Source organism: Triticum urartu, chromosome 7A (assembly GCF_056163025.1).
Source record: "Triticum urartu cultivar PI428250 chromosome 7A, HENAU_Tu73, whole genome shotgun sequence".
In the NCBI taxonomy this organism is placed as follows: Eukaryota; Viridiplantae; Streptophyta; class Magnoliopsida; order Poales; family Poaceae; genus Triticum; species Triticum urartu.
In genome coordinates this window covers 249,560,252-249,632,340 of record NC_141879.1, presented here as the reverse complement: position 1 = coordinate 249,632,340, position 72,089 = coordinate 249,560,252, and the positions used below count along the sequence as shown (strand labels likewise).

The following is a 72,089-nucleotide window of genomic DNA, read 5'->3' as shown; positions in this document are numbered from 1 at the left end:
CTGAGACATTTTCCAATTACACCAAGATTGCAGAGTTGTTTCATGATGCTGAAACAAGAGAGGATGTACTGTGGCATCCTAGGAACCAGGAGTATAGAGATCAGAATGTAATGAGCCATCCATAACATGGTAGTGAGTGGAAAAGCTTCAATCAGAAATATCAAAAGTTTGCTACTGAGCCAAGAAACATTAGACTTGGCTTAGCTTCAGATGGATTTAACCCATTTGGCCACCAGAGCGCCACATATAGCATGTGGCCAGTGCTTGTTATCCCTTACAACATGCCTCCAAATGTCTGCACCAAAAAATCAAACTACATGATGGCCTTGCTCATCCCAGGTCCAAAAAGTCCTGCAAAGGATTTTTATTTGTTCATGGAGCCTCTTGTGGAGGAACTTCAATAGCTATGGAGGGGTGTTCTCACTCGAGAACTATATAGCAGCCCACCAGCTGATTTCTTTCTGCGTGCTATTATAATTTGGTGCATCCATGATTATCTGGCTTTGGGCACTATGTCAGGGCGAACGACACATGGTTACATTGCATGTGTTCGCTGTGACAGGAATCCGCTGTCATACGTAATACTTAGCCAGATCTGTTACATTGGACACCGCCGTTTCCTTGCCAAGGACAAGCTGCATCCTAGAAAATACCGAAGACATGTGTTCAATGCAAAGCATGAAAACTGTGATGCGCCAAAGAGGCTCACCGCCGATGAGTTGCAAGTGGAATTAGAGAAGGTCATGCATATTACACCAGGAAACCATCCTGGTAATGGTAGCGGGAAAAGGAAGCGTGGGAGGGCAGAAGAGAGATTATTGTTTACCCGCAGGTCCATTTTGTGGGACTTGGAGTATTGGAAAGATTCGGATCTGCGACATAATCTTGATGTGATGCACATCGAGAAAAATATATGTGACAGCATTATCGGCACACTTCTTAATATTGAAGGCAAGACGAAAGATACCTTAAAATCTATGATTGATTTGACACATCTGGGTATCAGACAGGATTTGTAGGTGCAAGATGAAGGTAAACCATGGGATATGGCACCAGCTGTGTACGTCTTGGACAAGGTAAAAAGAAAAGAATTCTGCAAGGTCCCACCGCGTGTGAGATTCCCACATGGATTTGCTTCCAACCCTGAAAGGAGAGTCAGTGTAGATGGAAACAAGGTAGAAGGGTTGAAAACTCATGACTGTCACGTCCTACTTCAAAGGGTTTTACCTGTTATCCTTAGAGGATTGGGCCGCCCTGACTTATACAGAGCAGTTGAAGAGTTGGGACAATTCTTCAGGGAACTATTCAGTAGAAATATCAGGATAGATGCTTTGGAGCGTCTTAGAGACAAGATACCAACTATCCTATGCGACCTTGAGAAGATATATCCTCCAGCCTTCTTTGATGTGATGGTGCATTTGGCTGTTCATCTACCTGATGAGGCACTACTTAGAGGTCTAGTACAGTATGGCTGGATGTACCCTATTGAAAGGCAGTCATGCACTTTCAAGGGCTATGTTAAGAACAGAGCTAGACCCGAGGGTTCCATTGCAGAGGCCTACATTGCTACAGAAGCATTGACATTCTGCTCAAAATACATTGAAACAGCTAATCAGCTTAGCAAAGAGGTGGGTGAAGACAATCCCGGGCTCAATGTTTTCGATTATTCTGTTTGAGTTACAGGGAAGAGTCGACAGGAGGACAAACCTAAAGATTTAGACAAAATGGTTTGGTATGTGTTGAATAACTGTCCTGAGATACTACCTTATATCAAGTAAGTGCTAAGTACTGCAGCTTATACATCATAATCTACTAAACTTGCAGCACATTCTTATATATTTAGATGTTTGACACGATCACTATGTTGGGCAGCATCTACAAAAAGGAGTTACTGCTGCAAAATCCAAGAAACATTGACAAACTGGTTATGGCAGGATTTGCGAAATGGTTCAAGAGCCATGTAAGCTTTTGAATTGCACTGTCAGTTTTTTAATATATTGAGTACATAAGATGATCAACTTGTCTATCTTCTAACCATAGGTTAAGAAGATGTGGGAGGATGGGCAGGCAGTTGATGATGCCCTTTACTCACTAGCAATGGGTCCTGATACTCGGGTAAGACATTTTGAATCTTGCGTTGTTGGAGATGTGCGCTACAACACCCTTGCACGAGAATAAGGCAGGAAGACACAAAACAGTGCCATCATGAGCATGGATACGTATGACAAAGAGACAACTGAAATGTATGCTAACATAACAGACATTGTTCAGTTGCAGTATATCTCCAGTTTCGAGGATCATCCGTGTGTGGTTCTATTGTGCTGTCGTTGGTATAACCCGTTTTCCAGGATCGCAAAACCCAGAGCTGATGATTATTTCAAATCCATCAATGTCAAGGCGGCGTACCATACCAACGTGCCTTTTATTTTGGCAAATCAAGCAACACAGATATTTTTCTTGGAAGACACATTTGCATGTAGCGATGACTGTGGAGTATTGCAAAGGTTTGAGCAGAGGAATTCGTTTAATGAAGTTGCACAACAAGATGATGGTTACACTGCTCCTGATGTACAAGATAACACAGATGTTCCTAATACCTTTGAGAACCATCATGTCAATGACGCCGGCGAAAAGATTGCCTGTCGTGCTGTGGACATACAAGAGTTGATCAAGAAGAAGCCAACGTTCAAGGACGTTGAGACCAAAGAAGAAGATGACATCGTGGGGAATTACGATTTAGACTAATACACATGGCGAAGATGTTGACGCTGCTGCTGCGGATGATGATTACATTGCTTTTGTTGTATTTTCCTGTCAGAAGACGTTTTTTATCTACTATGTGAAATTGTGTTTGCTATGGCAACTGAAACCTGATGAACATGTTGTTTAGTATTTTCATGTGATAACATCACTTGTTATGTATGCTGATTTGTGTTTGGTGGTTGTATGATGACTAAAACATGATGACATTGTTGTTCAGTTGTGCTCATATTTGGCTGTGAAACTTGAATTTGATGACATAGTTTGCTGTTGGACTACAATTTGCTCGACGTCTTCGAATGAGAACAAAGCTGACCCGACAGGGCCTCTGCTAATTTATTTATTTATTACCAAAAGGGCCTCTGGTATTTATTTATTTATGAGCAAAAGGGGATACCCCCTGATTTCCGTTAATAGAAATCATTAGATGTTCACAACACTACACCCAGCCTGCTACACAGGTTTCATTCATTACTAGTTTCAGCAAAGTGCTCATGTCATAGCCACTGAATACATCACGAGTGCTACATACACTTCAAATAAAGAGACAATCATCCTACAGAGCACATTGATTTTGCCCATTATCTTTACAAGCTCTTTCATCTCATTGCTATCAAGGCCGTTCAGTAGCTGTTTCTTGGCCATGATCAGGGGAACTGCATCTTTAACCTTCTGCTCTGCATCTTCCTTTTCTGCCGTTCCTTCAGTTACTTGTCCAACACCCCAACTTGCTGGTATTGGGATTCCTCGGCTAACCAAAAAATCAGCGTAGTTGCACTCCCCCATGTCAGCAACTTCCCAGAAATACAAATCACACGAATCTTCCCTTTTCTGCACGAATCAAATTGGAAGATCATCAACCAAACTATTAAAAAATCAGCAACTGAAAGCAGCATAACAACACTTAAACATATTATTACCCCATGATTCGGGCGTTTGTAGAAGACTCGGCCGGGGTTGAAGGTTGTGGTTGAGACGCGATGGATGACTCTGCGTGATTTGCAGTAGTGGCACCACACCAACGGCAGCGGGTTGCGATGAGCAACCGGCTGCGGTGCGCGTGCCGGCGGGGGTGAGATGAGACCCACGGGCGATGGTACGGGTGGCGACTTGGCGCATATCTGGTTGTTGCCTGCTGAAGATTAGGTGCACGAGCAGCCAGAGGACATGGTTGCTGCGGCCAGAACTTCTGGTGCTAGGCAGAGTAACTAGAAAAGAGGAGAAGCGAATGTTGGATATGTCAGTTTCATTACTTGCAGAGTAGCAAAGCACCATATATAGTCATAGTCTAGGTTTGGATTCGAACCAGCTACAGGAGCACGTCTCTTTTTTTTCTAAAACTCAGCAATGTCTCTTCACTGGTACAGTAGCTTGTTCCGTACGCCTTCTCCAATCTTTGATTCCTCCAGCTGACATCTGGGACCCACCGGAAGGGCCTCTGTATTTCGCGAAAAAAAACGTGCCCCCCGCTGACAGTCGGACCGACCAGCTATATTCGCACACAACGAAGTGCCTCCTTATTACACACAAAAAATGAATACTCCCCCTGCCAGCTGGAACCCAGCATAGTGGGAGGCTGACTTGTGGGCCTACCAAGTTGACGGGGACGGAGGGCTTTGTCAACTTAGTCAATATGAACGATTCTAGCTCCAGTTACCGCACGATGTTCATCCAACGGTCATAGTGCTTCTTCAACCTCTGGTCTTCTTGCTCCAGCCACCCAAACCAGCGCCGGTCGTGCCTCGTGCTCCTGCCTCCCGTGGCCAACTGCGATGCCGCGGAGGCCTCACCTCCCCCTATTACTCCCACTGCTGGCCAGGCCATCCCACTACTCACCCACAGCCCCTGTTATTTTGCGGCGACGGCAGCCTCACACCGCAGCCGAACTAGTGAACCCTTGTACTCCTCTCCGCGTGGGCATCCACTGCCGCATCTTCCCTAGCTCCGCGTCGTCCCCTTCCTAGGCCTTGCCATCGTCCACCGCCTTGCTTCTCTCGGCGCCGCGTGGTCAACATGGTCAATGACCGACTTCCATCGGAAGAGTACTGTACGTGGAGAGGCTGACAGCTGGGTCCACGACCGCAGCTGGGTCCACGACCACAACCCAGTTTTTTTGTGATTTGCCAAGTAAGTCGCTTTGTCAGGCCTGTTGGGCTGCAAATCTTTCAAGACGAGGAGAGCTTCATTCGGCTGGCCGAGAAAATGGCCTGTCAGTAATGAGAAATGGGATGTACATTTTTAAAACACATCAAACCGGCAATTAGTTTCAAATTTCTTTTTTTCATTTTTAGATTTTAAATTGCATTGATTTTTATGCATGGAAAATTTTTTGGATTTATATTGATATACATTTATTTTTAAAATCAATTTGAATGTGACTCGAAATTTCGGGATTAAAAACAGTTCGGACCGCACTGAAATATGCAAAATTTCGTATAATTTTTTAACCGTGGCCACAATATGGGTAGTAATGCTAACAAAAAGAATATGGGCTCCAAAAAAACCTTAAGAATTAGCAAATGGGTTGTAAATTATTAGAAATAATGGCAGATGGGTTGTATGCTATTTTCCACAGATTTGAGGCTTTCCAAAAAAAGGTTGACACACAAGCAGTGACTGTTGGATGTCCATCCAACGGCCGTTGTGCTTCTTCAATCTCTGCTCTTCCTGCTCTAGTTGAGGAAGTCCTGGACTAAGGGGTCCTCGGGCATCCGGCCTGTTATCTATGGGCCGGACTAATGGGTTGTGAAGATATGAAGACCGAAGACTGTAACCGTGTCCGGATGGGACTCTCCATGGCGTGGAAGGCAAGCTTGGAAAACAACTATGAAGATTCCATCTTATGTAGCCGACTCTATGTAACTCTAGATCCCCCCAGTGTTTATATAAACCGGAGGGGGTAGTCCGGAAAGGATATACTCAATACCGTAGTCATACAGGCTAGACTTTTACGGCTTAGCCATTATGATCTCGTGGTAGATCAACTCTTGTTATAATCATATTCATCAAGATCAATCAAGCAGGAAGTAGGGTATTACCTCCGTAGAGAGGGCCCGAACCTGGGTAAATATCGTGTCCCCTGTCTCCTGTTACCATCAACCTTAGACGCACAGTTCGGGACCCCCTACCCGAGATCCGCCAGTTTTGACACCGACATTGGTGCTTTCATTGAGAGTTCCTCTGTGTTGTCGCTGAAAGGTTTGATGGCCCCTTCAATCGTCAATAATGACGCTGTCTGCGGAGAAAATTTCCTCATGGACAGATCTTCGTGTTCGGCGGCTTCGCACTGCGGGCCAACTCGTTTGGCCATCTGGAGCAGATCGAAAGCTACGCCCCTGGCCATCAGGTCAGAATCGGTAGCTTGAACTACGTCGCGGACATCCGTGGAGACTTAATCTTCATCGGATTCGATACCGCGGTAGCCGCTCCCGGTCACCCCGATGATCGTGACCTAAATCTGTCATAGGGTCGCATCCAGGAAATAACTCCTATAACCGATGTGGCCCTAGAGCCGGAGCAGGCCACGCCATCCAAAGACGGGAGAATTAACCCCACCACGGAGGCCGCAGATTCCCTGGCGTTGGAGCTGCACATGGACCTGATCCCACACGATGCCTATGCCACCAGAACGCCGGACTCGTCTCCGGCCGTAGGTTCCGAACCACGTGAGCCAGCGGACGCCGAGCTTGATCGTTTATCGATCTTCGAATTCAGCGCCGCAGACATCTTCCAGCACTCGCCTTTGGGCGATGTGCTAAATTCCTTAAAAAAACATGTCCTCGGCGGAGGACTCACAGCCGAACTATATCTGGCTCGAACTAGGGGCTGACGGTGGAGAATTGTGCTTCCCACCCACCACCCACTTCATAGCCACAGTCGAGGATTCGACCGATACACTTGATTACGACTCCGAGAATATCAACGGCATGGACAATGATGCCAATGACAACGAAGACCCCATTGATACAACTAATGAACAAGATGAATGGGAAGATGGGCAGGTTAGCCCTGTTAAACAGGCCACACACGAAGATTCGGAGGACGACAATTACCTTCCGCTCTCTGAGGATGAGGTGGGCCTCGGCACTGAGGATTTCATCGTGCCCGAGGAACCTCGTGAGCAGGAGCGCTTTAAGAGCCAACTAATAGCCACCTCAAGGAGCCTAAAAAAGAAGCAGCAACAGCTTCAAGCTGACCAAGATCTGCTGAATGATAGATGGACCAAAGTCCTAGCCGCCGAAGAATACGACCTTAGTGGACCAGCCAAAAGCTACCCGAAGCATAGATTTCTACCCCACGGCAATGATAAGGCACTGGAGCCCGTACCATCATCGCACAATGCGGCAGGTTGACCACAACTGGGCCCAGGTAAAGCGGCAACTCAAGCCGAACACCAGACCGCCCCACCTCGCAGTAAAAGCAAGAACAAAACAACTCGGGGTTATACATACGACCGTTAACAAGACTTGGGTAGTAAAGCAGGACACTCAAGAGCGATCTACGGATCGCAAGGACATACCTCGACAAGTGACGACGGCCACCTATTCGGACGTAACAAACCTAGCTACGCCCAGGCTGAAAACCGCAAATGGACTCTATCAGAGATACGCCGATAGTGTGGCCCAACATAGAGGATCCGCACACCCTCTTTGCTTCACAAATGAAGTAATGGAGCATGAATTCCCAGACGGGTTCAAATCCATGAATATCGAATCATACGATGGAACAACGGATCCCGCGGTATGGATCGAGGACTTCCTCCTCCATATCCACATGGCCCGCGGAGACGACCTTCATGCCATCAAATACCTACCACTAAAACTCAAAGGACCAGCTCGGTACTAGTTAAACAGTCCGCCGGAAAATTCTATCAGCAGCTGGGAGGATTTGCAGGACGCCTTTCGCAACAAATTACAAGGAACATATGTCCGGCCACCAGACACCGATGACTTAAGTAACATTGTCCAGCAGGCCGGAGAGTCAGCCAGAAAGCTCTGGACCAGGTTCCTAGTTAAAAAGAACCAAATCATCGACTGTCCGGACGCGGAGGCCCTTGTGGCCTTTAAACACAGCGTCTGGGATGAATGGCTTGCACGCCACCTCGGTCAAGAAGGACCTAGATCCATGACAGCCCTTACCGCTCTAATGACCCGCTTTTGCGTGGGAGAAGACAACTGCCTCACTCGTAGAAGCAATAGCGCCAGCGACTCGGGCACTTCTGAAATCCGAGACGGCAATGGCAAGCCACGACGAAGCAAACACAACAGTCACAATGATAATGAAAGATCACGCGACACAGCGGTCAACGCCGGATTTAGCAATCCCAAGCCCGGTGAACGAAAAAAGGCATTCAAGGAAAACAGAGACAAGCCATCCAACCTAGACAGGATATTGGATCGGCCCTGCCAGATTCATGGCCACCCCAATAAACCAACTAATCACACCAACAGAAGCTGTTGGGTCCTCAAGCAGGCAGGCAGGCTCAACGTCGGACACAATGGAAATGGGCCAGCAGGCAATAGGGACAACGGAGCGGCTCACTAGCTAAATGTCGGAGGGTAGAAGCAATTCCCCCTGAAGATCGATCAAATCCAGAACAGAAATAGCAGTTCGGCTTCTGCTGCCCATCTCATATACCCGCTAAACTATACCGCGCATACATAATTACGCACTCAAGATACCATGGGCATTGACGGAAGCACAATACGGACAAGACTGCAGGCACTCCGGTAACATTCTTTAACTGCTTTCCTATTTTCTTTTGTTTCATTATCTCTTAAAAGCAGGTGGCGCAAAGGGGAAACACCTACGACCGACCCCATAGGAGTTCGGATCCGTACACTCACCTACGGGGCTACTTCCTTCAAGGATTCCCCTCGCTGAGGACAGGCGGTACAGACATGCGACAAGAGGTCCAAAATAACTTTTTGTAGACCACACTCTCTTTTCGAGCCTGTAACATGCCTTTTTCCTCTGCCTTCGACCTAGGGCATATCAAATTGTCGGGGTCATGGCCTTTATGTATATCAAGTAACCATTGGCATATCACTCAGGTCCCAGTTCAAATTATCTGAATTAATCACTCGCGTCTTTCCACAAAATGAATACACCTCCTATTGTTGTTTCATAGATATACCCCGGCTTAACTTGCCAGGGGCTCGGTACGGGAACAAATGAGTTGCCAGCAAAGTCCGAATAGCTTTTACATCATACTTCGGTGTCGCAAGTTTGGCCTTATATGCATCAGCTCCGAATCATGTCTTGGGTCAATAGTTGGGTTGCCCGGCTCCTGTGCTTGCTATCCTACATTCCTCTCTATCGGCTAGGGTAGTAAAGGGAGAACTACTGCGAATGTGCTTCCGGTTCACCCGATGACGCACCTTAGTAGAGAAAGCCAAAAACAGACTGTCATGATGCGGCGAGAGCTGGTCAACCACTCGATGACTTATCGGAATCTCTAGCGATTCCTCCGTGTCACACGAAGGACCTCATTTCCGGTCAATTATGTAAACGCATCATATGAGTAAGTCGCATACATACTAGGGGCTATGTCGTAGACCCACCGTAAAACTCCTATGGCTAAGTGAAAGTGTTAACGCCCTATAGTCTGGCTGCCTGGTTCGCCGCATTGACACCTCCTTCACGGACCAAGACGTTGGGTCAAGAGTGATCAGATGCTTTTTCGAACACCCCTGTACTTCCTTTAAGGGGGCTGAAGTTGACGACTGGAAAACTTTCAGATTGTATTAAAATGGCCGCACAGGAGGAACACCAGCTTTCGAGAAAAATATACAAATAGATTTACTATAAAATTGTCTCGTACAATTCTCATACACCTCACTCGAACATTATGTCTTTCGAGCTTTGACCCTCTATCAAGTCTGCGGCTACAAGGACGTCTTCAAAATAATGCTCCAGCTCGTGGCGGTCCTTGCCCTTGGGTGGACTCTTCCCCGCAACGTCGATGGCCTTCATATTCTCCCAGAACGTCTTGACTCGGGCAAAAGCCATCCGTGCACCCTCGATGCACACAGATCGCTTCACAGCATCGATACGCGACACTGCGTCAACAAGCCGATGCACCAAGCTGAAGTAACTGTTTGGAACAGGATCAGCTGGCCATAACCGGATTATGATGTTCTTCATGGCAGCACCGGATATCCTATGAAGCTCGGCCCACTGGGACATCTGCTCATTCAGCAACAGGGGGCGCTTCGAGGCGCCGAATTGTGACCAGAAAAGCTTCTCCGCTGTCTACCCATGTCGCGCCTGATAATACTGCGCCGCATCGGAAGAACTCTTCGGCAAGTCTAAAAACTCGTCCAGAGAACCCCACAATTGGTTAGGCTGAGCATAGTTCGGATCGCCGAACTTAGTTTGTAGCAAAAATGGCTTACCAGATGCAATCTCCCCAGCTTGTCGGATCTCCTCACGGGCTGCTCTGGATTCAGACCGCGCTTCTCTCGCCTCTCGTAGGGCCTTGTCAATTTCAGACGTTTTGGCTTCATTCTCCTTTTCAAGGAGTTCACACCGGCTAGCAGCACTTTTTAGCTCGAGCGCCATCGTGGATATCTTCTCCTTGTCTTGACGCCGAGCAACTCATTCGGCTTTTAACTCAGCCGATGCTTTCTCGGCAGTCGCATTACTACACCGGGCATGCTCCTTGGGCTGTGCTAGCTCCGCCCGAAGAATTTCAACGACGGCAGCACCATCTGTAGCCAGGCACAACTTTCAGCGTCATGCTTATATCACAAAAATGTATGTGCAGGGACTGCTCCGAATACATACCTTGCGAGTCATCAAGACGCATATTGATTAACGTAATGTCATCCCCGGCTACATCAAGCTTCCGTTACAGCTCGGCAATATCCGCAATCTAGGAAGTAGCCAGAGGGGAAGCAGCCTGTGTTCAAAGTTAATCAGATTAGTCCTTGAATATTTCTTTTGATCCTCCGTTCGCTTCCTATGGGAAGCCAAAATGAGTTTCAGGGGCTACTGTCTATACACAGGTGTATTTTCTGAATAAAACACAATTGCACATATTACAGTACAAACCTCGAAGCCTCTCAGCAGACTCACAAAGGCCTCATTCAATCCGCTCTTTGCGGATAGGACCTTTCTAACCACCGTACCCATCAAGGTACGACGTTCCTATAAAACGGACGCCTACCGCAGTATGTTCGTCAAGATATCTGGCCCCTCTGGGTCTCCGGAGGCAGCCGCAGGAGTACGGTCACCCTTTGAAGGGATCCGTTTATTTGTATCCGGCTGCATTCCGGATTGTTCGGGCTCTTCATTGTTGTTCCCCGGACCCTGGGCCGCCGAAGTATCACCTTCGTGTAGCGTCTTCGTCATGCCTTGCACCACTTGTTGGTCGGGGGAGTCCCTCCGTGACGACACCTCAAGGTCGTCTGCCCTATTGGACGGAGAGGCCGATGGGTGCGTCTCGCTTTCCATCATCTCCGGGAGAAGGTCCCCCGAGGAGGAGGATTGTTGAAGGGGACTGCACGCTGAGCTGCAAAAAATATATATTCCAGGCAAAATAAGAAAAGAACGGGATATGTTTAAAAACAACCTTGTTCACTTACGATTTGGCCAGAGGCTTGTCTTCGTCATGAGACTGCGCTTCGACGTTCTCTAGGCCTAGGCCGCCCCCCCAGAGGCATCTTGCCTCGCTTAGAAGCTTGCTTCTCCCAATCTTCGAAGGAGGCCCTCTTCTTCCTGGGAGGGAAAGAGATAGTGGCCCCCCATCACTTTTGTCTTCGGATGAGGTGATTTTTATTCCTTCAGGCACAAAGTCTGAGGTTCCCTGGGAATAGAGGCCATCCTTGGTCCTCTTGCCCTCCGCCTCATTCTCCTTCTCCGGCATCTGGTGTGGTGCTGCTGGGGCCAGCATCCTTGTTAGAACAGGATTCGCTGGACCCTCGGGTAGAGGGGCCGAACACATAATCAGTTCCGCCTTCTTTATCCAGCCCTGGAAAAAGATAGCTTTGCTCAGTACCATATTACTGCATGCATGACTACAAAGTATTCGAAAGACAAGTGTTTACGGGGGTACCCAGACGATTACAGTTAAGGCCAGCGTCCTTAGCACTATCCGGCCAATGTTTCCGCTTTCTGAAAAATAACTTCCACATCCCTTCGTGTGTGGCGCCGAAGAAGTGTTGGAGGGTTTGTGGTCCTTCTGGATTGAACTCCCACATGTGGCGAGGCCTGCGCTGGCAGGGCAGGATTCGGCGAACTAACATCACTTGGATAACACTGATGAGATCGATATCTCTCTCGAGGAGGGTTCGGATGCGGCTTTGTAAGGTCCGCACTTCATCCACTAATCCCCACTCTAGCCCCTTGTTGACCCATGACGCTAGCTGTAATTGTGGGTCGGGATGGAAGATAGGGGCAGCTACCCATTTAGCACTTTGGGGCTCTGTAATATAAAACCACTCCCACTGCAGTGATTGGAGGCCTCGGTAAAAGAACCTTTTGGCCAGGGAGTGTTGGCGAGTTGGCTGATTGTAGTACCGCCGCACTCCGCCTGTTCCCCGTCGACTACCGTCGGCTTCCCACTAAAGGTCTTGAGCTATAAGCCAAAGTGTGAGGGGATTCGAAGGAAGGCCTCGCATGTAATGATAAACGCTGAGACATGGAGGATAGAGTCCGGGGCAAGATCATGAAAATCTAGTCCATAATAAAACATTAGCCCATGGACAAAGGGGTGAAGAGCAAACCCTAACCCCTGGAGGAAGTGGAAGATGAATACCACCCTCTCGCCGGATCTGGGGTCAAAATAACTTGTCCTTGAGTAGGAAGCCAGTGGTGGATCTCTGCGGTCAGATATCTGGCCGCCCGAAGCTTTGCGATATCCTCCTCTGTGAGAGAGGAAGCCACCCATCGGCCTTGGGAGCTAGATCTAGACATGATGGGAAGGCTGAAAGCAATGGAGTCGAACCTTGGGTGCTGGAACTCGAGGTTGGGGAGGCTGAGGAGAGGTTTGGCATAAAAAGACGACCCTTGGTTCCTTTATAAACGCCTCCGGTATTGAACGCCTCCTCCTAAGCCTAAGAACCTGCCTATTCCTAAGGAATCTTTCTCGCAGGACGGTTGGGTTACCCACGCCCGTGTTAATGATAATCCCGTAATAAGGGGTCATGATATCTGCTTTGATAAGACGTGCCAATGACAAGTGCGTCTCGAAACATGGGGCAAAAACGGTTCGAAATTATGACCGGACAGGCATGACGTCACATTACTAAAGTTGTCGGCAGATTGGACTCATGTGTTATTATATTCTCTTTGTGGTTGTGTGCGGTGTGTGTTACAGGTCCGGACATGATCAATTCGTCTGGAGACTGTTCGGGAGTTCAGAAGGAGGAAACCCGCCTTGCAATGCCGAAGACAGCACTACACGTCGGATACCTTGTCATTGAAGCCAGGTTCAGGGGCTACTGCTATCTATGGACCGGACTGATGGGCTGTGAAGATATGAAGACCGAAGACTGTGCCCATGTCCGGATGGGACTCTCCATGGCCTGGAAGGCAAGCTTGGCAAACAACTATGGAGATTCCATCTTATGTAATTGACCGTATATAACCCTAGATCCCTCCGATGTTTATATAAACCGAAGGGGGTAGTCCGGAAAGGATATACTCAATATCGTAGTCATATAGGCTAGACTTCTAGGGTTTAGCCATTACGATCTTGTGGTAGATCAACTCTAGTAATACTCATATTCATCAAGATCAATCAAGTATTAGCTCCGTAGAGAGGGCCCGAACCTAGGTAAACATCGTGTCCCCTGTCTCATGTTACCATCAACCTTAGATGCACAGTTCGGGACCCCCTACCCGAGATCCGCCAGTTTTGACACCGGCACCAGGCGCTCAAACAAGTGCCAGCGGGAGTTCCTGGTCCCTCCTCCCAACGGCCGGCTGTGCTGCCGCGCAGGCCTCACCGCCCCACCGTACTCCCATCGCTGGCCTAGCCATTCCTCTACTCACCCACACCTGCTGTTATTCTCCGGCAACGGCAGATGAACCAGTAAACCCTCGTACAGTCATACTCCCCTCCACGTGGCAAACAACTGCCGAGTCTTCCCTGATTTCGTGTCGTTCCCTTCCTAGGCCTCGCCGTCGTCCACCACCCTAGAGCTCTCGGTGCGGCCTGGTCAATGTGGTCAATGACCGACATGCATCTGAAGTGGATTGTACATGGAGAGGCTGATAGCTGGGTCCACGGCCGCATGCAAGGAAATACCTCCTTATTACGCGCAAAATAATGATTCCTCCACCTGACATCTGGGACCCACCGAAAGGGCCTTTGTATTTCATGAAAAAATGTTACCGCCGCTGACAGCTCGGACCCACCAGCTATATCTTCGCACGCAAGGAAGTGCCTCCTTATTACGCACAAAAAAATGAACACTCCCCCTACTAGCTGGGACCTAGTATAGTGGGAGGCTGACTTCTGCGCCTACTAAGTTGACGGGGATGGAGGGCTTTGTCAACTTAGTCAATATGCACGATTCTAGCTCCAGTGACCGTACGATGTCCATCCAACGGCCGTAGTGCTTCTTCAACCTCTGGTCTTCTTGCTCCAGCCGCCCAAACCAGCGTCGGTCGTGCCTCGTGCTCCTGCCTCCCATGGCCGGCTGCGATGCCGCAGAGGCCTCACCGCCCCCTACTACTCCCACCACTAGCCAGGCTATCCCTCTACTCACCCACACCCCCTGTTATTCTGCGGCGACGGCAGCCTCACACCACAGCGAACCAGTGAACCCTCATACACCCCTACGCGTCGGCATCCACTACCGCGTTTTCCCCGGCTCCGCGTCGTCCGATCCCCTGCCTAGGCCTCGCCGTCGTCCACCGCCCTGGTGTTCTCGGCGGTGTGGTCAACGTGGTCAAGGAACGGCTTCCATCGGACGTGAACTGTACGTGGAGAGGTTGACAGCTGGGTCCACGGCCGCAGCAAGGAAGTGCCTCCTTATTACGTGGAAAATAATGATTCCTCCACCTGACAGCAGGGACCCACCGGACGGGCAACCGTATTTCACAAAAAAAATGTTTCCCCCTGACTGCTGGGACCTACCAGCTACATCTTCGCACGCAAGGAAGTGCGTCCAGGCAAAAAAAATGATTCGCCCCCCTGACTGCTCGGACCCACCAGCTACATCTTCGCACGCTAGGAAGTGCCTAACAGTCGGGACCCACCTGGTCGAAGCATACGTAGAGTTGTCATTTTGGTCGCGAACGTGTACGTACATACTGGTCAATGTAGAGGCGTGCACGTGTCGTAGTAGAGGCGCGCACGTAGCATGTACATGTACGTACAACGGCCAGTGTGCAAGGAAGAAAATACGGCCACATACGTACATATGGGCGGGTCTCAAACACCTACTCGCGCATACGTACGGCCAGGGCTCGTGTACATGGCTGGGTGGAACGGAGAAACTACGTCGTCGTCGTGTTCATGGGGAGCCAACCGGCTGGGTCAGAACGGAATGCGTCTTCGTGTTCATCGGGAGGGCTTGGACGGAACAGCCGATGGAAACGAGGCCTGGCGTACCGCACAACAGAGGAAACGACCTTGTGTTCGACCGGCCACGTTCGAAACGTGATCCTGTTCATAAGGAGGGGTCTGGCGTACCGCAAAATGGAGGAAACGGACTTGTGTTGGACTTCCTACGGTCGAAACGGGGTCCTGTTGATCGAGAGGGGTGTGGCGTACCGCAAAACGGAGGAAACAGACTTGAGTTGGAGCGCTACGGTCGAAACGGGGTGGGACTCCACGGGATACTGTTCATCTCTACCGTCGACCCCCTCCAACCTCCACGGGCTCCTGTTCATCCACCATCGACCTCCTCCAGCCTCCACCTACGACTGTTCATCCAGCCTCCACCGCGCCCTACTCCACCGGCTACTATTCAACCAGCCCTCTCCACGGGCTCCTGTTAAACCACCCCTCCATGGGCTACTGTTCATCCAGCCCTCCACCCTCTAATGTTCATCTAGCCCTCCACAGGGTGGTCCTGTTCATCTAGCCCTCCACAGGGTCTTGTTCATCCAGCCCCAACCGGCTCGATCGATCGGGGTCCTGTTCATCCAGAGGCAACACCACGGGGTCCTGTTCATCCACCCCCACCGGAACTGTTCATCCAAACCCCCCAAGCAACGCTCACTGTTCATCCAGAGGCAGTATCGATCGGCTTCAGTTAGCAGTAGTAGTGAAGGAATCACTCGGGTTCAGTAACGCGTAGCCGGCAGTGTAATCGCTCGGGTTCAGTTAGAGTCCAACGCCTCGCTTGGGTTCAGTTAGAGCCTAACGCCTCGCACACACGTGCATACGTGTACGAGAGAAACGCGCATCACTCGTCCCCCGACCACCCACCATAACCGAGAACTCCCCGAAATTTTCCTCGCCCTCGCTTCTACCATGGTTTTTTCCGTCATGGACGGCCCAAAGAATGTCATGCAGCTGCGTCTCCGGCCCGCCCAGGACGAAAAGCCCATTTTCTGTCATGATTTTTTGTCATAGAAGTAGGAGCCCACCACATCTATGATGATACCGGGTTTTATCACAATTATCATCATAGAAGTGTCATAAGTATGACATAATTTTTTTTTCGTTCGGCCCAAAATGTCACGGATGTGTCTTTTTTTGTAGTGATTTCTGATATTATATGTTGATGACATATTGTTGATCGGAAATTCTGAATAGCATAAAAGGATACTTGAATAAGAATTTTTCAATGAAAGACCTCGGTGAAGCTGCTTACATATTGGGCATCAAGATCTATAGAGATAGATCAAGACACTTAATTGGACTTTCACAAAGCACATACCTTGATAAAGTTTTGAAGAAGTTCAAAATGGATCTAGCAAAAAAGGGTTCTTGCCTGTGTTAGAAGGTGTGAAGTTGAGTCAGACTTAATGCCCGACCACTTCAGAAGATAGAGAGAAAATGAAAGTCATTCCCTATTCCTCAGCCATAGGTTCTATCATGTATGCAATGTTGTGTACCAGATCTGATGTGTGCCTTGCTATTAGTTTAGCAGGGAGGTACCAAAGTAATCCATGAGTGGATCACCGGACAACGGTCAAGAACATCCTGAAATACCTGAAAAGGACTAAGGATACATTTCTCGTTTATGGAGGTGACAAAGAGCTCATCATAAATGGTTACGTCGATCCAAGCTTTGACACTGATCTGGATGACTCTAAGTCACAATCTGAATACTTATTTTTATTGAATGGTGGAGTTGTCAGTTGGTGCACTTCTAAGCAGAGCGTCGTGGCGATATCTACGTGTGAAGCGGAATACATAGCTGCTTCAGAAGCAGCAAATGAAGGAGTTCATGTCCGATATAGGTGTAATACCTAGTGCATCGGGTCCAATGAAAATCTTTTGTGAAAATACTGGTGCAATTGCCTTGGCAAAGGAATCTAGATTTCACAAGAGAACCAAGCACATCAAAAGGCGCTTCAATTCCATCCGCGATCAAGTCAAGGAGGGAGACATAGAGATTTGCAAGATACATACGGATCTGAATGTTGCAGACCCGTCGACTAAGCCTCTCTCACGAGCAAAACATGATCAGCACCAAGACTCCATGGGTGTTAGAACCATTACTGTGTAATCTAGATTATTGACTCTACTGCAAGTGGGAGACTGAAGGAAATATGCCCCAAGGGCAATAATAAAGTTGTTATTTATATTTCCTTATATCATGATAAATGTTTATTATTCATGCTAGAATTGTATTAACCGAAAACTTAGTACATGTGTGAATACATAGACAAACAGAGTGTCCCTAGTATGCCTCTACTTTACTAGCTCGTTAATCAAAGATGGTTAAGTTTCCTAGCCATGGACATGTGTTGTCATTTGATGAACGAGATCACATCATTAGAGAATGATGTGATGGACTAGACCCATCCGTTAGCTTAGAACTATGATTGTTTAGTTTATTGTTGTTGCTTTCTTCATGACTATACATGTTCCTATGACTATGAGATTATGCAACTCCCGAATACCGGAGGAACACTTAGTGTGCTATCAAACGTCACAACGTAACTGGGTGATTATAAAGATGCTCTACAGGTGTCTCCGATGGTGTTTGTTGATTTGGTATTGATCGAGATTAGGATTTGTCACTCAGATTGCCAGAGAGGTATCTCTGGGCCCTCTCGGTAATGCACATCACTATAAGTTTCGCAAGCAATGTGACTAATGAGTTAGTTGCGGGATGATTCATTACGGAACGAGTAAAGAGACTTGCCGGTGGTGAGATTGAACTAGGTATGATGATACCGACGATCGAATCTCGGGCAAGTAACATACCGATGACAAAGGGAACAACGTATGTTGTTGTGCGGTTTGACTGATAAAGATCTTTGTAGAATATGTAGGAACCAATATGAGCATCCAGGTTCCGCTATTGGTTATTGACCAGAGATGTGTCTCGGTCATGTCTACATCTTTCTCAAACCCATAGGGTCCGCACACTTAACGTTCGATGATGATATGTATTATGAGTTATGTGATCTTATGTACCGAAGGTTGTTTGGAGTCCAGGATGAGATCACGGACATGACGAGGAGTCTCGAAATGGTTGAGACATAAAGATTCATATATTGTAAGGCTACATTCGGACACCAGAATGGTTTGGGTCGTTTCGGATAAGTTTCGGAGTACCGAGGGTTACCAGAACCCCCTACCCCCGGGAAGTTATTGGGCCTCATGTGCCTAATGGTGGAAGAGAGGAGGCAGGCCAAGGTGTGGAGCGCACCCCCCTAGCCCAAACTGAATTGGACTAGGTCTAGGGGGCGGCCCCCCTTTCCTTCTCTTCTTCCCCTCCTTCCTTCTTCTCCTACTAGGACTAGGAAAGGGGGAAACCTACTCCTACTAGGAGTAGGATTCCCCCCCCTTGGGCACGCCCCTTGTGGCCGACCCTCCTCCTGCCCCCCTCCTTTATATACGGGGGAGGGGGGAACCCCATAGACACACAAGTTGATCTTTAGCCGTGTGCGGTGCCCCCTCCACAGTTTTACACCTCGGTCATATTTTCATAGAGCTTAGGCGAAGCCCTGTGTCAGTAACTTCATCATCACTGTCGAGACGCCATCATGATGACGGAACTCTCCCTCGGCCTCAGCTAGATCAAGAGTACGAGGGACGTCACCGAGCTGAACGTGTGCAGATCGCGGAGGTGTCGTGTGTTCGGTACTTGATCGATTGGATCGCGAAGACATTCGACTACATCAACCGCGTTACAAGACGCTTCCGCTTTCGGTCTACAAGGGTACGTAGACACACTCTCCCCACTCGTTGCTATGCATCTCCTAGATTGATCTTGCGTGATCATAGGAATTTTTTTGAAATACTGCATTCCCCAACACAGTCCACTTCCGATGGATGTCGCTCGTTGACCACGTTGACCACGCTGCGCCGAGAGGACCAGGGCGGTGGACGACGGCAAGGCCTACGAAGGGAACGACATGGAGTCGGGGAAGAGATGGCAGTGGCTACCCATGCGGTGGGGAGTACGAGGGTTGACTGGTTCGGCTGTCGTCGCCGGAAAATAACTGTAGGTGTGGGTGAGTAGAGGGATAGACATGCCAGGGATGCGAGTATGGTGGGGCCGTGAGGCCTGCCTGGCAGCACAGCCAACCACGGGAGGCGGGAGAAGGCGGTTCCGCCGGCGCTGGTTTGGGCGGCTGGAGCAGGAAGATCCAAGACTGAAGAAGCATGATTATCGTTAGATTGACATCTAACGGTCTGACACTGGTAGAGCCGATTGTTGACTAAGTTTTTTTTGAGAAACCTTATGTACGCATGAACTTAGTAGGCCCACAAGTCAGCATTCAAATATGTGGCTGACAACATAGAGCCCATTTGCTATTTTTTTAATAATTTGCAGCCCATTTGCTAATTCTTAAGTAATTTATTACAACCCATTTTCTGCCCAGGACCATGGTCAAAAAGTTCAACCTTATTTTGCATATTTCGGTGGAGTCCAAACTGTTGTAATCCCGGAATGATAAACATTTTTTAAGAACTTATTGATTTGCCAAAAAAATCTTCTTGTTTTTGTAAGCAAATAAGACGTGGGACAATTAAGTTGGTTTAAGGGAAAACCAGTGGTAAAAATATTAGCGCTCGGAGGGAAAACGATAACAAAAATAAGATGTAAATATGAAAAGGGAACTTTATGTATTTTCAATATAATGATACATGTATATGAACTAGTAAAACTATATGTAGAGATTAGAAAACGGAAGTAGGACATGACGTTTCAATAGGAAAATAGAACTGGGCTGTGTGTTTGATTCATTAAAAAAACTGCCTGCGGATGTTGTAAGACAAAATATAACTAACGCTGGCAGACCAGAGGCCAGTAGATACCTGCTGGATCTTTGTGCCCCGTTGTCGTCATGGGCTGGGCCTGTTAAAAACAAGACCAAGCCTGGGCAGTCTACAACCCAGTTGAAACTTGCTCGACCTGAAAAAACAATATACCTGCTCAATAAACGAGAGAATTCTGCAAGTACAGACTGATAACTGGGATGCAGCAGGTATATTTTTTCATCATGATAATAAGTGCATACATTTGTTTCAGAAAAATTGGAGAATTGAGAATTCGAACGGCAGGTGCTTATGCTACCGATCAAATAAAAATCAAGGTGCCTGAAAAATTTGTTTCGAAACAAAAGATTCAGCTTTATATCCACGTCGACCCTCGGCATGATGGTTGGAAGCAAATGCCAAGTTCTTACCGAAAGATCGTTAACAACAATACCAACTTGCAGACGACAAGGTAGTACAAGTACCGAGGGAGTCCTGGATTAGGGGGTCTCCGGACAGCCGGACTATATCCTTTGGCCGGACTGTGGGACTATGAAGATACAATATTGAAGACTTCGTCTCGTGTTCGGATGGGACTCTACTTGGCGTGGAAGGCAAGCTAGGCAATACGGATATGTGTATCTCCTCCTTTGTAACCGACCTTGTGTAACCCTAGCACCCTCCGGTGTCTATATAAACCGGAGGGTTTTAGTCCGTAGGACAACATACAATCATACCATAGCCTAGCTTCTAGGCTTTAGCCTCTCCGATTTCGTGGTAGATCAACTCTTGTAATACTCATATCATCAAGAATAAATCAAGCAGGACGTAGGGTTTTACCTCCATCAAGACGGCCTGAACCTGGGTAAAACATCGTGTCCCCTGCCTCCTGTTACCATCCGCCTTAGACGCACAGTTCGGGACCCCCTACCCGAGATCCGCCGGTTTTGACACCGACATTGGTGCTTTCACTGAGAGTTCCTCTGTGACGTCACCGTAAGGAAGGATGCCTCATCTCGTTGTTAAAAACAACATTACCGCCGGGGGAGCTCTGGTTGTCGGCCAAACTCTCCGGCTAGGCAGTTTCGTCATGACTGCCTGTTCGGCCGCTGCACCGACGATGACTTCTCGGGTCATCAAAAACAGCCTCCATGTCGGCTCAGAATTCGCTGAGCAGATGGATCCAATGGAGCTCTCTTCCCTAATTGAACTCTTGGATCGCATCGCCGCCTTGGGAGTCGCTACGGACTATGATCGGATTGGGCTTAAACCCGATCAAAGGGAGATTAACTCTCCATCGGTCACTCATCATGTTGCGGTGGTAGAGGAACAATGCGGCAACTCTTCCTATATTTTGAGGGCTAACTATGTCCGCATTCCTGAGCTCTCCGAGCCAGATACCCGCTTACGGGAGGACATCACCCAAGCCCTGAACCTAGAATCAGGCAGCGGGTCAGACTTATCGGGTAACACTCCGGAACCCGAACTTCCAAGATTGGAAACTCCTTGGCCCCTGGGTCTCAGATCGGGTAGGGGTTCGGACTCAAATCCACCCACCCACCCAGACATAAACGATCTTTCCCACATCAGGCAAGAGCCCCATGAAACAGTACATCATTATTGGGCCAGATTCCTCCTTGTGATGAACAAGGTTAAGGACTGTCGCGAGGAAGATGCAGTCTCACTTTTCTGCAATAATTGCACGGACAAGGGAATCCTTAACGCCTTAAGTCGCCGTGACATATCACGCTTCGCTCACTTGGCGTCCATAGTACGAAAGTACTGTGCCATGGAAAGCGCCTAGAAAACTGAAACGAAATTTTGGGATAATCCGGCTCCGAATATACACCCCGTCCGAAGTAAAAGGGTGCACTATCATAAGACACCCAAGCTAGTTGCAAAGAAACAAAAACCCTCGACAGGGCATGGAACCGTACTGGAGGGATGGCTTAACGGACCCTGCAAAATTCATAGTACAACGGATACAATACCAACGCACAGCCTTATAGCATGTTGGATACTCCGACAGGTTTCCAAAAGTGGTGAGGATCTTCTTATCCCAAATGCCACAGAGCACCATCCAGTGGATAACAATACGGTGTTAAGAGTCTTTGAGACCTTTGCATCAAATAATAGGCGCAAGCGAACAGTCCGCAGCATGGCCGAAATCTGCCACGTAGCAGCAATAAATCCATGGAGTGACACGGCTATTACCTTCAATGCCAGTGACGAACCTAAATTCCGAACAGCCCGAGCACCAGCCGCACTGGTCCTCAGTCCAATTGTGGATGGGTTTCGACTCACCAAAGTACTCATGGACGGCGGCAGCGGATTAAACCTCATCTATGAGGAAACTCTTCATAAAATGGAAATCGACTGGAACCGCATTGAGCAAAGTAGCACAACCTTCAGGGGAATCATACCCAGTCGGGAGGCATGATGCGCTGGGAAAATCACACTAGATGTGGTATTCGGTACGCTAGAGAACTATAGGTCCGAAGAAATTACATTTCAAGTGGCCCCATTCAGCAGTGGATACCACACCCTTTTAGGACGTGAGGCGTTCACGATCTTCCAAGCCATACCCCATTATGGGTACATGAAGCTCAAAATGCCCAGGCCCAACGGAATCATCACCCTCGCCAGTGATCCAGACACAGCACTCCGCGCCGAAAACAAAACAGCCGCACTGGCCCTCGAGGCATTATCCGAAGCCCTCTCGGCCAAGGAATTAACCACGCTACGCTCGACAGTGGACAGGGGCGACGTGATACTCGATAAGAGATCCAAGTCCACCTCCTTTAAACCAACGGATGAAATAGTCAAATTCCATGTCCACCCAACGGACCCTACAAAAACAGCCTCCACCGGGGCACAGTTAAACCCCGCCGTGGACGCCGCACTACGAAAGTTCCTGCGCGAGAATTGGGACATATTCGCCTGGCATCCCTCAGACATGCCAGGAATCCCACGCAGGCTGGCCGAGCATAGGCTCAATATCCTAAAGGGATTCAAGCCGGTCAAGCAAGCTCTTCGGCGTTTCTCCAAACCTAAGAGACAGGCCATGGGAGAGGAACTAGCCAAGTTAGTGGAGGTCGGATTCATCAGAGAAATAAAACACTCGAACTGGCTAGCAAACCTGGTGATGGTACCAAAGAAGGATAAATCCTGGCGCCTTCGTGTCGATTTCAAGGACCTCAATAAAGCTTGCCCAAAGGATCCCTTCCCCCTCCCCGCATCGATCAAATTATCGATGCTACCGCAGGACACGAATCATTGTGTTTCCTCGACACATACTCCGGTTACCACCAAATCAAGATGACGGAGTCCAACCAAGCCGCAACGGCATTCATCACACCATACGGTCCCTTCTGTTTCAAGACAATGCCTTTTGGGCTCAAAAACGTTGGCGCAACATATCAGCGCATGATTCAGACATGTCTGGAGAAACAAATCGGCAAAACAGTAGAGGCATACGTAGACGATGTGGTCATCAAAACCAAACACGTCGACTCTTCGATAGACGACTTGAGGCTCACATTCGACAACCTCCGAACATACGACATCAAGCTCAATCCGGAAAAATGCGTTTTCGGCATACCAGCCGGAAAGCTCCTGGGTTTCATTGTCTCCAGTAGAGGTATTGAAGCTAATCCGGCCAAAATCCGAGCTGTCACAGTTGGCTACCCCAACAGACCTCAAACAAATCCAGAAATTAACTGGATGCGTGGCGGCTCTAAGCCGCTTTATCTCCCGCTTAGGAGAAAAGGCTTTACCCCTTTATCGCCTCCTTCGGCGCACCAAACACTTCGAGTGGACGGACGCTGCCACAGCCGGATTGGAAGAAATAAAGGCCATTTTGGCAACCAACCCAATCCTGCCCGCACCAAACATCGGCGAACCAATGTTGTTGTACATTGCGGCAACTCATCAAGTTGTAAGCGCAGTTCTCGTCGTCGAACGAGAAGCTGACGGACATAAATTCCCTCTTCAAAAGCCGGTATACTATGTATCCACTGTCCTCACTCCATGCAAATCACGGTACCCACATTATCAAAAGATAGCATATGCGGTATTCATGGCATCCCGGAAGCTGCGACACTACTTTCAAGAGTGTTCGATTACAGTAGCCTCGGAAGTGCCACTTAATGATATTATAAACAACCACGACGCTATGGGCCGGATTGCCAAATGGGCCATTGAGCTCCTCCCGTTCGACATTACATACAAACCTCGACGAGCCATTAAGTCGCAAGTATTGGCCGACTTCGTCGCCGAATGGACGGAGGCTGAACTCCCTAAAGAGTATGGCGCATACTCCAATTGGATCATGCACTTCGACGGTTCTAAAATGCTGGCGGGTCTAGGAGCTGGCGTCGTCCTGACGTCCCCAACCAGAGATACCGTTCAGTACATACTACAAATATTATATGCAGACTCCAACAACGCAGCCGAATACGAAGCTCTGTTGCATGGTCTTCGGATGGCAGTCTCCATGGGCATTCAACGCCTGGAGGTGCGTGGGGATTCAAACCTTGCAATATCCCAAATAAATAGGGACTTTTATGCCAAGGATCCGAAAATAGAGGCCCACCGAAACGCCGTCATAAAAATTTCAGCTCGGTTCGAGGGGCTCGAATTTCACCATGTGGCTCGGGAAAATAATCAGGCGGCGGATATCCTCACCCGCATTGGTGCAAAACACGATGCAGTCCCCCCCAACATATTTTTGGAGAGGCTGTTCAAGCCATCCGTAGTATGGGAAGGGGACACCGGTAACAATAGTCCCGACCCAGCCAAAATATCCGATACCGAACACTCTGACACAACCAGAGGCTCTGCCACCGAAATAACACCTTCAGCCCACGTAATGATGGCCATCATAGCCCCGTGGACAGAACCATTCCTGGCCTACCTAACTAGGCAGGAACTTCCGGAGGACCAAAATAAGGCACGCTGCATAGTGCAGCGATCTAAGGCCTACAGGGTCCATGAGGGAGAATTGTATAAAAAAGCACTACCGGAGTCCTTCAAAGGTGCATCTCTGAAGAGGAAGGGCGGAACCTTTTGGCAGAAATTCACGCCGGACTCGGCGGTCACCACGCCGCAGCCCGGGCTCTTGTAAGCAAGGCCTTCCGTATATGATTCTATTGGCCAATGACCCGGGCAGATGCACAGGACTTGGTCCAACGTTGCGCCGGTTGCCAGCTCTTTGCAAATCAAAACCACATGCCACCCACCGCCCTCCAAACAATCCCCATTACATGGCCCTTCGCGGTCTGGGGGCTTGACATGGTTGGACCCCTTAAAGGGGGAACCCAGAAGAAATAATACTTACTGGTCATGGTGGATAAATTCACCAAATGGATAGAGGCCAAACCTGTTAAAACACCAAAATCCGGACCGGTGATAGACTTCATATCCAGGGTTGTACACTGTTATGGAGTCCCCCACAGCATCATCACTGACAACGGCACGGACTTCACTGCCGATGAGGTAAAACTCTGGTGCAGCAAAATGGGCATCAAGCTCGATTATGCTTCAGTCTATCACCCACAAACCAATGGCCAAGTTGAGCGAGCAAACGGTCATATAATGAGCGGCATTAAACCCAGATTAGTGCGTTCCTTAACGGAGTCTAACACGCACTGGGTAGAGAAGCTCGAGTCCGTACTCTGGGGCTGTGGACCACGCCGAATCGTAGTACCGGATATACACCCTTTTTATGGTGTACGGCGCAGAGGCAGTCTTGCCCTGCGACATAATTCATGACTCACCTCGGGTGCGCATGTACGAAGAAAGAGAAGACGAGCTCGATCGGCAGGACAGTCTGGACACCCTGGAGGAGGAGCGCGATGTAGCAAAAGCCTGTTCCGCATTTTATCAGCAACAGGCTCGCAGGTACCAAAGCAGAAAAGTACGGGCCAAAACGTATAACGTTGGCGAACTAGTTCTACGCCTGCCAGATAAGAAAAAGAACAAGCTCGAGCCCAAATGGGAAGGTCCCTTCATTATTGACCAAGTTCTGACCGATGGAGCGTACCGACTGCGGGATGCATCGACTAATCGACTCAAGCCAAACCCATGGAACGCGGCCAGGCTCCGAAGATTCTACGCCTAGCGCCGGACTCTATGTTCGCCCACTTCCTCTGTCCACTTTTTGCATATACATTATCTGTCTTGTTTTTGTTTGTTTCTTTCTTTTATTCTTTTTCTAGGCCTTCAAGGGCCAACTTGTGCCTCGCTTGCACATTATAGATGCGCTAGCCGCGCTCATCATACTTGGGGGCTTCTTTCACACAATCTTAATTATTTATCTGGGCCTCATGCCCCGCACATGTGTCATACTTCCGCATGTACCCTTTTTTCGCCATTACATGCATCGATATGACTTAAGTTTTGGCCAAGCTGGGTTGCCTGGCTCTTGTATTTATGCCCTACGTTCCCGTTAATTCGGCTAGGGCATAAGGGGAGCACCTCTGCGATTGTTACTGCCGGGTCAGCCGGATGTGTACCTCAGACTGGGTGAAGCCGAAAGCTAGCGTTCTTAAGGGAATATTCGGTCGGTGAACAAAAGATGATTTTTTATTTTTCATATCTGCCCCCAGATGTTTTTTTCCTGCGTTTCTTATCGCAGTCCGGACTTGCACTTTAGAGCATGCATACCCAGCGAAAGGAACCCTTAACGAAACTATTCTCCCTGGAAGATGTTTCTTACTACCCATGTAATATAACATAACTAGTTGGGCACTTGTCCGTTCAAGCACTAATGACCCCTACGCCTGGTATCCACACATACCCCGATTCTTATATAACTGAGCGGGTATTCGGATACACTCCGGACTATCGGGTCCCGAGGTTGAAGCAAAAAGGTTCGCCAAGACAAATGATCTACAATCCAGCTAGAAGGCATTGTACATGTCACTTTAATTACATAGTCATGCAGACTAACTAAATTCTTCTTCTATACCATCCAACCGGCGGTCTAGCCTACAATCCTGTTGGGAATACTTTGCGGCCGAGCTATAATAGCGCAATTAACTATGTTATAATAATAAAGAGAAAGAGCCGGATGTGCGCATGAGAGAGCCGTGTCACTTGCGATGCGGCCGGGGGCTTAGCGTGGGGGCATCTCTCCGGACTGCTGTCAATGTCCCATGCGGTGTTGACCGCTGGGACGCTTTTCCCCTTCTTGGGTGTGTCCACCTCCGGATGCGCCGAAGCCGCCCTCTTCTTCTTCCTCTCCTCAGGGGGAGGGTTGTTTTCCTCCTCCTCCTCTTCCTCTCCGTTGTCCTCAGGGACAGAGGAATGGGCTTCGTCGTCTTCGTACTCCACGTCCGAAGTGCCCTTGCTAAAGGGGCCACCCTTGGCCCCCTTGGCCTTCTTCTCCGGCGCCTTATAAGGCACCGGCACCAGCATCTTCGCTAGACGCGGGATGACCGGTTCTTCAGGTAGCGGAGCCGGACACTGGATCCGCTTCGCCCTCTCCATCCAGTCTTCGAAATGTAATAATAAGCTCAGACATCATCCTCGAAATGATTAAAAATAGGGATGCATCGAAAAACGGCATACCTCACTGGCGAGGTGTCTACAATCATGACCATGGTCTGAATCCGTGGCTGGTGGCTTCTCGTTGCCCTTAAAGAGAAGCTTCCATGTGCCTTCGTGAGTAGTCTCGAAGAGCCTCACCAGAGTCTGATCCTTCTTTGGGTTGAACTCCCACAAAGGACGGCTTCGGCGTTGGCACGGAAGGATCCTGCGAACCAGCATCACCTGGATCACATCAACGAGCTTGACCTTCTTGGTCGACATGCTCTGGACGCGCATCTGCAGCGCTATCACCTCATCAGGGGAACCCCAGTCCGGACTCTTCTCAACCTAGGAGGTGAGTCGTGTGGGGGCGCCGGAGCGGAATTCGGCAGCTGCGGCCCAGGTGGTGCCGTGAGGTTCTGTGATGTACAACCACTGCTTCTGCCACTCCTTCACTGTGTCCACAAAAGTGCCTTTGGGCCAGGATATGTTGGATAGCCTGCTCACCATGGCTCCTCCGCACTACGCGTGTTGGCCGTCCACCACCTTCGGCTTCATGTTGAAGACTTTGAGCCACATCCCGAAATGGGGATGGATACGGAGGAAGGCCTCACACACGACGATGAACGCCGAGATGTTGAGAAAGGAATTCGGGGACAGATCATGAAAATCTATCCCGTAATAATACATCAGCCCGCGGACGAAAGGGTGGAGTGGAAACCCTAGCCCGCGGAAGAAATAGGGAAGGAACACCACCCTCTCTGTGGGCTCCGGCGTGGGGACAACTTGTCCCTCGGCCGGCAGGCGGTGAGCGATCTCCTTCGCCAAGTATTCGGCTGCCTGAACCTCCGTAATGTTCTCCTCCTTGACGGAGGAAACCATCCACTTGCCCTGACCTCCGGATCCGGACATGGTTGCTTGGGTGGGAAAGAGATGAGAACTTGGGCGCTGGAGCTCGAGATTGGAAGGACAGAGAGAGGGCGTGAGGGAGGAAGAGGAAATCATTATCCCCTTATAAAGGCAACGAATATTGAACGCCTCCTCACTCGCCTTAAGATTCGCCTATTCCCAAGTGCTGTGTAAACGGCACAGTTGGGTTACCCACGCCCGTATTGATGAGAATCCCGTAATAAGGGGACCGATCTCTGCTTTGACAAGACGTGTCAATGGCAACCGCGTCTCGAAACGTGGAGCGGCAGGCGAAAAACAGTCCAAAATTATGACTGGACAGGCGTGATGTCATATTGTAAAAGCTGTCAGGACTCGTGCAAATATATATATAGGAGAACACTATTCTAATCCCAGGATCAGAATAGCTATTTGGATCACGCGGCGCGCTATATAGGGCCCGACAGGGCCTCCCAAACTTCCGAACCCGGGCGGTGACAGCAAAAAATAAAAAAGCCCACCCCAGCCCCTGCTTACCTTCCCGATCCACCACCGACCCCCACCTCCCCCACCACCCGCCCCCAACGGGGGATGCACCCGCCAACCTATCCCCAACCGGCGGCGCCGCCGCTACCCCGCCATGCCCAAACCGGAGACACCGTCCCCCCAAGATCCCATCGCCGCCGCCACATGTGCTCATCATCGGCGGTGTGGTCCCCCGCTTCCCCCGCCGCCGTGCCCAGCCTCCCACGCGCTCGCCTCCAACCTCTGCGCGCCATCGCCCTACCTCCCGCGCACCGCAGCCTGCCTCCGCGCACCACCGTCCCACATCCAGCCTTCCGACGCGCCGCTACTTCACCTCCATGCGTCGCAGCCTTCTTCCACCACGGGGATGCCCTCCCTCTCCCCGGAGCACCTCGGAGCGCCTGATCCGGTGAGGATTCTTCACTGCCCTCCACTCGCCGGCGACCACTAGCCCACATTCAGGTTGGGTGATGTCCTACAGCTAGTGAAGGCATCGACCTTCAGCTGCAGGAGGCCATGACCTGCAGCTGTCCGCGCGCCTTCCCTGGACTCCTCCTTCCTACCCACTGTTGTCGTTCTCCCACCCCGCCAGGGTGACAACCTCATGGATGGGCTCGCTCAGTTACCTTGCTGATCGTGTGCCTCGCATTCAATCCGCTCGACCATCACAAACACCTGCGACGTAATCGAGCCACTTAGATGCAGCCGAGGAGGAAAGGGAAGTGCAGCAGCAGGTGCGGCAGAGAAGCTATGTTCTGCTTTCAATTGCTAAACTGTTGTTTGCTGTTAATTATCCATCATTTTTTCTGAACCAAAGCTCTGAGTGCTTTAGGCATAGAGACATATTCATGACATGTTGTTAAAAAGAAACAATCTTGTCTCGCCAGAGAAGTTCATATATGCAATATTCAAAAGTTCAGATGCAACAAAAAGTTCATGCACGCCTCTCTCCTCCCCGCATAGCACCAAGTGCATCCGCTGCTCTATCGAGGCATTTTCCATGGCTACTTTTGTGTGTTTTTGTATTCATTGCCAGCTAGGTGCTTGTGTAAATGTCCAGGAAGGAGAAGCTATGGAATTCATCATTGGTAATTATATGTGAAGATGGAAAAGCACCATTTTCAAATTCCTTTTTTGTTGATGCCCCATGAAATATTTTTCTAAATTATTATGGTTTGTTGTAACCACTCCACTTGACACAGTGGCAGCAACATCCTAGGTTCCTACTGGTGGGTGATGTTGCGGGGAGGATAGTGGAGGCGTTATTTACAGTGCCATGCTATTTTTTCTATTGATAACAGGAGTCCAAAAAAAGAGTGTGTGCGTGAGTTGCTATTTGAGCAATAAAAATCTGACTTTGGGCAACCGTTGGGTATTATACAAACGTTGTGTGTAGCAATTCGTTCTGTTTATTAAAAAGATAGAAGTTCACCATGCGAAACTTGTGTAGTTCAATTTGCACTAAAAAGATAGAAAATAAAACAACAGTAAAGTTCCCTAAAAAGCGCAACTTTTCACAATGCATGAAAAATAAACTTCTCACTAAACCCTAAGAAGTTCAAATTAAAATAGATGAGCGGTTTGATGTTTATTACAAACCTAAATTTTTTTCCGTTAATAAAATAAATAAAACCAAGAAGTTTAAATTTTAAAAATGGAGTTGTTTGATATTATATTTGAAGACTCATATTTTTCGGTTACTAAAGAATAAACCCAATAAGTTCGATTCAAAATAACGAAGAAGTTCAATTGGAAAAGGCAGATAAGTTTAATATTTATTTAAAAACTTGGATTTTTCCGGTTACTAAAGAATAACCAATAATTTCAACTCAAAATAACGAAGAAGTTCGATGTTTCTACCAAAACTCCAATTTTCACATTTCAAAAAATACACAAAGAAGTTCAAATAAAAAAGTTAGAGTGGTTCGATGTCTATAAAAAACTTATATTTTTCCGTTACTATAGAGAAACAGAGAGAAGTTCAAAGTGATAACAGCTAGAAGTTCATGTACTTCATGGTGTGTGTTTTCATATGAGAAAAAAGAATTAAAAGTTAAAGTATAAAAAATTTGTTGCCAGAAGTTCAGGTGCTCGGCACAGGAAAGTTTCAGAACTTCTTGTGAGAGAGGTAATCGGCACGGTATATCGTTTGTGCAACTCCGATGAACGGGTGAGAAATTATGAACAAAAATACGTGGTAGAAGTTCAAAGTGAAAATAGCGGGAGGTTCAACTACTACACTGAATGCATTTCAGATGAGAATAAAACGAACAAAAAACTAAAAGCCTAAAAGGTTTGTTGCAAGAAGTTCTCGTGCTCCTCGCGGTGCAGTTCGAGATCTCTAGTGCGAGATATCCGACCTTCAATTACATGTTAAAAACAAAGCAAAAAACGATGTTGTTTTTGCCATTTTTAATACTTCTCAAAAGGCAATGAATTTCTAACAAATGTGTAGATGACAAAGTCGCTTCTATGCATAAGCTTTCCAATGGTATATTAGATGCTACATTCTGATAAATGGTTTAAAAGTTTTATGTATACCGTTAAAAACACACTTTTACGCATTCAAAAAAATATTTTGAACCGTCGCAAGTATGAAAAAATGATCAACATGAAAAAGTTATGTGTTTTCAACAGCTTTCCATCAGTATATCATTTGCACAATTCCGGTAAGTAGTTGGGGAGTTACGGGCAAAAAACAACACGTTAAAAACAGAGTGAAGTTCAAACAGACATGACCGAGAAGTTCAACTACTTCGAGCAGTGCATTTCCATTCGCGATGAAGGCAGAAATCATGATCTCGTCATTTTCTAATTTACTTTAAAACGAAACGAATATCACTTGTGTAAGTTCGAGTCCCGGTCAGAGAGAGTTAACAAATTATTGTGAGAGAGATTTGTACAAAAGGAATATTATTTGTGTAACACTGACGAATGGATGAGAAAATTGCAAACGACAATACGTCACAGAAGTTCAACGTGAAAACAACAGGAAGTTCAACTACTACACTGAACGAATTTCAGATGAAAAAGTTTTAAAATCGTCAATAAAATCTGAGTTTTAATTTCACTGGTGCAACACAACTGGCTCAATGCTTGTTACAAACCCAAAGAAGGTCATTAAAAAAGCATCTCAAACAATTTTATAACAAAGATTTTCTCTCTTAAAATAAACCTAGAAGTTAAAATTTAAAAAAGGAGCGGCTCGATGTCTATCAAAATATAAGATTTTTCCGTTACTAAAATAAATAAAACGAGGAAGTCCAATTTAAAAAGATGGAGAAGTTCGATGATTATAGAAAACTCAAATTTTCCTCGTTATTAAAGAATGGAAATAAGAAGTTCAAAAATTAAATAACAAGAAGTTCAACTTTTAATAATAGAGCGCTTCAAAATTTCATAAAAAAGATTAAGAAATAAAACTAGGAAGTCCATATTAAAAAGATGGAGAAGTTCGATGATTATAGAAAACTTAGATTTTCCTCATTATTAAAAGAATGGAAATAAGAAGTTCAAAAATTAAATAACAAGAAGTTCAACTATTAAAAATAGAGCGCTTCGAAATTCATAAAAAAAGAATTTAGAAAATCAGTTCAAAAATTCATAAAAACTCAAAAAAATTCACGTAACCGAGAGAAGTTCAGGTTGATAACTGCCAGAAGTTAATGTACTAGATGGTGTCCATTTTGTATTAAAAAGGAACAAAAAAGCAAAGGCTAAAAGTTTTGTTGTTATAAGTTCAAGTCCTTCGTCGGAGAAAGTTAAAAAGATTATTGTGAGAGAGATTTGTACAAAAGGAAATATTATTTGTGTAACACTCACGAATGGATGAGAAAATTAAAAAAAAAATACGTCACAGAAGTTCAACGTGAAAGCAACATGAAGTTCAACTACTACGCTGAATGAATTTTAGATGAAAAACTTTTAAAATCGTCGCGAGTATGAAAAAATGATCAACACGGGGAAGTTGCGTGTTTACAACAGCTTTCCATCGGTATATCACCTGCTCAATTCCGGTGAATGGATGGAGAGCTACTAGCAGTGGATGGAGATCTACGAGCAAAAAAAGCACGTGAAAAATAGAGTGAAGTTCAAGTAGACATGCCGAGAAGTTCAGGTTCTTCACGCGGTGCATTTTCGAATAATCTGTTTCGCGATAAAGGCAAAACGAATGATCTCGTCATTTTCGCAATTACTTGAAAATGGCTGGGAATCGGAGAAAACCATCAACATGAAAATGTTTCGCATTTTTTGTAGCTTTTCAATGATATATTATTTGCCCCATTCCGATACAGTTTGTAGAAAATACGGCGAAAATACGTTTTTAGCTATTTTCAAAACTGACTTAAAACCGTAAAGAATTGGGAGAAACAATATATACCAAAAAGTTTCGCATTTGTTCAAGCTTTCCAACGCCATATCATTTGCTGCATTCGGACGCACGGTTAAAAAAATAGCTCGAAAATACGAACTTGGTAGGACTTGGACCATTTTCTAAATTACTCTTTGACCATTCAAAATTAGAAAAAAAAAACTTTCAAGATGAAAAAGAAGCGCATTTTTATATGCTTTCCAACGCCATATCATATGCCTAAATTGGATTAGCCGTTTAGAAATAACATCGAAAATACGAACTCAACTATTCGGTTTACGAAATTTTATGTTTTTTCAAATTACTCTTTAACCATAAGGAATTAGAGAAAACTTTCAGCATGTGGAAGGAGAGGTTTTGCAGCAGTTTTCCAACGCCATATTATATGCCTCATTCCGATAAACGGTTTAGAAATGCGATCGGAAATACGATTCACGTTTTTTGTGCGAAGAAAAAACGGTTTTCAAAACTGCTCTTAAACCACTTATATTTTGCCAAAAATTTAAGTTGGATCATGATATTGCGGTCCATAGCTTTCCAATGGTATATCGCAAGCCCCATTTGGGCAATGTTAGCAGAAGTTCAACCTAGTAGAGGGGGAAGTTCAACGTACTACTAGCGGGGCAGGTCAGGTTGTGATCAGAATATTATTCTGATCCCGTGATCAGAATAGTGTTTATCAGAATAAACACTTCTGCACTACATGCTCAACGCGAGGGCACTGCACTTTCTTTAGCTAGAGCACTGCATTACATAGACTAGTGAACTTCTCATCGGAAAAAACTGCACGCGTTGTTTTTTCGGTACTGTTTTTGCTCTATTTTTTTTAACCGTTTCTCGGAACAAGGCGTATGATATACCGTTGGAAAGCTATGGATTAGGCGCAATTTTTCCATGTTGAACACTTTTCAAGATCCCTCACGGTTTAAGAGCAGTTTTGAAAATGGTGTGGCCCATGACGAGTGGCAGCGAGCGTTTTTTGCGTTTTTTTCTAAACCGCTCGTCGCAATGAAGCAAACGATACACCTTTGTATAGATATCGTCGAGGCGCATCTTTTTCATATATATAGTTTTCTCTAATTCGTTACAGTTTAAGAGCAGTTTCAAATTTACTAAATCGCGGAATTCTGCTTTTCAAATTTTGTTAAATTTTCGGTACTGTTTTTGCTTCAGTTTTCTAACTGTTTGTCGAAATGAGACGTATGATACGCCGTTGCAAAGCTACGGACCAGGCGCAACTTTCACATGTTAAAATGTTTTTGAGATTCCTTACAGTTTTTAGTTAATTTTAAAAATCGTGCGGCTCACGACGTGAGGTAGCGGCCGTTTTTCGCGAAATTTTTACAAACACTTGTCGAAATGATTCAAATTATACGCCGTTGGAAAGATATCAATGAGGCGCAACTTTTTCATATAGAACACTCTCTCCGATTCCTTACGGTTTAGAAGCAATTTTGATTTTAACGAAATGTGAACACTATCTTTTCGAGACACCAAAATCGCCGAATGTACCGTGTCAGACAGAAAAACGCACGTCTTTTAGACTAAAAACTATACTCCATCGGACAAACAAGTGCACTACATAATTTCTTTTTTGTGGGACGTAAATTTTTCTAAGCGAGGTGGAGTGCACTTCATGTCCCGCAATACTATGAAAAGTGAACCTCGAGAGTACCGTAAACGGGCCATACTACATCAGACAGAAAACCGCACTTATTTAGACTAAAATCCACACTTCATTGGACAGACAAGTGCACTGCATGATTTCTTTTTTGTGAGACGTAAATTTTTCTAAACGAGGTGAATTGGACTGCTTCAAACAAAAAACGGCACTTCATCAAACAGACAAGTGCACTGCATGATTTCTTTTTTGTGGGACATAAATTTTCCCAAACGAGGTGGAGTGCACTGCTTCAGACGAAAAACCGCACTGCATCGAACGAGCAAGTGCACTTCATGATTTCTTTTGTCGGACGTAAATCTTTTCAAGAATGTACCACAAAGTCCTTCGGAGCGGATTTTAAAGACCGGAGTGCACTACATTTTTATTTTTATTTTTCTCTACAGAGTTTTGATTTTCCCGTAGTGCACTGCATATATCTATTTTTGGTTTAAAAATGAAATATGCACTGCGGGGGATGAGGCGAGTGGACTGCATTGTTTGTTTGCACGCTACACATTACACACAAGAATTCATCCACATCTCTTTACTGTCATTTCCTCTCTGCATTTTCTCAAACAACAAAATAAACTTCTTTTTAAAGAAAAGTGATGCTCTCTTGTCCTTCGTTATTGAGTGCACAAAAAATTATTTTCCGAACAAATGAAAAACATGGGTGTAGTGGGCTGCATCAATCGGCTGCAATAACCCTTTTCATGAAACTGAACCTCTCTAACATACCAATCGAACTGCACTGGAGAAAACTTAAACATAAACAAAAAAGGGTTAACTTGTGAAAGAAGCGAACTACTCCAACATACACAGCAAACTGCATCATCACTGGTCAAAAATATTCTTTGCACTTTTTTGAAGCTACACCAACGAGACACAGGGAGTTCGTTATACTTTTGATGCTCTCTTTTTTGAAGCTACGCCAACAAAGTTTCGGTGTGTTTTAACAGAACGACAACAGAATCATCATAAATTTTCCTTGAAACACCAAAACAAGGACCCATGGACAAACTGGACCTCGGCAGGGCGCCCAACCACACTACAATTTTTGCAAATTTGCATGCCAAAAAAAGAACCACATCGCCCCACGCACAGAACTGCAAAACACCGACGACGAGCTGCACAGCCACGATCTTTGCAAACGGCACACCACCAGATGAAAATGATGAACAACTGCAGTGCACTAGGGGAAAGAAGATGGGTCGGAGCAGGATTAGGAAGCTCCCAAGCAAACTGCGCGCCGCTCCCTACCAAACTGCTCGACGCCATGCTAAGAAACTTGTACGTACAATATTTTTCATTTTGACAGTGCACTACAAAAAAAAATTCAGTGAGCTTCAACAAAAAATCAAAGGAACTGCAATAGTTGGAGGAGGGAGCTCGTTACAGGCCATTGGGGGGATACGGCGGAGCATGCCACCACAGCCACCGTCCTCCTCGTCAGCCACAGCTGCGAGAAGCAGCGGACTAGATGGCGGAGGCCATGGCAGCCGGATCAGAAGGAGGGGAAGCCGTGGCAGCCACCACGCCGGGGGAGCATCTCGACCTCGCCACCTAAGAGACATGGGGGAGGTTGGGGCGGATGGGTCGCCGTCAGGGTGCACCAAAAACACACTCCGCACTGCAGCAGTTTCCTGCACATCCAAAATCCCCCCAAAAATAGGAAAAATAGTTTTTTTAAACTGTACGGACTTCGTCCTTGCCGAAGACAGGGTCGCCGGCATCGGGACTAGGGGATGGGGGACCAATGCCACCGCAGTTGACTGCTGCGCGGCAGCATGTGCACTGCACGCGCGGGAGGAGGCAGTATAGTGTTGATGGCGCGGGGTGGCTAAGCTCCCGATCTGACGACGGAGGCATGCCCACGGAGCTAGAGGAGGATCTGGCTGAGCTGCTCGCTAGTGTGGTACTGGCCCGCAGATATCAACACATGTCGGAGAGGAAGAGGCCAGGGTCGCTCGCCGGATCCCATGCCGGAGATCCACGAAAGAAGGTGAGGAGAGGGACGGGACTCCCGGTGGTGCGTGGTTGGGCGGTGATGGCGGGGCTCCGGCGGCGCATGGCGATTGGGGGGAGGGGGCTCCAGCAGCGCGGGGTGGGGCGAGGCTCGGGCGGCGCGCGGCGTGCCGGGGCTCCGGCGGCGCGTGGTGGGGGTGGCGTGTGGTGGGGGCAGGGTCCTATGGCGCGTGGTGGGGGCCGGGTCCGGCGGCGCGGGTGGGAACGGGGGTGGGGATGGGTCGCGGCTCCGGCGACGCGTGGTGGGGGTGGCGTGTGGTGGGGGCGGGGTCCGGTGGCACGTGGTGGGGCCGGGGTCTGGCAGCGCGGGTGGGAGCAAGGGTGGGGATGGGTCGCGGGGAGGGAGGCCGGCAATGGAACCTAGAGGGGAGGTGGGGGTAGATGCGGGGGAGGAAGAAGGTGGGAGGGAGGGCCGGGTCAGTGGGTGTTATCAGAATAAGCCATGTCTTGTTAGAATTAGGTCTTAAGGTGTGTTATTAGAATAGACCGACCCTATATATATATATATATATATATGTATAAATATATATTTTCTCTACGGTTTTGTATGGTGTGTGTGACAGGTCCGGATACTATCATCACATCCGAAGACTATTTTGAAGTTCGGATGAAAGGGAACCCGCCTTGCAATGCCGAAGACAATCTGCTCGCCGAACTCCTCGTCATTTAAGCCAGGTTCAGGGGCTACTGAGGGAGTCCTCGACTAAGGGGTCCTCGGGCGTTCGGCCTGTTATCCATGGGCTGGATTGATGGGCTGTGAAGACATGAAGGCCGAAGACTATACCTGAGTCCGGATTGGACTCTCCTTGGCGTGGAAGGTAAGCTTTGTGACCGACTATGAAGATTCCTTCTTATGTAACCGACTCTATGTAAACCCTAGATCCCCCCGGTGTCTATATAAACTGGAGGGGATAGTCCGAAAAGGACACCATTCATTACCATAGTCATATAGGCTAGGCTTTTAGGGTTTATCCATCACGATCTCGTGGTAGATCAACTCTTGTAACACCCATATTCATCAATATCAATCAAACAGGACGTAGGGTATTACCTCCATAGGGAGGGCCTGAACCTAGGTAAACATTGTGTCCCCTGTCTCCTGTTACCATCGATCCTAGACGCACAGTTCGGGACCCCCTCCCCGAGATCCGCCGGTTTTGACACCGACAGGGGGTCAGGACCCCCCTCCCCCATCCCGATGAGGCCGAGCCAGGAACGAGCCATAGCAGGCGACGAGGCGGCGTGCCACGGCATCGCATGCGGAGGCGAGTCCATGACATGACTTGCCCCCTCACCACACCGAGGGACATAGTTCTACTGACACATCTTCCTTGTATGGACTTGCCCCCATTATCTTATCTTTTTTAGGGAAAAAAACCCGCACCGCACCAAGGGGCATGGTTGTACTGACACATCTTTCCTTGTATGGACTTGCCCCCATTTTATCTATCTTAGGGTGTGTGGGTGCGTGTGTGGGGGGGGGGACAGAATAACCGCACTGCGCCTGTCAAAAGAGCGCACTGCCGCGTTACTGCGAGGCCGAGCCGGAGGGAGGCGCGAATCAAGACCCCCTCCCCCATCCCGGCAAGGCCGAGCCAGGAACGAGCCGTAGCAGGCGACGACGCGGCGTGCCGCGGCGTCACATGCGGAGGCGAGTCCGTAACATGACTTGCCCCCATTATCTTATCTTTTTTAGGGAAAAACCAGCACCGTTATGAAGTATTATTTCATTTGTACTTTTTTGATAATTTTTATTGTATTGTTGTGAGTTATTATTTGTACTTTAGCCGTTTGTTTTCTTCCTCTATATTAATTTTTTATTGTATTTAATTTTTGTTGTTATCTTTAGTGACTACCCAGAGATAGTGGGTTTGCCACGATTGTGGGCTTTAGCCGTCAGTAGTCTCCCACTCAACTTTTAACCTCCGCTCTCCCCCGTTCCATTATGCTCCCCTCCGCAAATCGGTTCCTTCTTCGTTCCCCTCCTCTCCTCTTCTTGCATAGAAGTTGCTTCTCCTGTTTCACCGTGGGAGCGTCGGACGACGGGTTGAACTCCAGGGGTGGAGGTCTGGGTGCTCTGTTTGCTCCTTTTGCTCTGCCATCGACTGCCCTTGCGTCCCCTTATTTATAGAATTTCCCTGTATTTCTAAGCTATTGCTCTCTTGTTGTCTCACGCTCGATTCGCTAGGGTTCCTTTGCTCTTGAACGAGCGGTTTGCGACGGTGATACTGGATTCCGTGGCGGATTTTGTGTTTGCTGGTAAGAGTTTTGCTTTGTATGGCATGCTTTGTTTCTGAAATAGGTTAGAGCCCTAATTTTTGTTCATGTGTCTTGTAGATCTGGTTCGGCAGATTTTAGGTCTGTAGATCTCAATGGGTACATCATCCAGTCCGGACAAGTTGAGTGCAGGTAATTTTCCCTGTAATTTGGATGATGTTTTAATTTATCTGGTTTTCAGGTTGTATAGGTGTTGTCGTATCGACTTTATAAGTTGTATGGATTTTGATAGCTATTAATTTTGCCCTGGAATGTGTGGTGTGTATAGTTTTTAGGTTGATGTGAGCTACAGACAGGTTGTAGTACTGATAACCATGTGTAGTTTGAACTGTTGTCCTGGCATTTGAATAGTTTGTAGTAGTCAGTGAAGAACTACTATGATGTTGAAAGAGTTGTCATTTTGAAGTTTGTTGTGCTAGTGGTGGGTTGATATTGTTTTATTGGGTGAACTTGTAGTGTTCATATAGTTGAACTGATTGCTTGTTCATGTACTTTTTGCTGATTATGATGTTGTTGCAGATGTTGGAGTGCCAGTGCCTCCTGATTCTGACAAACCAGAACGCTTTCAAGATCTTGTGAATGTTATTTTTGAGACAACAAATCCTCTAGAAGAACTTGCGAGTGTTGCTAGTGTTTCCCTTATATTTGCTCTTTTTTATCAGCCTTGAATGCACAAATATGCTTACCTACATCAGTTGTTCCTTTTGTTTGTGTCTGATGCTATGCGCTTTATTTATCTTGTCTCTCCAATGTTAATTGTGTTTTAATTTTATATGTGCGTGCTTATGTTATTGGTTTACGCAGTTAATGACAGCGATGGTGCTCCTGAGGACAATGCTGATGTTGTCAAAGATATTAATGATGGAATGTATTCTCTTAACGTTGATGATGGTGATGGGAGCTTGCAGTTGTCTGTTACTCAGTCACAGAGTGTTGATGGCACTGAGCCTGTTACTCAGGCTGAGGATGTTCCTATGCAGTTACAGCTCGAGGATGAAAGGATAAGAAAGAAGAAGTGTGATTTCCAGAGGAGAAGGAGTTGGAACGGCGTCAAAAGGCTGCTTGTGTGCAACAAAGTGATGAGGATGTTGCTCAAGCCCCTAAAGGTGTAGGTGATGAAGGTGGTGACGCGGCCTTTTCAACTGTTGATGCTGGATCTCATGGAAGTGACATGCCTGTGAAGACAAACATGATGCAGACTCGTTTGAAGCAAGTGTTTACTCGTGATGCAGTTAAGGAGAAGAAAGTTGTTTAGAAGAGAAAGATGTCAGATCGAAATCCTGATGGCACAAGAGGCATAGCCCACATGTGAAAGCTGGTTCCCAACCTAGTAATAGCAAAGCTGATGGAGATAGTGCTGCCATGAAGATTGGTCCAAGCACACTTGGTGGATCCCCTTTTCGTCGGAGTCCATGAGTTTTGACAAATAAGATGCCTTCTTCGTCTCCTCTTCCAGAGCGCTCTTTGTTGAAGGAAAATAAGAAGCGTAAAGTTGCTCCTACGAAGGTGAACAAAGGTGTGAAGAAGCGTGCTCGTGTTGAAGCTGAAGATGTTGTATCTGAAGAAGATGATATCGAAGTTGATTCTAAAGATGAATTTAAAGTGGTACGTGTTTGTACTGTATGTGACTTACTAGTTGTACTTGCAATGATTTAATTGTGTCTGGGGTGGTATGCTGGCCAGGTGAGGCTGGTCATTGTTTGCATCAATTGAGGGTGGTATTGATGTTGTTTAAGAGTTGAACTTGTGCAAGCTTTTCTTTTTTCTACTTGCCTTCATATGCTTGTTTTGTTTTCTATATTAATTTATTTAAGTTGTGGCTTCTTTATTTTCATTTACAGCCTGTTAGCGTTATGACTCCGGTCAAGCCGGTGAAAGGCAATGCCGGAAAAGTTGCTTTGGATGAAGGTGACCAACGACGATTGAACTTAACTGTGCGATGTTCGTTGGGAGAGGTTGATGCTTGTGCTAAAGTGCTTGAGAGTCGCCATGTGGCTAGGGTTCATGCAGCTGGTTTTGGTTCTATCTTCAAGTGGAAGGTGAAGTCTAACATTTCCCGCCCTTTGATGGGAGCTTTGTACCTGAGGATAGATCCTGATACAGTGACTCTTGACATGGGTGAGGCTAATAAGAAGCTTCACATCACTAGCGATGGTATACATCAACTATTTGGGTTCCCTCATGGTGGTCGTTCTGCACCAAGGCCGTCAGAGGATGGATATGACGATGCTCTAATGAAGTTAGGATCGGAGCTTGACATTAGCAGGAACAAAGATATCAAGACAAAGGATTTGAGGGATAGGCTCAAGGTGCTTGTCAAGGATCCTAGCAAAGATGACCTTGCCCTCAAAGTGTTCTTCAGTATTGTGTTTATGAAGGTGGTGTTGCCTGGTGCCGCCTCGTGTGTTTCCAGAGAGGCAACAATGTTTGAGGGTCTCATCATTGAGGACATGGCTAATATGGATTATTGCCAGCTGATGGTTGATGAGCTTAGAAGGGCTGTTGTCAAGTACCAAGATGGTGTTACCCTTGGGAAGGCAATCACAGGCTGTGCTATAGGGCTTGTTCTAATGTACCCTGACTGCCTTATCCATGGCAAGACTCCGGATCCTGACATGCAAGTCCCCCGCATATGTTTCATGGATCCTATCAAGCTTTCCGATCTGGTTGATGCATATTTGACAAAAAAAGGCAACACAGATCCAAATACTTGGGTGTTTGGGAAGCTTTCGGTGAGTTTTATTTCTGTCGTGTCTTGCAGACCTTTTTTTATTTGGGTATAGCTATTTTTGCTAGAGTGAACATGTGTACTGCAGAGTTACCTATTTAGATTTTGTCATTTCTTAAGCTTTGTGAGGTTTAGGTACGATTTTTAGTACTGTTCTTTCATGTGTGGTTGAACTGAATATCTTTGTTCAACAGGCATGTTGGTAAATACTAACAAATTGGCACTAACAGTTAAAGATTGATAGTGTTGTTGATTTAAATCTGTTAATATGATGTTTATTTTCCCTGTGTGTTGCATTGATCAATTAACTCTTTTACCCTTGTTTGTAGTGGAAAACTCAAGAGGGGGTGGTCTTTTTCTGAGTGTATAAACGGCCAGTCCTGGAGATGCCGTCGTCTCAGGTTCCCAAGATTTCATCTCTGCACGATGAGTTGAGAGATGGACGTGGTGTTGAGGGTGCTGGTTATCTTCCCTCTGGCCCTAGTAAGGCTAGTACTTCACAAAGGCAGGGTTTTGGTATTGATGTAGCTGTTTCTGCGTTGGAGCGTGCTGGGCATATTTTTAGTAATGTGTGTTCTGACGTGCAAAAGGTCCCAACTACAGTTGAGCATCTGAGCTGTATCAATGGTATCTCCTGAAGGTCATCAATTTAATGCCGATGAAGCAGAAGACTATATTGAGATGGAGAGAATTTTAATTAGTGATATGCATGACGGTGCTGCTCATCCAGTTCAGAGCTCGGTTCGTCTATTGAACAACATGAAGCATTTCAAAACTATGCAAGACTCTCGCTGCAAGCCATATGAAGAAAGTGCAAATGTTGTTATCACACGGATTGAGCAGGATGAGGCTGCTGCCACCGACAACGGGGCTGGTGATGGTACTGAGGCTAATGTTTCTGATCACGATACGAATGATGTTGGCTTGGAGCGCCCTGTTGTTGATGTGAGCCAGTCCTCGGTGTTTGCAATTTTTACTATGTTGTTCTACCGTCAGTATTGTAGTTGAACTTCCTCATCTTCATCTGTTTATTAATTTTTCTTTCATGCATGATGAGGCTGCGGCCACCGACAGAAGGGCTGGTGATGGTACTAAGGCTAATGTTTCTGATCACCATACGAATGATGTTCGCTTGGAGCCCCCTGTTCATGTGAGTCAGTCCTTGATGTTTGCAATTTTTACTATGTTGTTCTGCTGTCAGTATTGTAGTTGAACTTCCTCATCTTCATCTGATTATTAATTTTTCTTTCATGCAGGAGACCAGTTATAATGTTGAGGCTGCTGTTGACCGTAAATTTAATGATCCATCTACCGATAAGTGCAAGGTTATTTTTATTTTATTGTGTTTATACATATTCTTGAATTTTCATGCGCACCAATGTGCCTTACATGTTCATTTTTCTATCCCTAACCGTTAAGAGTTTGTAGGTGATACCTAGCTTTTTGTTAGTGTGGTTTAATTCCTTGTGTTTCTTGTTGCTAATAATAGCATTATTATTTTTTGCTTCATTACTATGAATCAGGGTCCTGTTGTTGGCGATGAGCCTTGTTCGACCATTGGTGATGTTCCTTTGAATGTTAGCAGCAGCAAGATCGATGATGTTGTTGTGAATGCTGCTAAGGTTTGTTTTCCTGTGCACCTCTTGCTAGCTTTTTTTGATTGTTAGTTTTGGTCATATTATTCACTTCTTCTGGAATTTTTTTTCAGTTGACTAATGTTGAGCGTGAGACTGCCGTTAGTGGTGGAGATGATGGTTGTGGTGTTCCATTGAGCAGTGGGCATGATGTTGGTACCAAAGTTGCAGATGAGTATGTTGGTGCTGCCAGCATACTTGATGCCAAATCATCTGGTGTTGGTATTGGTGGGAATGAAAATCTTTCTGATTGTGAAGATTTCCCGCCGAAAAATTTTCCGCCTGGAGGGCTTGATTACGGTGATGCATTGCAAGATGCCTCTAGCATGGAGGAGGTGCCATCCGAGGATGATGATTTACTTCTGTCGATTTCTTCTGGCCCCTTGACGCAGGAGGCGCTCATGTTGTCCCAGGATTTTCTTTCTTCAGACCCTAAAAGTGCAGCCATATTGGTGTCGTCACAAGATCTGCCATCGTCAAACCCTGAAACTGGAGGCATATTGGTGTCAGCACTAGAACTCCCGTTGTCAAACGCTGATAGTGCAGATAAGGACTTGTAAATGAGGAGTACTTCTCATCTATGGCATTTTGTACATGTTCAGTTTTAGTGCTTGAGCTTATTATTTTTCTTCTTTTTCTGCAAGCATAAAGTGCTAATGTTGTTAAGGTTGAATTGTTTTTCTTTGCTGTTACGAGGTTGCGCACGAACCATGGGAAACAGTTAGTTTGAGATTTTGCCCGTATCATTTTTGTCTCTTTTTCTTTCTCTCATGTTACTATTTTTTTTATTCCAGTACTTTTAATTCATGTCATCTTTTGTGTTTTCCTAGTGACAAGCCGATGTTTCAAAATAGAGAATGTGATGCCAATGTTGGTTCTATTGCTAAAGCGTTTGTCCCCATTGGCATGCTCAACTCAGACAGTGTTGACATTGTTTTATATTCTCTACGTCAGAAGTATCGAGACACTGATAAGTTGATAGTTCCGAGATGGGTGACGATTAGTATTTTGCTTTGTAGATAGGTTGATAAGTTATTTTGGAAATTTTCTAACTATTGTTGTTCTTTTTGTACAACAAACCAAGATCCGTGAAGGACATATTGATGCCAATGTGCTACAGTGGTTCACGAGATCAGGGGCTGATGGTTTTGACCAAGTAGGTGAACTTCAACTTTTTGTACTCATGAACTATAACTGTCATGTTTTCTTGCAAGTTTGGGAGGTGGGAATGAACTTGAGTAGCCTGCTTTTTACCCCTGTACTTATGAATGAAGTGTGCTTCTTTTTTGAAAGCTGCACTTATTATCGCAAGGAAATTGAACTGATATGTTTGTTGCAAATTTGGACGGTAGATATAAACTTGAGTAGCATTTATTTTTTGTAGTGGGTTGCTTACTCAATTAGAACTTATGATTATCTGATTTGTTTGTACTTCTGAATTTCAATTTCCCTCTTTTATTTTATTGTTTTGGAGACTAAATTTTTTGTTTCATTATGATTTGTTAAAATCATTTTTCCTCTATGATTTATTTTTCAGCTTCTTTTCCCTACTTTTGATCCGCCGTCATTTGCGGCTGCCATGAAGCCTACTGAAGAATCTGGGCATTGGTGCTTGATTGTTCTGAATTTGAGGTTTCGTCGTTTCGAGTGTCTTGATTCACTCCGCGATGAAACCTGGAGTGATGCAGTTAGATTCTTAAGGACTATGATAGATAGCATAAAGAAGCTTTGGAGGGAGTCCAGCGTATACAGGGCCAAACCGTTCTCACCGGCGCATATTGATGGTTTCGCTTGCGAGTTTGTGCGGGTGCCGCAGCAGAAAAACACGTGAGTGTCTGTTTTAATGATTTTTATTAGTTGTTTTTTGTTGCTGGGAGGATGGTGTTCCTGCATTTTTGAATTTGTGATGTACCCTTTTTGTTTTTTCTTTTGTTAACATGCATGATTGTGGCTTCTTTATGCTACAAAACGTCAAGACATATCATTGCCGGGAGGATGGTGTGATTGAAATGTTGGATTACAGCCACGAAGGCTTCTTGACATTAGAAAGACTTTGCTGTATAGTTGCGCAACTAGCGATGTGTTTGATGTTGACTTCCGGAGTTTGTTTGGCATCGAACCCTATACTTATGCATGACCTTTTGTAATTTTTTTGCAGCTTGTACTTCTTGACTAGTACTGTCATAAATTATGTATTTGAACTTACCCTTGATGCACTCCTTCTTTTTTTATTTTTGCAGGTGAGTGGCTGGATCTTGGTGAGCATGACTACATTATCTTTGGCAGCCAGTTCTCGGAGCTTGAGCGCGTAGCTATTGATTTTAGTGAGGGGCGTTCTCCCGGAAAGACAAGATCTGGTGTTATGAAGGGGCGGTTGGGAGCACTGAAAGGTTCTACGGCTGCTTGTGCAGAGAGCCCCTCTACACCCAAGAATCCCATTGTGGAATTGATAGACCGTGATGATGATACGTTTGACAAGATTGCTGGCATGGGAAGAGTCACCAGGAGCGTTACTGCCAAGGGTGTATCTCCCCTTGCTGGAATAGTGGCCCGTAGAGCTGGTGCTACTAGGAAGGATCCTGCTTTGGATTCTAGCAATGTTGTAAGCACAAAGCATGCGCCCACAGCTCCTATAAAGTTTTGCTCCCCTGTGCAGCAGCTTCAGCCTCATAATTTCCCTCATCTGGACAAGGCTCGCAAGTTGTATAATCTGTTGCTTAGTGATGAAGCATGTGAGAAGTATGCCAAGTGAGTATCTCTCATTATGTTTCCTCTTCTTTTCTTCTGTTGTTTGTAACTGCTAGATAAATATGACCTGAACTGTTCCTTTTTATAAAACCTAAACTGCCATGAATGCCTTGTCTTGCTTCCCCTGCTTTTTGTTCTTGTGTGTGCTGCAGGAATACATTCTCAATGATACCTCATCCTGATGAAAGCGTAACTAGCTTCACTGGGAAATGTGTCTGGGAAGTTTTTGCACCTGGGCAAATGATGGAGGTTGATATAATGGACTTCCTCATTGATGATTGGAAGAAAGATCCCGAGAGAAATGTTGATTTTGCATCTGGAAAAAGGGTATTGCTGAGTCCATATTTCATCATGGTAATCAATCAAACAAGACTGCCTATTGTTTTACGAGTTTTAATAATACTTTGCTTGTTGATCCTTTTCCCTTGTCTATTTCTTTTTGGCTTTTTTGCAGGTTGTGCTTGACTGTATGTTTTACGGTGATGAAAATAAATAGTTTAATGTGGAGAGTGCAGCGAGAGATTTCAAAGGCTATGTTAAAGATAAGGAAGACTTGCTCAGTGCCGACCTTGTGAGATCTACTAGATGATTTTTGGTTTTAATTGTTTGTTGCCATGCTGGTTTTTATTTTGAATATTTAATATCTCCTTTTTGGTCATTTTTTTATAGATCATGATGTCTCTATTCAAACCTATGATTTCAGCAAAGGATAAGAAAGTGAACCACTTTTCCTTATATGTCATGAATCGGTACCGAAGTAGCGTCGACATCCTTGACTCTTTACCTTATCCGAAGAACCATCGTCCTTCAAAGAATACCTATCATAAAGACTGCAAGAAGATTGTGAGTGACATTTATTATCTGTACTCGATTAATTTTTCCGCAACTTTGTTTCTGCTTTTCTGAGACCTGAAAATGTGTGGTTTCTTTTCTTTTTTATAGATCTCTAGACTGGTCCAAGTAATGATGGTTGTGTATGGTGATGCTCAGTACAATGCGAGCAAGCAACCCAAATGGGAGGTTTTTGCAAAGAAACCAACATTTGTCAAGGTTCCATTTCAAGGGGCGAATGAATGTGGCCAATATACTTTGAAGTATGCGGGATCTTATGATGGTGAAAAGATCGTTGAGAACATTCAAAATAATGACATGGGTTCCAGTTGAGCTTTTCACTTTCTGTGTTTGGCTTATTGTGTATTCTTTTTTTACGTGTCATGATTTTTTATAATTTGTTTTATTATTTTGCAGCCTCGTATTGTTGATTGGAACGCCGAGGATCTGTATAGAGTTGTGTTCAACCGGAATAACCCGCTTCTGGTGACGGAGCTTCCTAAGGAGGTTCAGGCTTTGGCTCTTGGTGCATAGAAGAAATGGTCATCATTTGCGTAGTGAATGGGATAGTTGTGTCATATATCTCTTGAAAGCATTATAGGCTTTGTTTGTAGTGTTTGGATGTCTTGTCAAGTACCATGTAATAACTGGTATATTTTGTGTTGTGTTTAAGTGTGGCATAATGTTTAACACACTTTTTTTCCATGATGATAGTGTGGTTGAATAGCTGTTGCACTTGTGTATGTTTCATCAGGAATTCGTTTTGGTTAAGTTTTATTTTTTGTACTGAAGTCTTATACACTAGTTGAACTGAAAACACCTTTTTTCAAGTGCATTACGAGTTGTTGCTGAAAAAATGAGATTTATTTTATTTTCACCTGTCCCAACCTAGGTTGGATCTTTATAGTTTATGTACCCTCTTTTCTTTGTACTTATGGTATAGTTCTGTTAGTACTGAATTGTAATCTCATTCAATGTAAGGCTTTTAAAATTTGGTGTCACTATAGCACTTGTGGATCTGGCGTGAGTGGAGTGACGCTTCCTTGTTATGTAGAAGTGATTTCATATAATGTATTAGAACTGAAGTTTTTTTGGGGGATTGAAATTATTTACGACGAAGTTGCTACGTGATCTCTAGCCAGATTTTATTTAAGTATAAGGAATTTAGCAAAATTTGAGAGCCAATTTTTTGTTTGAACTTCTTGAATTTTAGCAGTTGATCTTCATAGTAAAAGTTAAAGCACTCGTTTAAATTAGCTACATTTAACATATAGCCCTATTAAGTTCATAATTACTTCACTAGTCAATGTGGGCTGATGCTTCTGTTGTTTTTTTTGTGAATTTTTGTCCTTGGTTGAACTGTAATCTATTTGGTTGTGTCTTGGACTTCTTTCTCAAGGCATTAATTGGTATCATCATAGCACTTACCGAATAAACTAAGTTGTACTGAGATTTCAAGTGTGCTAGTAATTTGATCATTTTTTTGTGTTGTTTGAAACTAGTACCTCACTAGTCAATGTGGGTTGATGCTTCTGTTATCTTTTCTTGTGATTTTTCTCCTTGGTTGAACTGATACCTTTTTGATTTAGTTTTGGCCTTCTTTTTTCTAGGCTGTCGTTCTTCTCAAGGCAATGTTTGGTATCATCATAGTACTTGCCGTATAGACTAAGTTGTACTGAGATTTCAATTGTACTATTACTGTTATTCTTAGTGTGTCAATGTTTTAGGGAATGTGAACTGAAGCTTCCCGTTCCTTTTTATTTTTGTAGAATGAATGTACTGTGTGTTCAAGTGTACTAGTACTTTCAATCCTAGCATGCTAGTGACTAGGAAATACATACTGATGGTTCTTTACTTTTCCTGTTGCAGTACTTAGTAATTTTTTAACTACTATTAGCATAATGTTGTTAGTGCTGAATGTTGTCCTCGGCTGAAACTTAGTATTTTAGTGTTCTTCTGAAACTAAAAACTGATTTTTGGTGTGATAGTACTACCGTACATGTCTAAGCTGTTCTGAGCATCCAAGGCTACTATTTTGCTGTTGTCCTTAGTTAGTCTGCCACTATTTTTTGTGAAAATTTCCATGTGTGATTTGTTGCTCCATGACTAGTGCTGCATAGCAGCCATCAAGTTTCATTCACAACCTACTTCAACTTCAAATGATGGATAAACAAAATAGGGAGCTAGCAAACTTGTCTAACGACACAAGCAAACAATGTACTTGATAGACACAGGCAAACTTGTTCAAACCCTGACACACATAACATAAGGAAGCAAGTTCAACCTAACAAAAGAAAACTACAAATCTGAAACGACAAGATTAAGGACAAGCGGAAGCGTGAGCAACACGAAGGTAGACTTTCATGCCTCTTCATCTCGCAAAGTTGCAGTGGTAGTAGGGGTCAGCCTCCTGCTCTTTTGAAATATCCCAACCTGTCACGATGTTGTCGATTATCTTCCATGACTTGTACATGGCGTACGCATCTATTCCTGCGTACTCAATGAGCTTGTCTGGCAGCGGGCTGATCCCCCACAGCATGTGGTCTTCCTGTGTGTCGATTTTCTTCTTCATGCCTTTGTAGAATGGGTGGATGACACTGCCTGCAACATCGGCCAAGGAGTCGTAAAATTTGGTGGTGGTTGGAACTTTCCACTTGCACTACATGTCGATGAAGTTGTTGGGGTTGATCTCCAAACCAAACTTGTTCAGCATCCGCTTGTCACCTTCAATGCTGAAACCGGCAAACATGTACAATTTCTCCTCATGCAGGAACTCTTTGAGGCGCTTGGGCCTGCAAGAGGGGAGACACATATTGAAGTTTAGTGTTCTTTTTTGAAAATTTAATTCTTGTGCTTTTTGGTTTACAAGTGACAATCTAGATGTAGATGCTTATATAGTACAAGTCATGGATGAATGTAGTTCAGAAACTAGTACACAAAGTCCTGAAATTAAATCCAACTACACCATGTTATTTTTGTTTTTTGGTATCTTCAGTGCTTCACCAAATGCTTCACCAAGTTCAAGAACCTATTTACTAGAGTCAATGATATATGTGCTGCTTACTTCAAGTTTAGTTTTCTTTTTTGTTGAACAAAAGACCTATACCAGTGCTTGATACATCTGTGTGCATCAAATCTATATCAAGTTCAGAAATTAATTTGAGAAACATGTGCATCAAGATATGGACCTATACCACTTCACCAAACATCTTTTAATACATCAATTCTATAAACTATACTAGTGCATCAAGATCAGAATCTATGCTAGTACATCAAGTTCAGAAATTAATTTGGTGAAACATTTTTGAGATGGTAATCTAGTGCATCAGTTTCAGATGCTAATCTGGTGAAACAATCCACTTGACAATTTTCAAAAATGCATGTAACTTGAAAAGATGTACTCGTGCATCCACTTCACAAACTATAGTAGTTCATCTAGTTGGGAAACAAGTTTAATGAAATTTTTAGGGAGTAGTAATAGTACAACAGATGAATGAACATTAGTATGGGTTACCATTTTGTGACCGTTGCGATGTGGTACACCAAGCAGAGTTCCTCGATGCACAACTGTAGGACCGCTGCCATCTGGGTAGGTTCATCTTCGCTGGTTTACTCCACATCAACTCCGATGAAGCTCGGATACAAGTCGTCGCCCTTCATCCTGAGCCTGCTCATCATCTCGTCGGCCTTGTCTAGTTTGCTGGTGCAGACGATCTCTAGTGTCTCCTTGCCGTGGAGCTCAACCCCTTTGAGGGTTTTGGTGTACTCACGCTTCTCGTTGGGGACGTGAACATCGACGAGGTTGGCGCTCTTGTTGGACATCTCGCCATGATGACGCTTGGCGGGCGGTTCCTCCGCCATCGCCCTCCTCCGGCGACTGTGGGCTTGGGAGAGAGAAGTTTGTGGTTTGTGTGCAGTGGAGATGGAAGCGGCAATGGTGGTTTTGGGAATGAGGCAGAGATGGAAGACAATGGGGTATTTTGCAGCGCGTCGACGCGGATGTGTGGGAGGCAGTTCGTCAGGGACGTGGGTGTAGTGGTCGTGGGGGTCGCCGTTTGCAGTCCCTTGTGGCAACCGCCCAGTGGGTGGCGCGGGTGGTGGCCTGGAAAAACAAACCGTCCAAGTCAAGGGTTTTTACTGTCGCACTGAGTAGTCTTGTCAAGCTGTACTTATCAGCTGCTTATCCCACTTGCACGTCTCAGGGGTGGTGATGATGGCATTTTGCACTATTTAAGTGACGTATGCTTTGTAATGTTTTTCCATGTGGAGGTTAAGTCTTGTTTTTTCATTGAAGTCTTACACACTAGTTGATCTCAAAACATTTTTGCAGTGCCCTGGGAGTTGCTGCTCAAAACTGGTACTTATCTTATTTTTCATATGTCCCAACCTAAGTTAGGCCTTTATAGTTTTTGCATTCTCTTTTTAGTGCACTTATGGTTTAGTGATGTGTGAACTGAATTGTAATTTCATACAGCGTACGGTTTTGAAATTTGGTGTCACAGTGGTGTGAGTGGCTTGACTGTTCTTGCTTTTTTAGTAGTGATGTCATATGTATGTTTGAACTGAGTTTTTTTGGGGGGGGGGATTGATATTACTTACGACGAAAATCTATTTGAACTTCTTGCATTTTAGTAGTTGAAGTAGTCAAATTTTAAATAAATAAGAAATTTTGCATAATTGACAAAGAAAATCTATTTGAACTTCTCGCATTTTAGTAGTTGAACTTGAAAGTAATATTTAATTCGGTGTTCTAAATTATGTACATTTAACAGATAGGCTATTAAGTTCTCTGATTTTTAGAGTTTCATTGTTTTTGTATCATATTTTTTTTTCCTTTCAAAGATATTGCCTGCGAACTAGTATTTGAACTTTTATATTTTTAGTTTTTGAACATTTTTTTGTAGTTTATATTTCTTTACCCCATGCTCTTCTCTGTTTAACTGGGCTTATTGGTGGGGTGTTTGTAGATGATGGATGCTATTAGGCCGTTTTCCTGCTCAAATGGCCCGTGTGGGCATTTTGGGGACTGCTGGATGTGCGTGTGCTCTGGGTTTAGTCCCACCTCACTAAGGGAGGAGGCTCCCAACCTGTTTATAAGCACGGCCGAGTCCTACTGGTCGAACTCCTCTGAATACTTACCTGAGCGCTTATACACGGCTGTTGGTGTCAAAACCGGCGGATCTCGGGTAGGGGGTCCCGAACTGTGCGTCTAGGCCGGATGGTAACAGGAGGCAGGGGACACGAAGTTTTACCCAGGTTCGGGCCCTCTCGATGGAGGTAAAACCCTACGTCCTGCTTGATTAATATTGATGGTATGGGTATTACAAGAGTTGATCTACCACGAGATCAGAGAGGCTAAACCCTAGAAGCTAGCCTATGGTATGATTGTTGATGTGTATGTTGTCCTACGGACTAAAACCCTCTGATTTATATAGACACCGAATAGGGTTACGGTTACATAGAGTCGGTTACAATGGTAGGAGATCTGTATATTCGTATCGCCAAGCTTGCCTTCCACGCCAAGGAAAGTCCCTTCCGGACACGGGACGAAGTCTTCAATCTTGTATCTTCATAATCCAGGAGTCCGGCTGAAGGTACAGTTCGGCTATCCGAACACCCCCTAATCGAGGACTCCCTCAGTTGCCCCTGAACCAGGCTTCAATGACGACGAGCCCGGCGCGCAGATTGTCTTCGGCATTGCAAGGCGGGTTCCTCCTCCAAGTACTTCATAGAAGATTTTGAACACAAAGATAGTGTCCGGCTCTGCAAAATAAGTTTCCACATATTGCCATAGAGATAATAATATTTACACAAATCTAATCTGCTGACGTATTCCGTAATGTGTCACACCACGGCCAAGCCTTTATCCGAGTCATTTTATTACCCCACCTCAGCACGTCACGCGAGGCGGTTTCCATGGCACGTCTTGTTAAAGCAGAGATCGTGTCCCCTTATTCCGGGATTCTCATCAATACGGGCGTGGGTAACCCAACCGCTTGTAGGACTCCTAGATTATAGGCAAGTCCAAACGGGCACGGAGAGGACGCTTGATATTCACCCTCTTTATAAAGGGGACAAGGCTTTTATTTTTCCCTCCCGTGCTCAATCAAATCCTTCCCCCACCTCGAGCTCAAACACCCAAAGTTCAGGTCAGGTGCTCCGAACCTTCAGTCATGTCCGGATCTAGCTTTCAAGGCCAATGGGTGCCTTCCTCCGTCACGGAAGAGGACATCAAAAAGTTGAGGGAGGCCAGATATCTGACCGCCAAGATTTTGCATCGGCTGCCTCCTCGAGGGCAGGCCGTTCCCACCCCCGAACCCAACGAGAACGTCGTGTTCGTCTCCCACTTCCTCCGAGGTCTAGGCCTTGCTCTGGATCCTTTTGTCAGGGGTTTGATGTTTTATTACGGGCTAGACTTCCATGATCTAGCTCCAGACTCCTTTCTTCATATCACGACATTTATTGTCGTGTGCGAGGCCTTCCTCCGGGTTACCCCTCACTTTGTCCTCTGGCTCAAGACCTTTGAAGTGAAGCCGAAGATGATCGAGGGGCAACATGCAGTGTGTGGAGGTGCCTCAATACGCAGGATGACGGGAGCCCCGTGGCCCAAAGGTTCCATCCCAGAGGTGTCTGAATTGTGGCAACGGGAGTGGTTCTACATTACGGCTCCTAGAAGTGCCAAGTGGGCGGTCGCCCCTGTTTTCCGCTCGGGCCCTCCACCACAACTGATGTCATGGGTCAGTAGAGGTCTGAGCTGGGGGGCAGCCAAGGACGTGCCCATACTGCAAAGCCGCATTCGAGGTCTCTTCAATGGAGATTTCAGTTTGGTTGCGGTAATACAAGTTATGCCGGTTCGTCAAGTCCATCCTTGCAAACGCCAGCCTCTTCGCCTATGGGAGTTCAATCCCGAGGGACCGCGTGTCATTCAAGATTTTCTCGGCCTGACGCACGAGGAGATGTACAAGTCATTCTTCGGACCTCAGGTGGAGTGTCCGGAAATCACCGAGGATGTGGGCCTGAGTAGTAACCGCGCCGCCGAACAGGTAAGGTATCCTCCAGCCGAACATACTATCTCTCTTTTGTTACGAAGTTATTTTTTTTGAGAGTTTGCTTTTTGACCAGGACTGGCTAACAAAGGCGAAGTTGATTCGGTGTTCGGCCCCCTCCCTGAGGGTTTGGAAAACCCGGTATTGGAAAATATGCTCCAGACCGCACCTTGCCCGGAGCCCTTGAAGGAAGATACTGTGGAGGATAATGCGGGCGGACGCGGGCCCCCAACGCTGCCCATTCTAACCGAGGGAGCGAGCGTCTCCATGAAGGAAGACGACCTGAAGAGGAAAAGGACTGCACCCGGGGATTCGGAAGCCAAAGCTTCCAAACGGGAGAAAAAGTCTCCCACAGAGGGTCCTGCCTTGGGGGGCGCTGTTGCCGCACAAAGTCCGCGGGGGGATCAATTCTCCCGCGAGTCGTAAGTGACTCGAAATACTTTAATAGTACAGATATGCCATCGTTTTCTTCTGAGAAGATAACCACCGCATATATTTTTGCAGTTCGGGTCTTAGCCCCTCTCAGATGAGCTCGTCTTCGGGGGATCTTCTTCCAGAGATGATGGAGAGCGAAACGCCTCCTCCGGACCCCTCCGCTCCGGAAGCGGGCGACCCTGAAGTGTCGTCGCGGAGGGCCTCTCCGAGTCCGGTGAGGCCAGAAGATAATCCCATTGACCCCCGAAGCTCCCAGTGTCCGGCTCCCGAAGAGAGCAGACAAAAGAGTCCGGCACCGTCTAGTGTGCGATCGGATGTTCTGAGGGAGTTGGTGGGGCGAGCGGCCATCTCAGATGAACACCATGTGCTGATGAATATGGTGATGGAGAGAATATCGTCCGCTGAAAGCGGATTGCATGAAGATTTTATGAGTCTACTGACAGGCTTTGAGGTACGTAAAAGAATGTATGATAGTCCTGCACATACTAGGTGTGCCCTGTGTAGATAGTAGCCCCTGAGACTCTGGTTGTCGTCGGAAACGACGATGAACAGAGGATCATATTCCCAGGTAATAACCATACTGCCTCTATGTGCAGGTGATGGAAGCTCCGGTGGCTAGCCGGACTAGCGAGTTTGCCCATTTAGAACGGCAGTTGGATGCGGCAGACGCCGACATCGAGCTTGTTAACAAAAGGCTTGACGAGGCACAGGGTAAGTGTCATTATCTGATAAACGCCACAATAGGAAGGGCAGTATGATGCCAGCATCTTTAATATGTTGTGACTGCAGATGGAGCTGCCACTGTTGAAGCCTTGCGGGCAGAACTTGCCCGAGCCAAGGAAGACGCGAGGTTGGGTAATGCGGCTGCTTTAAAGGCGGCCAAAGAGTTGCAAGCCGAGAAGGCCGCACATGGCGAGAGCCGAGACAAGATGGCCAAGATGGCCAAAGAATTAAAAGCCACCGCCGACCGTTGCCGGGTTCTTGAAAAGGAAAACCAGGCGAAGGCATTGGACCTTGAGAAGGCTGCTGCGACGAGAAAAGACCACCGCTCTGCTATGAGGGAAAAGAAGGAGGAGCTGCGGGAAGCCGGGGATATTGTAGCTGGGAAATCCTTTATGTTGTAGAGGAGGTTCGGAGATCCACGGTATGCCCCTCTAGATCGGCTGTGGAGTTCGGAGGATGTGTATATGGATTTGGCGGCGAGCGCTGCCCATGCGACCAAGTATTTCTAGGGTCAGACGGACCGTGAAGTAGATCAGCTGTTTTGGAGACAATTCCATTCTCCCGAGCGTCCGTTGTCATTGACTGACCAATTAGCCGAATGGGCCGAACTAAATAGGTTGTCCGGACTCTCCATGAGGTCTGTTGTGGATCAGTTATGGCCGGAAGGGTCAAAACCGAACAGCTATTTCAGCTTGGTGCAGTAGTTACTTGATGTGGTGCCACGCATTGATGCGATGAAGAGGTCGGCGTGCATAGAGGGTGCACGGATGGCCTTTGCCCGTGTCAAGGCATACTGGGCGGAGATGGATGCTACCAATGTTGCAGCGCGGGATTCGGCCATAGGCCGAAAGGCTGCTGAGCACTACTTTGAAGAAGTTCTTGAGGGTGCCCGTTTGGTAGAGGCCCAGTGCTCAAAAAATATTATGTTTGAGTGATATGTAATCTCATTGTAGGTGAGATGCTTTTATAAATGTTTATAAGGCTATTTTTATACTTTTGCCTAAAAGTAATATGATGCCTCCTGGGCGGCCGTTTTTGTATACATGTGTATAACCTGAAAGATTGCAGTCGTCGGCTTCAACCCCCACGCATATAATGCGGAGGTGCTCGCAAAAACACGCGTTCACACTTAACCCAACATCTTGGTCCTATTAAGGAGGTGATAGCGGAGCGAGCAAGGCAACCGGACTATAATGCTTTAACACTTTCACTTAGCCATAGGAGTTTGACAGTGGGGCTACTAGATAGCCCCTGGTGGCTCCGCGCTCTCCAGATCTCGGGGTACGGACATGCCTGGCCGGAAAATGGCCCTTCGTTAAGGCGGAGGAATTCTACCATTCCCACAGGTCATCGAGTGGTTGACTAGTCTCACGCTACATCATGACAGTCAGTTTTCGGCTTTCTCTACTGAGGTGCTCGTCCGGATGAACCAGGGCACAATCGCAGTAGTTCTCCTGGTGCTACCTTAGCCGGTAAAGCGAAACGTAAGGCACCAAAACACAGGAGCCGGGAAAACCCAACATTTGACCAAAGACAATGATTCGGAGCTGATGCATATAGGGCCAAACTCGCGACGCCGAACACTCCCTAAGGTATTCGGTCTTTGTGGTATAAACCGGGCCTAAATAATGGCCTTTGTAAGAAGCCCCTCGTGTCCAGGTACGCGCATTGTTCTGGCATGGCCACATGCCAAGACGTCAGCATCCTTCTCAACAGTGGATATGTATCAACAAGAGACAGTAAAAAAGGTTTACGCAGGGTCTTAATCTAAAAAGAATCCTTGGAGCGGGTCCCAGCTGCATGTCTGCGTCTGTGTCTCCGTTGTGCCATATCCTGGACGGGTGTAGCACGGTGATCATCTGTAAAGGAGAGGAACTTAGGTGAAAAAGTTGTCGTGCAAAAAGATAGTTTGTTAAAGAAACCATGTATAATTCAATATGAGAAGAAATTGCCACTTGTCTACGCGTGTTGAGCCCCTTGTATTGAAAAATAGGGGTGTAACCATTTATTCGGTATAAGTAGCGGCGCCGGACTCGATTGGTTGCGTCTGAGGTCTTGACGACCTATTGGATGCTTTCGCTAGTCCGGGCGCCTTTAGTGTGTGGCTGCCAAGGCAGCCTCACTCTCTTCGGCGCAGAGATCGCTTGATATTTCCATACACTGTAATGACGCCACGTGGGCCGGGCATCTTGAGTGTAAGGGAGGCGTAGTGTGGAATTGCATTAAAGCGAGCGCAAGCTTCGCGTCCAAGCAGTGCTTGATAGCCACTTTGAAATGGAGCGATGTGGAAAGTTAAATGCTCGCGACGGAAGTTATCGGGGGAGCCGAATATAACTTGTAGTAAGAGGGAGCCCGTACAACGAGCCCCTGGGCATGGCGTTACTCCTTTAAAGGTAGTATTGCTGTGGCGAATTTGTGTTGGGTCTAACCCCATCCCGCGGATTGTATCCTGATATATTAGGTTTAGGCTACTGCCGCCATCCATCAAGACTCGTGTGAAGTGATATCCGCCAATTACTGGGTCTAATACCAGGGTAGCCCATCCTGCGTGCCGGATACTTGCTGAGTAATCGCGATGGTCGAAAGTGATCGGTTGAGACGACCAGTGGCAGGATTCCGCGGTGACAGGCACTTGGGTATATTTTCCTGGGAGTGCCACGTTGTGTTTTCCCTTGATCACGTGTAACACGTTTACTGTTTTGACTTTGGGTGGAAATTTCTTTTGTTCCCCCGTGTCTTGCTTGGGGGGCTCGTCCTCGTCTTCACTTGGTGTATCCTCCCCCTTGTTTACGGCGTTGAGCTTGTCGGACTGCTTGAAGACCCAACATTCTCTATGGGTATGATTAGCAGGTTTACCAGGGGTACTATGAATCTGACATATTTGGTCCAGAATTTTGTTGAGGCTAGACGGTTCATCCCTGGTGCCTTTAGGGGGCGGCTTTTGACCTGGCAGAGATCTTTTGAATCCGGCATTTACTGCCGTGCCCTTCATGCTATCTTCTTTAATCCGGCGTTTGTTATTGCTATTGCGCCGTGATTTCCCGTTTCCATCTCTAACTTCAGATGTACTGGGGTCGCTGGTGCTACATCTGGCTAGCCAGCTGTCCTCACCCGCGCAAAAGCGGGTCATGAGGTTTGTTAATGCGGCCATCGTTCTCGGCTTATTTTGGCCGAGGTGTCTGGCGAGCCATTCGTCACAGACGCTATGCTTGAAAGCTGCCAAGGCTTCGGCGTCTGGACAGTCGACAATCTGGTTCTTTTTAGTAAGAAACATGTTCCAAAGCTTTCGGGCTGACTCTCCGGGCTGTTGAGTTATATGACTCAAATCATCCGCATCTGGAGGTCGGACATAAGTCCCTTGAAAATTTGCCCGAAAGGCGTCTTCGAGCTCTTCCCAACTTCCAATGGAGCTTTCGGGGAGGCCTTTGAGCCAGTGATGAGCTGGCCCTTTGAGCTTGAGGGGTGGGTACTTGATGGCGTGGAGATCATCTCCTCGAGCCATATGGATATGAAGGATGTCGTCCTCAATCCAGACCCCAGGGTCTGTTGTTCCGTCGTATGCCTCTATGTTTACGGGCTTGAATCCCTCTGGAAATTCATGGTCCAGCACCTCACCGGTGAAACATAGGGGGTGTGCGGCACCCCTGTAGCTGGGTGTACCACGTTGTTCGAGTGTTTGTTGTGTTGCATTGTATGCTGGGGCGCGCTTGCGTGGTCCATAGATGGATCTTGTTGCGCCGTCCTTTGGGTGCGAGCCCTCGCATGGGTCGCGTATTGTTTGTGAGCGGCGTTGTATGCCGCTCTGTGTTGGTAGAGGGGTTGTCTATCCAACCAGGTGGCTGATTTGATATTTGGTTGTGGGGGGGTCTGAGGCCTCCTCATCGAATTCGGGTAGCAGCTTCTGCTTTGGGTAGTTCTTGGAGGGGCGATTGTCGCCATACCTCGCTGCTGTGTTGAGTATTTTGCTCCATTTAATGTGGAGTGTGTCTTGCGCAGCCTTGAGCCTTTGCTTCTGCTTTTTCAGACTCCTCACGGTGGCAACAAGCCTTTTACGGGCAATCTGCTGCTCCGGGTGTCTGTCCGGCGTTATGTCGTCCGGACCATTATCATTGATAGGATTTGTTTGTTCGGTTTGATTATCCGGATTACCGTTGTCCGGCAGCGGTTCGCCCTGCTCTAGCGCTGGGCCTATGTGATCGCTATTTCTGTCGAGGCGGGATTTGGGGCGGCGCTTGCGTCGCCGCTTTGACTGCTTTTCGAGGGAACAAGCCTTCGGTGCGTCCTTCCGCTCCTCGTCGTCATCTTTTGGCGCATCCACCATGTATACGTCATATGACGAGGTGGCGTTCCAGGGCCCAATAGGCGCTGGTTCTTCCTCGTCTCCTTCATCGGCGTCCATACCGTCGATGTCTTCGGAGTCAAAGTCGAGCATGTCGGTTAAATCGTCGATAGTGGCAATAAAGTGGGTGGTGGGTGGGCTTTGAATTTCTTCATCGTCCGCATCCCAATCTTGCTGACCGTAGTCCGGCCAGGGCTCTCCTGATAAACAGAGAGACTTCAGTGTCTTCAGAATATCGCCAAAAGGCGAGTGCTGAAAGACGTCCGCGGCAGTAAACTCCATGATCGGCACCCAATCGGATTCGATTGGTAGGGGCGCGGAGGGTTCGGAGTCCGGAGAGGAGTCCGGCTCCTTGGAGTCACGAGTCTCGCGGAGTGCCGAGCTGGTGTTCGGCTCAATCACCGTGGGAATCGCAGCCCCTGAGGCGGCATCCAACCGCCCATCCTTGATCGGCGCAGTTGGCTCCGAATTAAGGATCAGAGCCGATGCGGGTGCGGCCTCTAGGGCACTGTTCAGCGGCAGAGCTAGATCATGCTCGTCGGGACAGTGCGGCGCGCTCGGCAGTGGCTCGAATCCGCCGAAGATCCAGTCCCCGCGGATGTCAGCCGTGTAGTTTAAACTTCCAAATCTAACCTAACGGCCAGGGGCGTAGCTTTCGATCTGCTCTAGATGGCCAAGTGAATCGGCCCGCAGTGCGAAGCCGCCGAAGACGAAGATTTGTTCGGGGAGGAAGGTCTCACCCTGGATTGCATTGCCATCGATGATCGTTGGAGCCATCGAGCCTGACGGCGACGACATAGAGGAACTCTCAATGAAAGCACCAATGTCGGTGTCAAAACCGACGGATCTCGGGTAGGGGGTCCCGAACTATGCGTCTAGGCCGGATGGTAACAGGAGGCAGGGGACATGAAGTTTTACCCAGGTTCGGGCCCTCTCGATGGAGGTAAAACCCTATGTCCTGCTTGATTAATATTGATGGTATGGGTATTGAAAGAGTTGATCTACCACGAGATCAGAGAGGCTAAACCCTAGAAGCTAGCCTATGGTATGATTGTTGATGTGTATGTTGTCCTACGGACTAAAACCCTCCGGTTTATATAGACAGCGAATAGGGTTAGGGTTACATAGAGTTGGTTACAATGGTAGGAGATCTGTATATCCGTATCGCCAAGCTTGCCTTCCACGCCAAGGAAAGTCCCTTCCGGACACGGGACGAAGTCTTCAATCTTGTATCTTCATAATCCAGGAGTCCGGCTGAAGGTACAGTTCGGCTATCCGAACACCCCCTAATCCAGGACTCCCTCAATGGCGCTCTCTCTCTCATGACCTGTGGGCCCTGGTCGGCTGGCCCTGCGTTGTGATTACTAGGAATTTGCCGATGTTTCCACCGTGGGCTCGAGTTCAAGTATCTAGCAGCATCAGGGCCTGCGCCTGCCCTTAGGCGGTCAATTTTTACTTTTTTGTTTGAATCTAGTACTTGACTCCACCAGTAACTTGGACTGATACTTTTTGTTCTAGTTCTATGGAAGTGTTATTTTTTCATTTGAGTTTTTTGCCTTGTTTTTGTGATTATTCTCAAGGGTCTTTTGGTATCATTTTCAGCACTATGGTACTTGCGTGTAGACTAAGTTGTAGTGATAGTCCATTCATAGTAGCACTTATGTTCTTAGTCTGACATTTTTTGGGGGGATTACAAACTGATGTTTCTTTGTACTTTTTATTGTAGTAAGTATGTACTGTCCGATCAAGTGTACTAGTACTGCAATTCTCAGTCTGCAAGCGACTAACATAAGTGTGTGCTAATGCTTCTTAGCTTTTTGTGTTGTAGTACTTGTTAATTTTCTAGCAGCTACATATGAATGAGAACAGTACATGAAAGTACTAAGAATTTCTGCTTCAACTTGTTGAAGCGTTGTTAAGCAACTCAAATTGTACTGATTGTTTTCAATGTTATGTTTTCTATGCAATACTGAATCGAAACTACAGATTGAACAATGTTTGTGTAATTAGTTGCTTCATAACTAGTACTGAAGAGAATCCACAAAGTTCCATTCAGAAGCTACTTTGAATTTGAAATGATGGGTTAACGAAATACGAAGTTACCAAACTTATATAATGAGATAAGGAAAACAATGTACTTGATGACATAAGTAAACTTATTCAACCATGACAAGCACAGCATAATCATACTGGTTCAACCCAACAAGAGCAAACTACAAATTTGAAACAACAAGATAAAAGGAAAGCACAAGCGGAAGCAAAACGAAGGCAGGCTTTGATGTATCTTCATCCCTAAAAGGGGCGGTCATAGTAGTGGTCAGCCTCCCGTGCTTTCGAAATTTCCCAACCATTTGTGATGTTGTCGATCATGTTCCATGACTTGTACGCGGCGTATGCATCTACTCCTGCGTACTCGATGAGGTTGTCTGGCAGCGGGCTGATCACCACAGCTTGTGGTCTTCCTGCGTGTCGATGTTCTTCTTCATGCCTTTGTAGAATGGTGGATGACGTTGGCTGCAACATCAGTCAAGGAGTCGTACTCTTTTCCGGTGTATGGAACTCTCCAGAGGCGCTGAATGTCGATGTACTTGTCGCGGTTGATCTCCAAACCACACATCCTCAGCTTCTCTTTGTCGCTTTCAATGCTGAAACCGGCAAATGTGAACAACTTCTCATGGTTCAGCATCTCGTTGAGGCGCTTGGGCCTGCAAAGGGAGAGACATTTTGAAGATTAGCATTACTTTGATGTTTGAATTATTCATTTTTGTTTTGTTTTACAAGCGATGAATCCATGATGTAGATGTTTATGTAGCATAATTAATGGATGAATGTACTTCAGAAACTAGTAAACAAAGTTCTGAAATTAAATTCAAGTACATCATGTTATTTTTCTTTTTGGATTATACATAGTTCGAGTCAATGTTGTATGTGCCGCTTTACTACTAGTTTAGTTTACTTTTGTTGAATTGGACAACACATAACTAGTGCTTCACCACGTTCTTAGTATTTTTGCTTATGAAAATAACATTAGACCAAATTGAGAAAATACTTCACTACATCAAGTTCAGAAACATGAATCCATGAAGTAGATGCTTATATAGGATAATTAATGGATGAATGTACTTCAGAAACTAGTAAACAAAGTTTTGAAATTAAATTCAAGTACATCATGTTATTTTTCTTTTTGGATTATACATTGTTTAGTTTACTTTTGTTGAATAGGACAACACATAACTAGTGCTTCATCAAGTCCATAGTTTTTTTTCTTATGAAAATAACATTAGACCAAATTTAGAAAATACTTCACTACATCAAGTTCAGAAACATCTTTTTTAATACATCGAGTACATAAGCTACACTAAGGAGCGAACCAGAGTGGAGGCTGGAGCGAATGAATTGGGATTTTTCCTGCTCTCGATCGATATGGGAGGCGCTCGTTTGGGCCGTGAGCCTCCTATAGGGCCTGCCTTGCACTTATGTTATTGGCCCATCCAAATTGAAACATTTTTCTTCATTTTTTACATTGCCTGCTCGTGCGTTGGGACGAACAAAACTAGCTTGAGCCAACCTGGACGACTCAAACTAGGTGCACACTTTCCAGCTACCCGAGGCGGCCGCCCATGCCAACCCCTATGGTGGCGTCGCCCCTTTTGCGTGTATGATTGGGGTAGTGAAAAATATACCAGTGGCGATTTTGATTTACCCACAGAATGGTTGAATTGCTTATTTCTATGAACTGAGTTCGCGAGTAATGTGAAGGATGCCAGTCTTTTCATCCTATTGTATATTGCTTAGATCTTGATATGCCAAAAGTAATCGCATGAAATATACAGTAAAAGCCAGTGTGATGAGTGTGGCTACAACTAGTCTGACTACACGTCCTCATATAACATATCAAGGACGCACCATCTTACCAGATTAACCATTCAACTTACCAATGCAGTGTGGGAAGAAAGAAGTATTGGGACTGCGTGTCCAAGCAATTGATGCCATGGACTCCTTCGTACAACCTTGTAAGAGAAAAAGAAGTTGCAGTGTGCCTGTACAAAGAACTAGCGTAAGTTCAGTTACCTGCTTCTCAGAATTTTAGTTAGCCACTTATTTCAAAATTGTTCAATTACGTTGCTTGGCTTAATTTAGTTTGCTACTGATTACATAATGCCACAGCCTGTTAATCCTATTATAGACTGCACCTATCTATGTGTTTGATACTTACTATTAACAATTACCTGTTTACCTGAACTTAAATAGTTACTTGTTTATTTAACTGCTTTGCTATTGCAAGAATGGGTTACAATGATGTTGATAACCAAGAAGTATTGGGATTGCGTATCCAAGCAATTGATGCCATGGACTCCTTCATACAACCTTGTAAGAGAAAAAGAAGTTGTAGTGTGCCTGTACAAAGAACTAGCGTAAGTTCAGTTACCTGCTTCTCAGAATTTTAGTTAGCCACTTATTTCAAAATTGTTCAATTACGTTGCTTGGCTTAATTTAGTTTGCTACTGATTACATAATGCCACAGCCTGTTAATCCTATTATAGACTGCACCTATGTATGTGTTTGATACTTACTATTAACAATTACCTGTTTACCTGAACTTAAATAGTTACTTGTTTGTTTAACTGCTTTGCTACTGCAAGAACGGGTTACAATGATGTTAATAACCACTTTTCAGCATCCAATTGAAACTCTTTAATTCCTTGTTTGTTTAACTGGTTTGATGTTATAACTTCCAGTTGAGATGTTTTGCTAACTTCAACTTTTCTGAATCCAATCGGAACTTTAATGGCAAAACAGGTTAGCCCAAGATCAAAGAGCGAGGTCTCCATGGACGTTGTATCATCCCACAGCAGTGGCACCGGCCTAATCGTGCATTATGAATTGCCAATTGCTGATGCTCTAGAGGCTAAACTAGTGGTAGAAATAGATTTTGCTTCTGCACTTAGAGATGAAGTTGACATGTTGAGGAAGCAAACAGCACAATCACAAGCAGTACTCAAGAAAACCATTAAATATTTGGTGGATTTCAAAATGAAGCAAGCTGAGACTGACCACATTGTTAAGGTCCTGAAGGGAAAAAGGAAATTAAATTCCCACTTGGTAAATCATAGGTGAAATGTTCTTTCCATTGTTGAATAACCTTTGTGTTGTTTGTTCATGTAATCAATCGAACCATTTGTTTTAGAGATCATGTAATAATTGTTTTTTTTGGTTTGTAATTTTATTTGAGCACAAGTCTGTATTAATTGATAAGACTCGGAGACATTTCATTTTGATTTTGTGCCAGGCCTACAAATATGGCAATCGGGCTAATGTGCATTCAACAATAATAGTAGTATAGATGAACCATAGGTGGCACGCATCGGAAAGGGCCAAGATGCTGTAGTAGCTTGGCTAAAAAAAGGATGTTGTTGTAGCAAAAAACATACAACAGCCTGGCTTATGTATGTTAGTTGATATTATTGATCCATATACTCTATAAGTGTTTATATGTGTGTTAGTTCTGTACATTCTTGGTTGATTGACTCGGTATTTGAATCTTGATACATCGCTTGTGTACATATCTAAATGGGAGTACACATTATGCTGCATGTGACGTTTGAGTTGGACATGAAGTGTTCCAAATATTTGAATTCACCTTAAACTGGATTCTAGCTTCTGAATTTGAGTATCGGCATTTGTAAACCATATTCATATATGACAGTGGAATACATCTTTGTCGTCCTTTTGAAGATATATAAAAACACATAGAATGATTTATAAAGATTCGTATAGGAATACAAAATGGATTCGAATTTAGTTGCCAGGGTAAACGTGGATGCTTATTGTCCCAAAATTCGAAGGAAGCGGCAAAATGTCCACTCCCACGTCGGCTGCCCGAAGCCAAGTGTTTGGGAGATGGAAATTACTGTCTACCCATTACACGGACAATCCATCGGCCCGATTTCCACTGATCTAAATAGGGGTAGGTTAGTAACTTCAATTAGACGTGACACGACCGCCTTTGAGCCCATTCTGACACGGTGGGTGCCAAACATGGGCGACAAAACACATCTGATTCAAGCTCGTCCGAAAGACCTCTATTTCTCCCTCCATTTCGCCATTCATACACGGTGGGCGGCAAAACAAACTCGACTCGGCCGAAATCGATGTAGGCAAATATTTTCAATAGGGGAAGGTTTGTAACTTCACTCACACGTGACACAACCGCCCTACCTGTCAGCCCCGTTCATACACCATGGGCGCCAACCACCCTCTCCTCGCCCGAAATCGCTCTGGGAAAATATTGGCGAGATGCGAGATTACCGTTGTATCCCCAACCGACGAGACGTCCAAATTTTAAACGAGGGCTAAGTTCGTAAATTTCCCATATTTCAGACAGACGCGTCCCAAAAACATGGTTCCCCATACATCTCCCTCCATTTTCCCATTCATACACCGTCCGCGCTAGAACACCATCCCCGCACCAGCCTTCGTCCGCCACCCCATCCATCTCCGCCGTCCTCCACCACATCCATCGCCACCGTCCTCCACCATGCCGGAGCGCCTACCAAGACCGCATCATCTACTACTAGAGATGGGCGTTTCTCATCCACGACGACGGACCATGAGCCTTGCATCACGTCCTCTCGCTTCATCAGCGCCGTCGTCATCTTTGCCGGGGCCGCTCACACGACCTTCTCTTCCACCGCAACAGGACTTATCCCCCGATGCACCCGTCTACCGTAGCAGATCTGCTTCAACACCACCACAGCCATCGCACTCCCGATGCCTACACGGCGTCGCAAGAGAGGTGGTACTTCATATCTCCTCAACCTTTTGATCTCAACCAGAAAATAAATCTTAACTTGATTACTCTACTTTCTTTTCAGCTCTTAGAATTTAGTTCTTAGTTCGAAGCAAACAATGGCTGCTAAATATCATTTCTCCGGTTTGCAGCTTCAAATCTGCCATGGCACAATCATAATACGGTTTAATTGATCATGTTGGTTCCATGGTGGTTTCTTTAATAGAAATCGGATGGGAAACCCTCTTTTGCTAAAAAAATATGCTTAGAGTTTCCCCCTTTTATGATCACTATAAGATCAGAATACGTGCTTCGTGTCATAATAGCACTGCTCCACCCATCAAGCTAAACAAGCTTAGTTGTTCAAATACGAATCTGATATTATTAAAACAGAGTCGTTTAATTGGTCAGCTAAATGTTCCTAAATTAGTTTGAAAATGCATGTTCGCCCCTCGGGTGTGTATCTCTACAGTGTGCCCACGGTGGGCCGGCCCACCCTGGGATTTTGGGTCGTCCCAGGCCCCGATTCCCCTCTGTTCTGTTGCGCGCTTCCGATCTCTACTCACCCCCAGCCGCCTGCCTCGCCGGCGACTTGCCGTCCCCGGACGGCATGACTCTAGGAGGATTTTGGATGGTCTCTTACTGCAGTTACAATTCTGCATACTTGTCCTAGTAAGCTCACAAGTAAATGATTGATTCACTACATCTATGCTTGCCTTGTCATCTTTGTTGTCAATATTATTTTAGGGTGGACCACCCTGTTTCTAAATAGTGGAACCGTAGACATGAGTGAATAGTATTTCTCTATGTGATCTCTTCCATCATGTGTGGGCAACGAACATTGCATTGTATAGAAAGAAAGTGTCATTTCCAGCTTTTATATAGGCTTTGATCTTTTACATGGAATACAATCTGCCTACTTGCTTTGTGTCGCACTATGAACACTCCACCCTTGAAGCTAAACATTATGCCACTCATAATTCCTTAGTTTATTTGTTCAAATACAAATTTCATATGATTCTAATGTTCCTACTTCGTTTTTGAAATGTGTGTCTTCCTGTTATAGATACATAAGGGGTTTGTATTTCTGTGTGTGGTCTGGTTAGCACGGTTGGGGGGTGAACTTTGCATATGCAGGGGTTTATAGGGAGACACTCTTTGAGTTGAATCTACAATGCATTCCATAGATAATATGACTACTTTATGTTTTCATGAATCTCATATTCTGAACATCATCATAATGATTATGAGCTTGCGCGCATGAAAAGAATAAAGTAGAATAATGCCATGGCTGTCAAACTTGGCATTAAGGGACTGAAATCAAGTATGGATGCAATGTAATGCAAACACTCTCCACCTACAGATTCATGCTCAGAATATGATCCTAACAGTGATTCTGAGCTAGAGGGAGACCTAAGTCAATGTAGCTCCCTGGTGGAGGAGTCAGAGGAAGATGCCCTATCTTATTCACCCATCAAGGTGCTTGCTCTAACTTTCCAAGGTTATATTGGTCGCACATATCTTGCAACTGATGCTTTGCATTGCTTCTACTTTGTTGAACTTCCATTAGCTTAGTTTACACATCGTGTATGTGAATACGCCCTGCCTATCCATTTTTAGTACATATTACATCTGTCATCATACCATATTTATCCATTCAAATGTTGTTCTTGTGTATCAGACGTTCAAAAGGAAGAGGACGATTGCTGATCGTGGAGGAGCACAAGCAAAGTATTTGGAAAAGGTAGTGGCACCTAATAAATCAAATAGCCCATTAGGTGTAGTTGCAATATCACCTGACCCACAAAACACCCCAACTCTAGCAGACTTTGGCCCTACTACACTGGTCATTTCTGATGCCCCAACTCAGCAGACCCCAGCTACAGCAAACAGTATGATTATGCCAGTTGACATAGCACCAGCTCTACGACGCAAAACCCCCATTCCAGCAAAGAGTACACCAAATCCAGTTGCCAAATCCCTTTTCGAACCAGAGAGAGCCCCAACTGCAGCAAATAGGACCCATGTTCCATTTCTTCCAGTTTAGAACACAAAGCTTATATCGTTGTCAGGAACTTTGTGCGCATCTTTCCTTCATGGAAAGATTATACCGCGGACACAGAACAATTTCCAGTCTTCCTCTGCAACTTACGTGTAAGTAATGTACTAATGTTATTCATGGTCATTACTGCATATGTTTTTGCTGACAGAAGACACAAGATTTCATTCTTTTAAATAGGTGAGGACCAAACTGGATTGTGAAGACGAGCAAGGGTTGGTTGCGCTTTTCAAGCACTCGTTGATGAAGTATCATTCCTACCTGAGGCAAGCACACTTCAATGGCAAGCCTCTAAACGGAATTTCTGTAAAGTCTCCGGTGCTACATTTATCCGACGATGACTGGAATAATCTTGTTACACATTGGTCTCGGCTATAGCGTAAGGTACTGTCTATCATATCACATCACAATTTGAACTACATTTCTGCATTTGGCTTAACATCTCACTTGTACAAAAACTGTTAGCAGAAGAACATTCATTCTCAAGGGACCACAGAATCTCGCAACTATACTGCACACTGCATTGCTCTTGTGAGTCCTCTTGCCCTGTATGACCATACTTACTTTCATAGCTGTTTGATTATGTAGCATCATTGCACATGATAGCCTCGTTATCGTCAATTTGGTGGACATTATAAGATCCGTATGGACTCCTACATAAATTTAGAATCAACCCAATGCTTTTGAAGAGGTTTAGCTCTGTAGCCCTCTTGTAAGGACTGAACGTCGTCTATCACTATACTTACATTAACAGCTACTCCCTCCGTCCCATAATAAAAGAACGTTTTGTATAGTACACCAGTGTTCAAAACACTCTCGTATTATGGGAAGAGGGATTGGTTCATTATGTAGCATTCTGCATCTTATCTCCCTCGCCCACCATTTAATAAAAAAGATTAGATCTATATTTAATATTACCAAAAAGTAGAATACACAGACAATGCCAGTGCAGAAGTGTAGCCCATTGCTCTTGTAAGTACATTTTGTCCTATAACGCTTGTACTTCTAGGGATTGGTAGTTGATTATGTAGCATCAATCTGCATCTTATCTTCATTATCCTCTATCGCTTCCAGTATTATCATATCTATAATTACTCTCTACAAAATGTAGAGTACAGGCAATCTTATGAAGAAGATTCGGTGCTGAAATTCTTGAGTTATCCTTCCCTTGACATGGAGAAGGGCATTATAAAGCCGGTGTTAACTGTTAATGTAAGTCAGTCCTTCTAAAGCCTTTATCCTCAAGTGATGTTTAATTTGCTCACACTCCCTATCGTTTACTGCTGTTTAGTTTGTTGTTTCTACCAAAATGCATGTTCGCAAGAACCGTAAGTTCTAAGTTTTACTTGTAAAACCAAATTCCTTATTCATACCATGCACATTACTCAATACTCCCTATATGTATGCTTGTTTTTGTGAATCTATAATCCAGTGTGTGGTGAAGAAGCCCACGTTTGCACCTTGCCATCTCCTGTTTTATCTTACTGATGTGGCTGATGATATGAACAACATGCCATGCACATTAACCAAAATAGATATACAATGATTTTCTTTACCCTTCATCTATGCTTGTTATGTTGACATGGTAATCCAGTAGTGTGGTGAAGCTCCCTGCATTATGAACAATGCCAAATTATGCTATTGATATTTTGAACTTACTCTTTATTTTCTAATTTGAAATTGGATGGAATTGACAACACAGTTATCATCTTTGTTTATACATGTGCAAAACCTGTCATCTCTCTGCTTTGTTTCAGGGTGATATGCTTGATGGCATGCACAAGTCTGCTGAAGGCTGTGAGACAAACCCAACATATATTGCAGCAAAGAAGGCAAAACATCTTGAAGATAGCGAGACAACCCCAAAGTCTTGTCTTGATACAGTGTTCAAGTTACTTGAGACTAACAGTCAGACAAGCTCACAGAATTCGTTGTCTGAATCAGTTCGACTTCTTCAGTCCCAAGTTCTAACAGAATGGCATTCTGCAACTCAACTTCGACTTGAAGTCCTATCTCTAAGAAAGATTGCGGAGAACACCAATGAGAACCTCATCGCTAAACAGCTACACCTGGAAGCTATGACGGACATGCTAGGCCGGTCTCACAGCCTTGCTCAGCAGCTTGAATAGCAATTCCCGCGCAAGGCTAACCTTTCTTGAACTGTCTTGGAAGTGGTATCGTTCAGTTTTATTTTGTTACGCTCCAATGGTGCCTAGTTTTTGTAATCTTCTTCTTCGTTGCTCTTTATGATCACTGGTGGCGAACTTCGATGCCCAGTGGATGTAATATACCATAAATCCTTTATTGTATAGTGTAGGTTTATTCTTAGTTACTATGCCATAATTTCTTTATTGTATAGAGTAGGTTTGGTCTTAATTCTTACTAGTTACTGCCATCATTCGCTATCTGAAAAAATCAGATGTAGTCGACCGGGCCGAAACATTCGCCTCTAACGGGCTTGGTTTTTAGCGGGCCACAATTGGGCCGGCCTGCATCTTTCTTGGGCCCGAATGATTGGGGCCTTCACACTTTGCGCGAGGTCCACAACTTACACCGGCCTATATTTTAGTTGGGCCTTTTGTGGACCCAGCGCTTAGTTTGGCCCACGTAGCGTTGAGCCATTAACAGGCTGAATATTGTACTGGCCTGTTACGGCCGAGATGAAACCATGGGCCTTTATCAGGCCGAAATGCATGTTGGGCCTCAATTTTCACTAGTCGTCGACGGGCCTTTTTGGGCCCAGTTATATCACGGGAAGTTACCAGGCCTAAACATATATCGGGCCTTAGTTGGCCCACTGATATCATGGGCCTTTAAGAGGCCGAAAGCTTAGTATAGACATCAACGGGCCGAATTATGCGACAGGCCTTTAACAGGCCCAAAGTCACGTTGGTCTTAACTGTTGCCACCTTTATCACGGGCCGTTAGTGGGCCCGATGTCCCGTCGGACCATATATGGCCCATGGGCAGCACGGGCCATTCCCAGGCCGAAAGTCACACCGGGCTGAAATGGGCCCATGTCTACATCGGGCCTCTAACAAGCCGAAAGTCACTGGGCTGTAATTGGGCCCAAATATTCGGCGAACAATTAACAGGCCAGATCTGGCTTCGGGGCGTAAATGGGCCTTTATTAAGCAGGTCGTCATTGGGCTGGCCCAATAGTACCTGAGTAAGTACTACAGGCCTTTGACTGGGCCGACCTTTTTAACCTATATGGTCCTCTGATATCTACTACACAACCTTCTTCTTGTAGACGTTGTTGGGCCTCCAAGTGCAGAGGTTTGTAGGACAGTAGCAAATTTCCCTCAAGTGGATGACCTAAGGTTTATCAATCTGTGGGAGGCGTAGGATGAAGATGGTCTCTCTCAAACA

General features: G+C 45.8%; 2 protein-coding genes and 1 long non-coding RNA gene across 3 annotated transcripts; 1 reads left to right on the top strand and 2 right to left on the bottom strand.

The window, feature by feature from the left end:
• Nucleotides 1–35,920: 35,920 nt before the first annotated feature.
• Nucleotides 35,921–37,461, bottom strand: LOC147959205 (uncharacterized). Its single transcript, XR_015610702.1, has 2 exons — nt 36,479–37,461; nt 35,921–36,404 (listed from the first exon to the last, which is right to left on the bottom strand). It is a non-coding gene; the product is annotated as an uncharacterized LOC147959205 (long non-coding RNA).
• Nucleotides 37,462–44,586: 7,125 nt separating this feature from the next.
• LOC147959204 (uncharacterized) lies at nt 44,587–45,577 on the top strand. Its single transcript, XM_087535821.1, has 3 exons — nt 44,587–44,741; nt 44,821–44,902; nt 45,284–45,577. Exons 1-3 carry the CDS (start codon nt 44,587–44,589, stop codon nt 45,575–45,577), a joined length of 531 nt encoding a protein of 176 aa, XP_087391947.1.
• Nucleotides 45,578–49,696: 4,119 nt separating this feature from the next.
• LOC147959203 (uncharacterized) lies at nt 49,697–51,186 on the bottom strand. Its single transcript, XM_087532552.1, has 3 exons — nt 50,939–51,186; nt 50,023–50,117; nt 49,697–49,926 (listed from the first exon to the last, which is right to left on the bottom strand). The coding sequence occupies exons 1-3, from the start codon at nt 51,184–51,186 to the stop codon at nt 49,697–49,699; spliced, it is 573 nt and encodes a 190-aa protein (XP_087388678.1).
• Nucleotides 51,187–72,089: the final 20,903 nt, after the last annotated feature.

What these genes read in the sequence shown, in the direction of transcription:
- LOC147959204 (XM_087535821.1), top strand. Translation starts at nt 44,587, where the DNA reads ATGTTTCAAAATAGAGAATGTGATGCCAATGTTGGTTCTATTGCTAAA. An exon ending in TTGATAGTTCCGAGATGGGT is followed by an intron (nt 44,742 to 44,820) that starts GACGATTAGTAT and finishes TCTTTTTGTACA; the next exon opens with ACAAACCAAGATCCGTGAAG. An exon ending in GGGCTGATGGTTTTGACCAA is followed by an intron (nt 44,903 to 45,283) that starts GTAGGTGAACTT and finishes TTTATTTTTCAG; the next exon opens with CTTCTTTTCCCTACTTTTGA.
- LOC147959203 (XM_087532552.1), bottom strand. Translation starts at nt 51,186, where the DNA reads ATGGCGGAGGAACCGCCCGCCAAGCGTCATCATGGCGAGATGTCCAAC. An exon ending in TTCATCGGAGTTGATGTGGA is followed by an intron (nt 50,118 to 50,938) that starts GTAAACCAGCGA and finishes CCCCTCTTGCAG; the next exon opens with GCCCAAGCGCCTCAAAGAGT. An exon ending in GCGGATGCTGAACAAGTTTG is followed by an intron (nt 49,927 to 50,022) that starts GTTTGGAGATCA and finishes CCGATGTTGCAG; the next exon opens with GCAGTGTCATCCACCCATTC.